Source organism: Hevea brasiliensis, chromosome 15 (genome assembly GCF_030052815.1).
Source record: "Hevea brasiliensis isolate MT/VB/25A 57/8 chromosome 15, ASM3005281v1, whole genome shotgun sequence".
Classification (NCBI taxonomy): Eukaryota; Viridiplantae; Streptophyta; class Magnoliopsida; order Malpighiales; family Euphorbiaceae; genus Hevea; species Hevea brasiliensis.
The window spans coordinates 49,190,069-49,262,157 of NC_079507.1; the positions used below are offsets into that span (position 1 = coordinate 49,190,069).

The 72,089-nt window shown below is 37.5% G+C and overlaps 2 protein-coding genes across 3 annotated transcripts; one reads left to right on the forward strand and one right to left on the reverse strand.

Moving 5' to 3' along the window:
• The first annotated feature begins 28,723 nt into the window (after positions 1–28,723).
• LOC110649253 (eyes absent homolog) lies at positions 28,724–40,598 on the forward strand. Of its 2 annotated transcripts, none has more exons than XM_021803750.2 (6): positions 28,724–28,842; positions 29,389–29,641; positions 29,768–29,935; positions 31,102–31,195; positions 33,957–34,151; positions 40,188–40,598. In XM_021803750.2, the coding sequence occupies exons 2-6, from the start codon at positions 29,393–29,395 to the stop codon at positions 40,463–40,465; spliced, it is 984 nt and encodes a 327-aa protein (XP_021659442.2). In that variant the 5' UTR covers positions 28,724–28,842; positions 29,389–29,392; the 3' UTR covers positions 40,466–40,598. The 2 variants fall into 2 exon arrangements, with proteins under 2 accessions (XP_021659442.2, XP_057992152.1); XM_058136169.1 differs by lacking the exon at positions 28,724–28,842 and adding an exon at positions 28,959–28,982.
• A 1,720-nt stretch (positions 40,599–42,318) lies between these two features.
• Positions 42,319–45,505, reverse strand: LOC110649254 (haloacid dehalogenase-like hydrolase domain-containing protein Sgpp). Its single transcript, XM_021803752.2, has 5 exons — positions 45,273–45,505; positions 43,640–43,754; positions 43,203–43,354; positions 42,859–43,120; positions 42,319–42,753 (listed from the first exon to the last, which is right to left on the reverse strand). Exons 1-5 carry the CDS (start codon positions 45,305–45,307, stop codon positions 42,562–42,564), a joined length of 756 nt encoding a protein of 251 aa, XP_021659444.2. The 5' UTR covers positions 45,308–45,505; the 3' UTR covers positions 42,319–42,561.
• Positions 45,506–72,089: the final 26,584 nt, after the last annotated feature.

Below are 72,089 nucleotides of genomic sequence, written 5' to 3' on the forward strand. Positions count from 1 at the left end.
CAACCGGACAGAGTCCGGCCATAAAGTGGACCTTTCAACGGGGAGTTTTTGACTCACCCGACCTGTGAACAAAATATATCATCAATTGGGGAGCTCAGCTCACCCTCCACATACTCATATCAGCATAAAAATAAATGGGAGCTCAGCTCCCTCATCAAATCCATCAAACATGCATATAATAATTTTACAAGTCCACATGACAATTTATATTACAAACCCGAATCATTTAAATGTTTCTAACACATGCGGAAATTCTAGGAGTAAATAAAATTACACAAATATTGATAAACAACCTGCGAAGGAGAAAAGCAGGTTAACCACAATAAAATCCTCCTGTAGCCTGAAAAAATATTGAACAGGAGTGAGCGTTCGACTCAGAGAGTAAAATATCAATTTTAACCATAATCTCTATAACTATCTAAAACTAATGCACCCTGTAGAGTGAAATGCAACATCAACAACATTTTCACATCATAACATCAAAAAGGTAATTTGGAGCACTCACGCACCCTGTAACATCAATCATAATATATGAGGTGATCCCTATCTGACCCTCTTAAATCCAACTTTGGTGCGGTGAAGAACTCAAGCCGGACTTTCGCTTAATAAACCAAATCGGGGTCCCAGCGAAGAACTCAAGCCGTGACTACCCCCGAAGGATCGGGTCCCAGCGAAGAACTCAAGCCGTGACTACCCGTCCTGTCCATAGTCCACACCACATCACACGCACACCAACGCACGCACACTGCTCCAAATTACCACAGCAACATCCATGGCACGTTAACAGTTATGAATGCAACATAAATCATGCCTAGAGTTTAACTACATAAATATATGCATATAAGTGATGCATGGGCATGCTTGAACATATAATAATATCGAAATTACAATTAAAATTAATATTTTACTCACAGACTTGACAACGGTCACTGTGGTGGCTGGGCGGAGGAAGAAGGCTGTCCCGGCTCACCTGACAATTACATTACAATTATTTAATACAAATGACTCAATACAAATCACGAAAAGACCAAATACGTCCTGAGTTGTGCCGAAAATCCGGCAGAGTCTCCCCTATACCTAGGACCTACCCAACCTGCAAAAGGGCTCAAAACACACTTCTATATCCACAATCCATATATCCACAACTCAATCCCATCACACAGCCCCTCCTGGGCCCATCAAATCAATCATCCATCACAATATGTAAAATTTCAATTTAGTCCTTATAATTGATCATTTTTACAAAAACTGCCCAAACAAGCTCTAAAAATTCTAAAAATTTTTGCCCCGCGGTCCCTAGCAATATTACTAGGCTATTGCAAAAAGAATCATAATTTTCTGAGCTACCACGAATATTTTATGGATTTTTAATCCTATTTAAGCACTAGAAAATTACGAAAAAGCAAGGTTCGGGTTTACCTTTGCCGATTCCGACTTCGGGTACGTGCTTGGGATGTCTGACAATGGTGGGGTAGCCAAAACCTCGATCCAATTCGGAGACTTTTCCGATAACGAGTCTGTCTGGCCGAAAATTCACAGATCCGGACAACTGTCGAATTTCCGCGAATTGAGGATACCTACACGAAGCCCATAACACGGGGGTTAGCACATAAATTTTTCAGAATTTTCTAAGCTCATTAAATGCTCGGAAAAACACTGCGAAGTTCCGTGGGACCCACCGAAAAACGGTGTCGAAAAAATTCGAAATTTATGTCGCCGCAAAGCTCTCGATGAGTGGAGCGCTCTGGTACTCTCGGTTTTCTCGTGGGGTTCACGGTTTGCGAGAAATCTAGCCCAAAAATCGAAATGGGCTAAAACTTCCCAGGCAAAAATTGGACAAACCGCTCGATGGATTTCGGTGTTCTTAGTGTCTATGGAAAGCTCTCAACGAGTAAATGAGTTTAGACACAAGACCCGGTCCGATTGGTGGCCGGATCGGCCGGATTTTGATCGGGAAGTCGAGGAGTCACGCGCTGCGCGTCGTTTCTGGAGCCGTTTTTCGGCGTTCCAGGCGGCGGCCCGCCGTGGGGGAGGGCTGATGTAGCGCGCCGACGAGGTGGGGAGGCAGGGGAGGTGGCGGCGCGGCAAGGGGAGGAGGGAGGAGAGAGAAAAGAAAGAGAGAAGGGGAGGAGGTCAGACGCGCCCGGGAGGAAGAAGGAAGAAAAAGAAAAGGCCGGTCCGATTCGACCGGTTCAATCCGGTCCGGTTCGATTCTGCCGGTGCGATTCAGGATACAAAATTTTGAATTTTTACTCTGTCTCGGGACTGAAAACGAGGTCCAAAAATTTCGAAAAAATTCCAGAAAACTCAGAAAAATTCGTAGACTCCAAATATATTTTTAGTTTTGCCACGTGGTCTTTAAATTAATTTTTAAAAATCATCAAAGTTTATATTTTCGGAAAATCGAACCCGATTTTTAAAATCCGAAAAATCTCAAATAATTTCTTAAAATTTAATTAAAATTAAAATATCAATAATACTCATAAAATAATAAAATTTAAAATTTTGGGGTGTTACATTCTTCCCCCCTTACAGAAAATTCGTCCTCGAATTTTACACAAGGCAGAATAAAGCACATGATTATACATTGAACAGATAAGGGTACTTGCTACGCATGTCCCGTTCCGACTCCCAGGTGCACTCTTCCACTGACTGGCTCCTCCACAAAACCTTAACCATAGGGATCTGTTTTGATCTCAGCTGTCTCACTTGGTAGTCCACTATGGCTACAGGTTGCTCCTCAAACGTCAAGTTCTCTTTTAGCTCTATTACATCCGGCTGTAGTACATGAGAAGGATCTGGAATGTATTTCCTGAGCATGGAGATGTGAAACATGAGATGAACGTGAGAAAGGTTGGGTGGTAGTTCCAACTGGTAGGCAACTGCTCCAACTCTATCAGTAACCTCAAAAGGTCCAATATACCGAGGTGCTAACTTGCCCTTCTTTCCAAATCTCATGACTCCCTTCATTGGAGAAACCTTCAGGAATACATAGTCGCCCACTGCAAACTCCACATCCCTCCGTCTGGGGTCTACATAACTCTTCTGCCTACTGAAAGCTGTTTTCAATCGTTCCCTGATTAAAGGAACCATCTCTGAAGTGTACTGCACTAGGTCTACATCATGCACCTTCGCTTCCCCCATTTCTGTCCAACACAGAGGAGACCTACACTTTCTTCCATATAGTGCCTCATAGGGTGCCACCCCTATGCTGGAATGGTAACTGTTGTTGTAGGCAAACTCCACCAAAGCTAGCTGATCATCCCATTGACCTCCAAAATCCAAGACACTCATGCGAAGCATGTCTTCCAGTGTTTGGATTGTCCTTTAATTTGTCCGTCTGTCGAGGGTGGAAAGCCGTACTAAAGTTTAGCGTGTGCCAAGTGCCTCTGCAACTTTCTCCAAAACCAGAAGTGAATGGGGCCTCTGTCAGATATTATGGAAGCAGGAACTCCATGCAATCTGACTATTTCTCGAATGTAGAGTCGGGCATACTGCGCAACAGAATATGTGATCTTCACTGGCAAGAAGTGAGCTGATTTTGTTAGACGGTCTACAATTACCCATATCGAATCATATCCTCGCGTGGTACGAGGCAACCCAGTCACAAAATCCATGGTAATCATTTCCCACTTCCATTCTGGGATAGGGGGCTCTTGCGACTTCACGACGATCTCTGGTGTTCAAACTTCACCTTCTGACAAGTCAAGCACTTGGACACAAAGTCTGCTATGTCTCTCTTCATGCCATTCCACCAATAGCTATCTTTCACATCATGGTACATCTTGGTGGAACCTGGGTGGACATTGTACAGTGTATAGTGTGCCTCTTGCATGATTTCATTTCTGAGATTGTCCACATCGGCCACACATATCCTAGAACCCTGCACTAGGGCGCCATCGTTAGCAAATCCAAACTCACCACCTTCACCTTGCTATACTCTTTCTACGATCTTCATCAATTGTTGGTCTCTGTGCTGGGAAACTCTAACTCTGTCTCTCAAGTCTGGCCTCACTGAAAAATGAGCCAACAATACCCCCTCATCTGACAGATCTAGGATTAAACCTTGATCCATCAACTCATGTACTTCCTGAATCAACGGTCTCTTCTCTACTGAAATGTGCGCCAAACTGCCAGAAGATTTTCTGCTCAAAGCATCTGCTATAACATTGGCCTTCCCAGGGTGGTACTGGATGGTGTAGTCATAGTCCTTTAGAAGCTCCATCCATCTCCTCTGTCTCAAGTTTAAATCCCTCTGTTGGAAAATGTACTTCAAACTCTTATGGTCAGTGTATATCTCGCACACTTCACCATACAGGTAGTGTCTCCAGATTTTTAGTGCAAAGACTATAGCCTCCATTTCCAAATTATGGGTGGGGTAGTTCTGCTCATGCCTCTTCAGCTGTCTTGAAGCATAAGCCACTACATTTCCATTCTGTATCAAAACACACCCTAAGCCAACCCTGGAAGCATCACAATACACGGCGTATCCTTCACCGCTCATAGGTAGTGTCAATACAGGGGCAGTGGTTAGACACTCCTTAAGCTTCTGGAAACTCTCCTCACAATCATCTGTCCAAATGAATGGGACATTCTTCCTGGTCAACTTAGTTAGGGGAGCCGCTATCCTGGAGAAATCTTGCACAAAACGCCTATAGTAGCCAACTAGACCCAAAAAACTTCGCACCTCAGTGACTGTTGTAGGCCTAAGCCAATTAGTTACAGCCTCTATTTTCTTGGGATCCACTAGAATGCCGTCACTAGAAACCACGTGTCCCAAGAATGAGATGCTTTCTAGCCAAAATTCACATTTTGAAAATTTGGCATATAGCTGGTGCTCCCTCAAAGTCTGCAACACCATTCTCAAGTGCCACACGTGCTCTTCCTCGGTCTGAGAGTATACCAAAATGTCATCTATGAATACGATGACAAAACGGTCCAAAAATGGCTTGAACACCCAGTTCATCAAATCCATGAAGGCTGCTGGTGCATTAGTGAGTCCAAAAGACATCACCAAGAACTCATAATGACCATATCTTGTCCTGAATGCCATTTTGGACACGTCCTCATTCCTGATTCTCAATTGATGGTAGCCTGATCGCAGGTCTATCTTGGAAAAGAATCTAGCCCCTTGGAGCTGATCAAACAGATCGTCGATCATAGGAAGTGGATACTTGTTCTTCACAGTCACCTTGTTCAGCTGTCTGTAGTCAATACACAACCTCAATGACCCATCTTTCTTTCTCACAAATAGAACAGGAGCACCCCAGGGTGAAGTGCTCGGACGTATGAAACCCTTGTCCAAAAGCTCCTGTAGTTGCTCCTTTAACTCTTTCAATTCTGCTGGTGCCATCCTGTAAGGTGGCATTGATATGGGGTTTGTACCCAGCACAACATCAATGCAAAACTCTATTTCCCTTCCTGGTGGCAACCCTGGAAGCTCCTCTGGGAAGACATCCATAAATTCTCTGACAATAGGAACATTTTCCATGCTGACACCTTCTACAGATGTATCTCTCACCAATGCCAAATACCCTTGACATCCACGCCTCAACATTTTTCTAGCACTAATTGCTGACACCAAATTATATGGAGCCACGCTCCTGTCACCATCAAAGCTAAACTCTTCCACACCAGGTATGTGGAAATACACCTTTTTGTTCCTGCAGTCTAAAGTGGCATAATGAGTTGCCAACCAATCCATCCCCAAGATTACATCGAAATCTATCACTGGTAGAGGAACCAAGTCTGCTGGGAGGATCTTTCCATCCACCACTACTGGGCTACCCGGAAAAATCATATCTACATCTATGTTGTCACTAAGCGGGGTAGCTATCGACAAAGGACATTCTAAGGTTGTAGGGTTTCTACCCAATCTCATGGCAAACACAGGGGAGACAAATAAGTGCGTAGCACCCGGATCTATTAAAACACGAGCCTCATTGGAACAAACCAGAAGAATACCTGCCACAACTGCATTTGAAGCCTGAGCATCCTGGTGGGTCAGGGTGAAAACCCGAGCTTGACCCCTACCCTGAGTGGCGTAACCACGACATCGACTTCTACCTCTGACCGCCTCCAAATCCACGTCCCCCTTGTCCTCGGCCTGTTGGCCCAACTAATCACTGCCATCTGAAGCACCCGAATACAACTGACGAGGAACATTTGCAACAGAACCCTGTGACCCCATCTGTGGCTCACTGAACACAGGGCATTCCCTAGCAAAGTGACCTGGTTGGCCACACCTGAAACATACTCCTGAACCCATCAAACAAGGTCCTGAATGTCCCCTTCCACACTGTGCACAAGGTGCCAAGGAGGATCCTGAACTGGACCAGGCTGCTTTGTACCAGGCGTGACCACTTCTTTGGATCCGTACCACAGTGCGAATCCTCGAGGTTTGTGTCTAAAACCACTCTTCTTGTTCCTACTCTTTCCTCTGTAATTACTCTGGCCACCACTATCCGGAGTACCCATTTGGGGAACACCGGTAGAACCCTCTGCTCTGTTTTTCTTTGCTCTTCCGCTGTCATCCACAGCATAGCTAATCTCAATCTGTCTGGCTCGATCAACTACCACATCAAAAGACTGATCAGACATCATGGCCAGGTTCGCAAATCTCCTGTCAAGCCCCTTTAGGAATCTCTTCACCTTCATAGTTTCTGTAGCTACTACTATAGGGGCATATCTGCTCAATTCTAGAAATTCTGTAGCATATTCATCTACAGACCTGCCATTCTGTCTTAAGGCCTTAAAGGCCCACTGCGTCTGATCTCTGAAGCTTTATGGCACAAACCGATTGATGAACAGTTCCACAAACTAAGTCCACGACAAACCCTCCATCCGAGGTAACACGTAATCATTCATCCATTGTCTAGGCATAGGCCCCATGACATGCTGCATACACTCTATAAGTCTTCTATCAGTCAACTGCAACTCTGTTCCTGCCTGTCTACAGGAATCCAAAAACCGATATGCATCGTCTGACACATCATAAGTACCAGGCACCAACTTCTTAAAATTGATTATCTGTTTGTAAGGTTCCCCTCTTGGTGCGGTGGACTGCTGCTGCTGTGGAGGGTGGACCATATACTGCGCCATCATATTGATGGTCCTCTGCAACCCAGCTAGAGTAGCTGCCATGGGGTCCATGGGACCCTGTGCCATAAAGGATTGATCCTGTACTGGTGGCAGCTGCTCTTCTACTTGAGCAGCTCTAGGCCTCCTACCCCGCATCCTCGGGGCAGGCGCCTCATCCTGTGCCGACACCTCGTCAGGCACATCCAGTTACAGTGCGATGGCAGCTCTCACCTTCTACGCATTTTCCTAAAATTCAGCAGCATTAGCCCACAAAATTCAAAACTGCATATTACACAGCTCTATAGACTCATATTTATACATAATTATATGAAGTAGAAACTAGAAGCAAAGATGACAATGCAAGACGAATGTGGACCCTATTTTTCCGCATGTGACTCCTAGTAGACTCTTCCCAACACTTTAGATGAACATTCCCTAAGAATCTGGAGCCTAAGCTCTGATACCACATTTGTCACGACCCAACCTATGGGCCGGCCTAAAGCCCCCGAGGCCCGTAGTAAGCCTAACTATTCCTTAACCCAACTCTAAGGCCCATTTGGGCTCAAATTCAAGAAACCAACCGGACAGAGTCCGGCCATAAAGTGGACCTTTCAACGGGGAGTTTTTGACTCACCCGACCTGTGAACAAAATATATCATCAATTGGGGAGCTCAGCTCACCCTCCACATACTCATATCAGCATAAAAATAAATGGGAGCTCAGCTCCCTCATCAAATCCATCAAACATGCATATAATAATTTTACAAGTCCACATGACAATTTATATTACAAACCCGAATCATTTAAATGTTTCTAACACATGCGGAAATTCTAGGAGTAAATAAAATTACACAAATATTGATAAACAACCTGCGAAGGAGAAAAGCAGGTTAACCACAATAAAATCCTCCTGTAGCCTGAAAAAATATTGAACAGGAGTGAGCGTTCGACTCAGAGAGTAAAATATCAATTTTAACCATAATCTCTATAACTATCTAAAACTAATGCACCCTGTAGAGTGAAATGCAACATCAACAAAATTTTCACATCATAACATCAAAAAGGTAATTTGGAGCACTCACGCACCCTGTAACATTAATCATAATATATGGGAGCTGATCCCCTATACAACCCTCTTAAATCCAACCTGGTGCCAGCGAAGAACTCAAGCCAGACTTTCGCTTAATAAACCAAATCGGGGGTCCCAGCGAAGAACTCAAGCCATGACTACCCCCCGAAGGATCGGGTCCCAGCGAAGAACTCAAGCCGTGACTACCCGTCCTGTCCATAGTCCACACCACATCACACGCACACCAACACACGCACACTGCTCCAAATTACCACAGCAACATCCATGGCACGTTAACAGTTATGAATGCAACATAAATCGTGCCTAGAGTTTAACTACATAAATATATGCATATAAGTGATGCATGGGCATGCTTGAACATATAATAATATCGAAATTACAATTAAAATTAATATTTTACTCACAGACTTGACAACGGTCACTGTGGCGACTGGGCGGAGGAAGAAGGCTGTCCCGGCTCACCTGACAATTACATTACAATTATTTAATACAAATGACTCAATACAAATCACGAAAAGACCAAATATGTCCTGAGTTGTGCCGAAAATCCGGCAGAGTCTCCCCTATACCTAGGACCTACCCAACCTGCAAAAGGGCTCAAAACACACTTCTATATCCACAATCCATATATCCACAACTCAATCCCATCACACAGCCCCTCCTGGGCCCATTAAATCAATCATCCATCACAATATGTAAAATTTCAATTTAGTCCTTATAATTGATCATTTTTGCAAAAACTGCCCAAACAAGCCCTAAAAATTCTAAAAATTTTTGCCCCGCGGTCCCTAGCAATATTACTAGGCTATTGCAAAAAGAATCATAATTTTCTGAGCTACCACGAATATTTTATGAATTTTTAATCCTATTTAAGCACTAGAAAATTATGAAAAAGCAAGGTTCAGGTTTACCTTTGCAGATTCTGACTTCGGGAACGCGCTCGAGATGTCTGACAATGGTGGGGTAGCCAAAACCTAGATCCAATTCGGAGACTTTTCCGATAACAGGTCTGTCTGGCCGAAAATTCACAGACCCGGACAACTGTCAAATTTCTGCGAATTGAGGATACCTACATGAAGCCCATAATACGAGGGTTAGCACATAAATTTTTCAGAATTTTCTAAGCTCATTAAATGCTCGGAAAAACACTGCGAAGTTCCGTGAGACCCACCGAAAAACGGTGTCGGAAAAATTCGAAATTTATGTCGCCGCGAAGCTCTCGACGAATGGAGCGCTCTGGTACTCTCGGTTTTCTCGTGGGGTTCACGGTTTGCGAGAAATCTAGCCCAAAAATTGAAATGGGCTAAAACTTCCCAGGCAAAAATTAGACAAACCGCTCGATGGATTTCGGTGTTCTTGGTGTCTATGGAAAGCTCTCGATGAGTAGATGAGTTTAGACACAAGACCCGGTCCGATTGGTGGCCGGATCGGCCGGATTTTGGCCGGGAAGTCGAGGAGTCGCGTGCTGCGCGTCGTTTCTGGAGCCATTTTCCGACGTTCCAGGCGGCGGCCGGCTGTGGGGGAGGGCTGAGGTGGCACGCCGGCGAGGTGGGGAGGTAGGGGAGGTGGCGGCGCGGCAAGGGGAGAAGGGAGGAGAGAGAAAAGAAAGAGAGAAGGGGAGGAGGTCAGACGCGCGCGGGAGGAAGAAGGAAGAAAAAGAAAAGGCCGGTCCGATCCGGTCCGGTTCGTTTCGGCCGGTCCGATTTAGGATACAAAATTTTGAATTTTTACTCTGCCTCGGGACCGAAAACGAGGTCCAAAAATTCCGAAAAAATTCCAGAAAACTCAAAAAAATTCATAGACTCCAAATATATTTTTAGTTTTGCCACGTGGTTTTTAAATTAAATTTTTAAAAATCATCAAAGTTTATATTTTCGAAAAATCGAACCCGATTTTTAAAATCCGAAAAATCTCAAATAATTTCTTAAAATTTAATTAAAATTAAAATATCAATAATACTTATAAAATAATAAAATTTAAAATTTTGGGGTGTTACATTTTAATTGTGATTAAAAATTTAATATATATATTTTTTAATAAATAACATTGATTCCTTTAAAATATATAAGCAATAATTATAATTAATTATTTTTTAAATTAATTTTATATATAACATTAATTTAGTGTTGAAGTTAAAAGTTTAATTTAGTGAGATCATTTCAATTTTAGGTATAATTTTTTATTTACAATTATTTCAAATTTTAATTGTGATTAAAAATTTAATATATATATTTTTGAATAAATAACATTGATTCCTTTAAAATATATAAGCAATAACTATAATTAATTATTTTTTAAGTTAATTATATATATAACAATAATTTAGCGTTGAAGTTAAAAGTTTAATTTAGTGAGATCATTTCAACACTAAATTAATGTTGTATATAAAATTAACTTAAAAAAGAATCAATGTTATTTGTTACACAATAAAGTATAATTAAACTAAAAAAAATTAAAGGTGCTAATGGTATAAAAATTTATGGAATATATGATGAAAAATAAAATTTAAATATTTCACATTATCTATATTATAATAAAAAAATTAATTGAAGGACCAATAATTATAATAAAATAAATTTTATATATAAGTTTTAGGAGGGTTGGGGCCATGGCCCCATTAGGCCACCCCTCCCTCCACCCTTAAGCACATAGTAGTCCTAAACTAAAAACATTCATAAAAGGAAAAACCCAATTGTCAAGTTAAAATAAATAATCATATTCAACTTTCACCTCAAGAGTTTCTTCTACCATTTGGTATCAAGATAAATATTTTCCTCCAGTTTGTATTCAAAATTTTTTCAAGTGCTTTGTTACATTGAGAGTGATGAACATCCTTCATGAACTCCAATAACTCCATATACACTTTGTAGAATACGGATCAGATATTGCCCTTGTAGCCTGTTTACATTGTGATTTGTACATAAGACATTTGGCCAAATCTCTTTCTATTCTAGCACTTAGAGAAGATGCCCACATTTCTAAACAAGAATCTACTTTCTCAAACTTTGATTCTCACTTAGCTTTATTATAGTCAGACTAATAATCATCAGCAGGTCTCTTCCCTTTAGAATTTCCAATTCTAGATTTTTCACTAATAATACGTGAATGCTATTATTCATAAATTCATCTTCCTTTTGTTGCTCTTCATCAGAGGTAGGAGGCAACTACGTAAAAGCGTTGGGGAGATTAGGAGTGCACATGGGTCAGTTTGGGTGGGTTTAATGTATTTTATTAAACTAAATTGGAAAAATCGGTTATAATAGTATTCAAACTGAAACCTATAAATTAAATTATAAAACTAAATATGTTCGATTTTTACAATAAGTGAGTTGGGTTCAGTTTGGATGGTTTTTACTTATTTTAATATTTTTTTTTTTATATTTATAATTTAACTCTTGTTAAACATTTTATATATATATATATATATATATATATATATATATATATATATATATATTAATGCATTAATTAAAAAAATTAATTTAAGATATATTGTTTAGCAAAAATAAATAAGAATAAAAAATAAAATAAAGTTATTTACGTGTGTGTATTGGTTTGGATTCCGTTTTTATTATGTTAATCAGAAATCCAAACCGAAAATTCGGTTTATAATTATTTTCAAATAATAATTAACATTTAAATATATAAAACTTCTAATTTCAGTTTGGATTTATTCAGATTGATCGAGTTGTCGGTTTTTTTGTGCACCCCTCCTAGTGAAGATGTCTAGTAACAATAAATTTGTTGAAAACTTGATTTAGCAACTCATAATTTTTACAATTTTTTTTTAATATGCTCTAAAATTCTTGTGCGTTTGCATTTAAAAATTTTTTTCAGAAAAGCATCTCATATCGGCCAAACCATTCTTTTTCATCTTCACAATCCCAACTCCTTTTCCATCTAATTATCAATTATAATATAATATTTATGTGATGCCATTATCACCATATTAAATATATGTTAATAAAATTCATAATAAACAAATCAGTTATACAATTTAATGAATTCAAATTCTTCTAAAATAATAACAAAAAATGCTCTTTAACTAGTCCTAAAAAAATTAAGTAATCAATTTATGTCAACATTTTATAATTAACTACACTAATTGCTAAGGGGGAAAAAAAATTAAATAACACTAAGGCTCTGTTTGTTTTATGGAGAATATTTTCTTGTTTTCGTATTTTTGACTTTTGGGGCATTTAGAAAAATTGGTCTATGGAAAATATTTTCCTAGTTAAAGGAAAAAGTAAGTCATTTTTAAGTAAAATGACTTCTATTTTTCAAAAGATGAAGTCATTTTTTGTCTTTCAAATTTTAATAATCTTATTAAAATATGAACACACTTATATATGTATGAAATAAACATATATCATTAATTTTATATTACAATCAAAGAGTAAAAAATATATTTATAAAAAATATTTCTTTAGAAAATATTTTCCTTAGAAAATATTTTTTATATATAAATTATTTTCCATAAAACAAACGAAACATAAAAGCAAGTATGTTGTCTCAATAATAGATAAAAATGGTTCAATCTTTCTTACAACATTATTTCATATACTATAATACTTACGCTAAAACTCATAGATGTCACAATCCGATCCCATGGGCTGGACCGGTACTAGGACCTGGGCCGACATAAAGCTCCCGAGGCCCGTAGTAATCCTTACTATTCTCAAATCCATAACCAAGGTCCAAAACTGAGACCCAACATGTAAATAAAATAAAATAAAATAAAATATTTTTATTCAGGTCAACTCAACCTGATAACCATAAAAAACTAAAGTCAGGGAAGCCTTGCTTAACCATGATACTATTATTTACAAATTGTTTAAATATCATACAAATCTTCATTTATTAACCTCAAGAATTTAAATTAATACAATTCCTAATAGGGTCCATACTACTGCTAACACATGCGGAGTTCTAGATTTTAAATTTAGAAAATAATAAAACAATTAAATAACTGATATTAAACCCGCGAGGAAGAAAACAGGTTACTCTGAAAAAGAACTCCTCCTGTAGCCTGAAAAATAGGGTGAACAAGAGTGAGCGTTCGACTTATAGAGTAAGATATTTATTTCACATACAATTTCTATAACTATCTAATTCTAATGCATCCTTAGAAATGAAAATGCATCATTTTCATACAAGTCAAACAAATCATATTAAGTCACATCAAGGATAATCCAGAGTACTCACGCACCCGTGTCAAGTCCATACTCACGCATACATGTATGGGGAGCTGATCCCCCTACCCAGCTCTCTTAATCCAATACCTGCCAGCGAGATCAACTCAAGCTGAACTTTCGCTTAATAATCCATATGCGGGGGCCAACGAGATCAACTCAAGCCGTGCTTACCCGACTTATCTATAATAAGAATCGAGTCCCAGCGAGTTAAGCTCCAGCCGCGTCTACCCGTCATTCCCACATCCATATACTCCACATACACACCAACTCACACACACAGCTCCAGATTATCAAAACACAGCAACCAATGTAATATCATCAAGTATAAATACAAAGCAAGGCATGCCTAATATTTACCTACATAAATATAAGTATAAGTGATGCATGAGCATGCTAGAAATATAATAATATTGAAATTATAAATAAAATAAATATCTACTCATAATACTTTTACAAGCTACTACGGTGGCTGGGCGGAGGAAGAAGGCTATCCTTGCTCACCTAAACAATATATCAAAATTTATTAATAAACAACTTGAAACAAAGCTGTAGAGAATCAAAAGACAGCCCTAAGATTTTGTTGAAAATCTGGCAGAGTTCTCCCTATACCTAGGACCTACCCCTCCTGCAAAAAGGTTCAAATAACACTTCTAATTTCTAAATTTCCCTCAATCACAACTCATCAATAACATATGACCCCTCCAACTCAGACAAATCTCACATAATCTAACAATTTAATTATAAGGCTTAAAACGGATATTTTGCAAAAGTCATTCTAGCTAGCTCTAAAAATTCTAAAATTTTATTCCGCGGTCCTTATCAATATTATAAAGCTAACGCAAAAGGAATTATAATTTTCTAGCTACCCATGAATATTTTATGAAATTTTATTTTAAACCCAACACTATAAAATTGAAGAAACTCGGAGTTCGGGATTACCTATGCTAATTCTGACGCTTGGAACACGTCCAGTGTATCTAAAAATGGTGGGGTAGCCTATAACTTTGACCCGTTTCCGAAGTAATTGCAATAGATTATCTGCTTGACCCGAAATTGCAGATCCAGGTGACGGTCGAATTACCACGAAATGAAAGTGCCTACGCAAAGCCCACAATACTAGGAGTTAGACTAAAATATTTATATTTACGTATAAAATAATTATTTGAAAATTAGGAGTGTTATATTCCTCCCCCCCCCCTACAGAAAGTTCGTCCTCGAATTTTACACAAGGTCGGATAAAGAATTACAAGATTACACAGTGGACAAGGACGAGTACTTATTGTGCATGTCCTGCTCTGACTCCTAGGTACACTCTTCTACCAATTGGCTCCTCCATAAAACCTTAACCATAGGGATCTGTTTTGACCATAGCTGCCTCATCTGAAAGTCCATTATAGTTACCGGCTACTCCTCAAAGGTTAGGTTTTCATTCAACTCCACTGTATCGGGTTGTAACACATGGGAAGGATCAGGTATGTACTTCCTACGCATGGAAATGTGGAACACTGGGTGGACATGAGAAAAGCTTGGTGGTAACTCCAACTGATAAGCCTCTGCTCCAACTCTATCAGTAATCTCAAAAGGCCCTATGTATCGGGATGCGAGCTAGCCCTTCTTCCCAAATCTCATAACTTTCTTCATCGGAGAGACTTGCAGGAATACATAATCGCCCACTACAAACTCTAAATCCTTTCGCCTAAGATTTGCATAGCTCTTTTGTCTACTGTAGTGTCCTAGCTATCATCGTCATTTCATAGCGAAACTCATACCTCAAACCACTCCTCAATCTTTTTCTGACATCTTCAGTACTCACTATACCTCCACTGCGCTTGACTTGATATCTCAATACTTCAATCAGCTTTGGTGCTTACCTCTCCTTCATTGTGTCCTAACGTATCTCTTAGTGACTTCAGTCCCCATTTCTCTGTTTCAACAATCTCTACTTCCCAAAGACATAACTTATGTTCCTTATTCGATAGTATCCTATGAGATGTTTTCCTATAGCACCTTTCATAGGCATCTCATTCAAAATTTCTACTTGTTCTATGACCTCAATGGTCAATACCTATGCATCTTCTCACTCCCATGATACTTCGAATTTCCAATCTCCTTTATGACTAAGGTCCTTAGATCAACTCCTATCCATCTTATGCAATTAGTCATGTATAGTTCCATTGAAATGCCAAGTGTACCTACACCAGCTATGCTTCTTTTGCACTCTGATATGGTATCCTGCAGCACTAGCCTTTGTTCCCCTTTATTACTAATCTTTATGGTGTAAGGATGTGACTCATATTGTTTATTTTACAATGTCTCATGAAACACCCTTCTGAAATAACTACTTTTGCATGCACCTTACCCAAGATCATTGCTAATTCTGTTGGCCATTGAAGCTTTAGCTAGATCCTCCCATACTAAAAACAATTTTTACCATCCTAATTTCATGATACTGCAAGCTTCTAACTTACTTTGTGTCACCAAAGAGTTCCTTGTAACAATTCCTACCTATCTTAGGTAATTAGTTGTGTAGAGTTCTACCCAGTCAACATACTTATCATAGCCTACTCATTTCCTGAAAAGAGAGTTCCTTGACTTCTACTTGAAACTTCTTACTATCTGACGTGCTTTTGGACACATTGGTACTTATATCGAGGCCTCATTATTCATTGAGTCTATCATCTCACCATAACTTGTTTTAAACATCTCTTAGTGTGTCCCTAGTATACTTGTTTCTTCTTATTCTCATCATTATAACTAACTCTACCAAGCTTTTCTCCTATCCTTTAGATCTTATTCACTTCATTTTTCCTATTTCTGCTATTGTTGATATCTTTCCAACCGACTGGACTTATTCTTTAACCTTTGTCCTCTCTCATTCTTATACTTTTTCCTTCAAGGATGTCCATCCCATCATCAATTTTAACCTCCCTTTTATTTCTTAGTCCTATCTTGATGACCAGTTCCATTATTTCTGGAATTCTAACCTTACGATTGGCTCCTACTAGCACTTCTTTCACATTATGTAATATTTATAATTGACCATAAAAAATTCTTCTTATACCTCCTTTCCAGCTTGACCTAAGACACCCCTTACCCATCTACAGTGTAGCCGAGTAAGACATGTCACACAGTGTGCCGGAGTACCTTATCTTATCTTATTTCAATTTCCAGTTCTTAATTTATTGATTAAAAAGCTTTTAAGTGAAACTCATACCATTTATTTATTTATTGAAATTTTGATTTAATTTGAAATTTTGAAAAATTTTACAGAAAATCCAGCAGAGTGCCGGCTAAAAATTGAAAAAATAGTTCTTCGGAACCTATTAAAAACACTCCCAATAGACATATTATATCCTCAACTCCAATGAACATCAACACAATTTCATTAATTCCCAATATTCTCAAACTCAATTTCATACATTTCATTCATTACATACTTAAGCTTAATTTCATAAAGAAATACCCAAATTTTATTTATAAACAAAATTTACAACTAATTACATCAGTCTGTAAGTACATGAGTTTATCATTTACAAGATAAAAATTAAGGTCTAGTGCAAAATGCAAAATGCAAAATACAAAATGAAGCCTAGTAATCCTACCAAGTGCACTATTGGATGAGGCAACACTGGACACAATGTAGATCAGAATCAGACTCCCAGTCTACGGTCTACTGGGCTCTCACTCAGTATCTCCAATACCTACGCGTGGCAAACAGCGACGCGCTAAGCAATACAGCTTAGTAGTGTCAATATAATGTAAAAATAAACCAAATAAATAAATATGCAGACATTATGTTGATATACTATGCAAAGTGAAATTTTTTGTAATTATTAATAATATTATTAATTTAGTACTTTTTATGTTCATTAATTGGTAATAATTTATTAAGACTTATTTTAGTTGCCCAAGTAACCTATACTAATTGACCGGACTGGATAAATGGGTAAACTAGCACTGGGTACCAAGTACCTCAGGCCGTCACACCATTGGTCACAAAGTGTCTCTAGGTGTACAACAGAACAGCTAACAAGCCATAATAATCATCGGGCACAAGGCCAAGTATGTCAAGTGTATCAAAATGGCCAAAAGCCATAATATCACAAAATGGTCACAAGAGCCATAAATCATGGAATGGCATGAAGCCGTATGCAGTACTGCTATTGGAACCCTATTGGCATGCCAACCTATCCAAACCAATCATACTAGGCATACACTAGGGCATGTTAACAAAGTTAACGGTTTAATTCTTTGTATTTGATGCTTAGTGGTTACTATTCACCTTACTATTCAAGAAAAAATGTTGACTTTTTCTTAAATAATAGGTATGCTAATTCTAATTACACTAACATACCATATTTTGGATGTTATATGAAATGGCATTGGTTGTCAAATTCAATCCAAAGTCCAATGGAAGTTATTTCAAATTTTCAGTTTTGGTCACTTAGGTTTACTATTCCATTGGACCTTTCTACAGTGAAAATTTAGCTAAACTCTCTTCATCAAAGTTGTTCCTTAATGTGTCTTCTTTAATTCCATTTTTGAATCACTCCATTTGGAGTTTTGTAGCTTAAGTTATGCCATTTTTACTAAGGCTGGCCGGATTGGTTATTGCTTAGAATTTCTAGGTAAATTTAGTTCTGGCAGTTTTAGTGTCCTAATTTTGACTAGAAATTCGAATAGCTTATGTTCAAAATTTGAATTTTTGTTCTTCATGAAAGTTGTTCTACATTGTCTAAGCTTTCCATGACCACAAAAATCAGGTCATTTGGACCTCTCTAGATAGAGTTATGGCCATATAAACAAATAAATACTGTTCATATGGTCAATTTCCAGGTCCAGATTTTTTGTTACCCGGATTTAGGCATATTTTAGGTCATCTTAAGTTGATTTTCTGGGTAAGGTCCCCTCATAAAAAATGTGGCTTAAGGTCTTAAATTTCACCTTCAATTGGCCTTGCACCAATTGGAGCAACATAGCTCAAGTTATAGCCAATTGAATACTCTAGACACAAGCTATCTAGAATCAGTTTCATTGCACAACCTTACATACCTTTAATTGTTTTGTTATCTTATCAATATATATCAACAAACACATGCCAAATAGTCTTAATTTAGGCTTAAATACATCAATTAAATAATAAGAATTCAAATCCCTAAATTTAGAAAACCCTAACTCAATTTGCTAAAATTTCAGAATCCAAAAGATCTAATAGCACTAACCTTGTTTTCTAGGTTCAATCAACCTCAATTCACCCTTCCAATCAACCAAAGCTTGAATCCCTTCTTGGCTCCTCTTTCATCCGAATTCCTTGCTGCCCAAATGCTCCAAATTCCCTTCTTTTCTGGGCTGGATTCTTCAAATTGATGCTCAAGGTCAGTTTTTCTCTCAATTTCCTACAAGTTTGATAGTGGGAGAGCTTGAATTGTGTAACAATGGAGGAAAGAAAATGGGTGAGGGAGAGAGAGAATTATGGATGGCTAGCTGCTGGAAGAAGACCAATTTTTTTTTTTATTTTTTTACCTTTTTAATGATATTTATATTATTTAATAACATAATGGCATACTTGTAATTAAAAAGAAATGATAATTTTGTAATTACCTTGAATTTCCTAATCATTTTAGTTTGACTATTTATTTAATTATATTTAATTTTTATAATCTTAATTAATTAAACTAATTTAGCTTTATGACTTAATAAATTTTATTCTTGGTCAATATGGGACTTCAAAATTTCATTGACTAAATTTTCACTCTTACCGAGTTTTCGGTTCACCTTTTTCTTTAATATTCGATAAGTCTTTCTTTTAAATTTTTTTTTCTTAGATTTTTTTGGCATTCTATTGTCATCTAAGCCTCAATAATTCTTCACTGAAGTCCCAAAAATTATTTCACAGGATTTCTTATGGATCTAGAGTCGCTAACTATCTTCGCAGTCGCTTCCTGTTAGGGTTACCCATCGTCGGAGCTACAGCTCATTTAACTTTAGTGCATTTCATTTCTAAAATTTTTTCTTAATTTTTCTTGTCATTATTTAGACTATTTATGACTCCTCACTCTAGTTTAAATATAATTCCAAACATTCTGACTGTCCGGACAAACATTGGTCACCGGAACAGTAGAGTGTGCAGACTAGCTAAAGTGAGGGCGTTACATGACCATTAGAACATTACCATTCCCTACTACCCTTAGTAGGAAATTACTCATCCTGGTTAGATAGCAACCCCAGAAACTATAAGTTCCATCTGAACTAACATAGCTGTAGGAAATGTGTGCCATGCCTTAATTCCAAACAAGATGCTTCACGTATTCATTCTCCCTAATATAACCACATGTACTGCCCACAACTTTCCAAACTTCAGCCTTAAATTTATCCATCGGCAATAATTTCATCCAGTAAAACTTATCCACAACTAGCACTTCCTCCAGCTTATAGTTCATAAGGGTTACAAGCCCTAGTAACTCACTCATTTTAACTCCTGTCACTACTTTGATCATCCTTTAATACATAACATTGGATACATATTTACCATCGTTTTCTTTTAAGAAAATAGTGTGCAGACTGGTGTCTATCAGGTTCTTAAATACTAGGTCATCTCAACATTATTTTCCTTGCTTATGCAGACTTTCAGAGCCAAAAGTACGATCTAAACTTGAAGAGAAAGAGACATCTTCTCCTACTGACATCAGCACACTATTCATATCTCATGGTCTTCTCCCTGAAATTTCATCATCTCTTTCTATAAGATATCAATTACAACAATCCTTCTGTTGTACCACCGATTTGCCTGACATATCATCTTAAGAATTTCTATCTCCCCTTGTACTCCATTTCTACCTTTTTATGCCTACCTTAACTCTTTTGCATCCCTATATTTTACTGTATTAAGAAGATGCATCTCACTAATAGACTCTTTCAAAATGGATTCCAATCATGCTGACTGTCATAACTCTCATCCTTGTGCTTCTCAATGACTTATGACTGTTACTCATACATACTCTTCCCACTCTATCTCTTACTGTCATTCTGTTACTTATTTTCATTCACGTTTTCTTATGAAAGGACCCTATTGGTTATACTAAAAATGTTCATCTAACCCTTAATCACAGGCCTTATAATTGCTATCTCACTATCTCTACTTGTGACCTAAGCCTATATGCCATTTTTCACCATCTTTTTTACTCGTTATGCCTATTTAAACCATTAGGTTTACTTTGATATAACTTACTACTTATTAATTCACTCCTTTGCCTGATAAGACAGTTCAAGACACCATTGCACATCCTATAACTTCTACTTGCTCTGGTTGCATTCCTCAACTAACTTTCCTTATACTATTAGAAATTTAAATGGATTTTATCCCATTGCTACCTACTACATTTTGGGAATAGGAATAGACAGAGTTTGATCCCTATCCTACAACTATAAACTCCATGTTTTGGTTCTTGATATTGCCCAAATTATGACCTGCTCTAAGTCCTGCGCTTATAGATTCCATATCTTGGTAACTATCCTCACTCATATAATCTCGTTCCGGGCTTTCTAATATTGCTTTTAAGTTCATCCTATTTACCTTGCTCAGGATAGCACTTTATGTACTTTATATCTCACTTTGATCTTCCTAATATTGTCCTATTCTTGGCTATCCGATTTGCTCTTTAGTTCATCTCTTTTATGTTACCGAAAATAGAGCCTTGATTACCTTATTCCCTAGCTCCATTCTTCTTTTTGACTTGACAGCTACTGTAACACCCCAAAAATTTTAAATTTTATTATTTTATGAGAAATATTGATATTTTAATTTTACTTAAATTTTAAGAAATTATTTGAGATTTTTGGATTTTAAAAATCGGGTTCGATTTTCCGAAAACATAAACTTTGATGATTTTTAAAAATTTATTTAAAGACCACGTGGCAAAACTAAAAATATATTTGGAGTCTATGAATTTTTCTGAGTTTTCTGAAATTTTTTCGAAAATTTTGAACTTCGTTTTCGGTCCCAAGGCAGAGTAAAAATTCAAAATTTTGTATCCTGAATCGAACCGGCTGAATCAAACCGGATCGGACCGGTCGAATCGGACCGGCCTTTTCGTTTTCTTCCTTATTCTTCCCGCGCGCGTCCCAACCCTCCTCTCTTCCTCTCCCGTTTTCTCTCTCCTCCCTCCTCCCCTTGCCGCGCAGCCGCCTCCCCTGCCACCCTAGCTCGCCGGCGCCCATCCCCAGCCGTCCCAGCCCACCGGCCGCTCCCTGGAACGCCGGAAAATGGCTCGCTACCGTTCATCTTCCCGACCAAAATCCGGCCGATCTGGCCACCAATCGAACCGGGTCTTGTGTCTAAACTCATCTACTCGTCGAGAGCTTTCCATAGACACCAAGAACACCGAAATCCATTAAGCAGTTTGTCCAATTTTTTGCCCGGGAAGTTTTAGCCCATTTTGACTTTTGGGCTAGATTTCTCACAAACTGTAAACCTCACGAGAAAACCGAGAGTACCAGAGCGCTCCACTCGTCGAGAGCTTCGCGGGGATATAAATTTTAAAATTTTTTGACACCGTTTTTCAGTGGGTCCCACGGAACTTCGCAGTGTTTTTTCGAGCATTAAATGAGCTTAGAAAATTCTGAAAAATTTATGTACTAACCCCCGTGTTGTGGGCTTCGTGTAGGTATCTTCAATTCGCAGAAATTCGACAGTTGTCCGGGTCTGTGAATTTCCGGCCAGACAGACCGATTACCGAAAAAGTCTCCGAATTGGATCGAGGTTTTGGCTACCCCCCCATTGTCAGACGTCCCGAGCGCGTCCCCGAAGTCAGAATCGGTAAAGGTAAACCCGAACCTTACTTTTTCGTAATTTACTAGTGCTTAAATAGGATTAAAAAATTCATAAAATATTCGTGGTAACTTAGAAAATTATGATTCTTTTGCAATAGCCTAGTAATATTGCTAAGGACCGCGGGCAAAGTTTTAGAATTTTTAGAGCTTATTTGGGCAGTTTTTGCAAAAATGATCAATTATAAGGACTAAATTGAAATTTTACATATTGTGATGGATGACTAATTTGATGGGCCAGGAGGGGCTATGTGATGTGATTGAGTTGTGGATATATGGGTTGTGAATATAGAAGTGTGTTTTGAGCCCTTTTGCAGGTTGGGTAGGTCCTAGGTATAGGGGAGACTCTGCCGGATTTTCGGCACGACTTAGGACGTATTTGGTCTTTTCATGATTTGTATTGAGTCAATTGTGTTAAATAATTGTAATGTAATTATCAGGTGAGCCGGGACAGCCTTCTTCCTCAGCCCAGCAGCCACAGTGACCGTTGTCAAGTATGTGAGTAAAATATTAATTTTAATTGTAATTTCGATATTATTATATGTTCAAGCCTGCCCATGCATCACTTACATGCATATATTTATGTAGTTAAACTCTAGGCACGATTTATGTTGCATTCATAACTGTTAAAGTGCCATGGAAATTGTTGTGGTAATTTGGAGCAGTGTGCGTGCGTTGGCGTGCGTGTGATGTGGTGTGGACTATGGATAGGACGGGTAGTCACGGCTTGAGTTTTTCGCTGGGACCCGATCCTTCGGGGGTAGTCACGGCTTGAGTTCTTCGCTGGGACCTCGATTTGGTTTATTAAGCGAAAGTCCGGCTTGAGTTCTTCGCTGGCACCAGGTTGGATTTAAGAGAGCTGTATAGGGGATCAGCTCCCATATATTATGATTGATATTACAGGGTGTGTGAGTGCTCCAAATTACCTTTTTGATGTTATGATGTGAAAATGTTATTGATGTTGCATTTCACTCTACAAGGTGCATTAGTTTTAGATAGTTATAAAGATTATGGTTAAAATTGATATTTTACTCTCTGAGTCGAACGCTCACTCCTGTTCAATATTTTTCCAGGCCACAGGAGGATATTTTTGAGATTAACCTGCTTTTCTCCCTCGCAGGTTGTCTATTAATATTTGTGTAATTTTATTAACTCCTAGAATTTCCGCATGTGTTAGAAGTATTTAATTAATTTGGGTTTGTAATATAAATTGTTAGTTTGGACCTGTAAAATTATTATCACATGCATGTTTGATGGACTGGATGAGGGAGCTGAGCTCCCATTTATTTTTATGATGATATGAGTATGTGGAGGGTGAGCTGAGCTCCCCAATTGACTATATATTGTGTTTACAGGTCGGGTGAGTCAAAAACTCCCCGTTGAAAGGTCCATTTTATGGCCGGACTCTGTCCGGTTGGTTTCTTGAAAGTGGGCCCAAATGGGCCTTAGAGTTGGGTTAATGAATAGTTAGGCTTACTACGGGCCTCGGGGGCTTTAGGCTGGCCCAGGTCCTAGTGCCGGTCCGGCCCACAGGTTGGGTCGTGACAGCTACACTAGATAACTATACCTTTCAGTGTTTCTGCTAGGTCATCTTTACCTTTGTACTACTCAGAATTGGTTTTTTGACCACTCTGATTAGCACTTTCACTGGCATTAATTTACTTCTCTGTCACATCTAAACCAATTATTTTATCCTTCCCTTATGCATTTTCTCTATATATATTTACATGTTTCATGATTTGTCTATTCTAACCTTTGTCCTTATCCTTTCCTTTACTAAAAGCATACTTTTTTCATGTGCAATAAGAAGTTAAGGACAAACTCAGGGAGTAGTAACCATGCATTCACTATCTGATCTCCATTTCTATCCTTTAGTCCACATGTTATCCCCCACTACCTCAAGGAGGAGATCTGCAAGGATGTTACTTCCCAATATCCACTTAATTAGCCAAAACTTAAGATACTAGGTACCATCACCTGTCATTCTATTCACAAAACTTTCATCCACCATGATCCGATCACTTATGGTTCTTACAATGAAACTTGTACCCTCTCCAAGATACCCGAACAAATAATTCTTTACCATATTTTACAGTATCATTTGGAACACTATTCTGTAGGTCACCATCAACAGTAGTAACTTTTTGTCTCTCCTAAAAGGATAAGATCATACTTTACATAACAATTGACTGCCGCCGAGGTACTGCATCTGCCACTTTGCCACAACCATGTCAGGTTGTTTGCTATCTTATCATACTGTAAACCCCTTAAAGCGTATTTCATAGACTGTAAACATCATTCGTAGCATCTGATCTCCTTTTAGGGAAGCAAAGTCATACTCTGTACCTTGTTTATCGCACGAAGAAGATGTTATTTTTACTTAAACTTTAGGCACAACGTTCTATTATAATACCAATTCTATTCAAAACCCTTTCTCGGAGACTAGATGATTTCACTCTATAAGTGCAACCAATCACTTATGACTATACTAAAACCTCTAATCTTATGACAACTCCTGATGTAACTCTCACCCAGGCTAGGGTAATCGAGTCACTAACTTTAGTTACTACCCATTGTAACTTTTGATGTTCTAGCTCAAAGGTTTTAAACCGCAAACTAGGAGTTTCAACTATTTTGTAGAAATAGAACTCTATTATGGCATAACTGTACCAAAACAAAGACTGTCTGCAAACATCCTCATCATGAGCCCCACGGGAAAGCATGCAGCTCTACACAATAATCTCATATCGGTATTGTAATCTGCAGCTTATAGTACAAACATCGAGAATATTGTATAGTTACTACGATACATCTCAACAGACTAGATCTCTCAATCTCTTAATCTCTCTTGAATCTATTGATATCATGAACATACTCTGACTGGGTTATCCACTGACAACTGCCAGTAGTGGTATCCTCACCCTAATCTAGGGCAACGGTACTATCAAAACTCACCTTTATGTACTCGTGCCTAGCACTAGATAGACACACCACTTAGACCCATACTGAAAAAAACATAGCATTTCTTGGAGTATGTATTTCCATGGCGGACCTCAACACACCTGCTAATTCTATTTCACATCTATATATGTTTCACGAAAATCAAGACACTAATTGAAGCACTCTTGCATTATCCGAGGTATAATGCAGAATTTAGAAACAAGGATTTACAGAAGAAGACAAAACATAATCTTATACTTTGCATGTGACTCCTAACTAAACTCTTCTCTAACTTTAGACCTATGTTTCCCATGAATCTGGAGCCTAAGCTCTGATACCATAATTGTCACGACCCGATCCCATGGATCGGACCGGTATTAGGACCTGGGCCGATATAAAGCCCCCAAGGCCCATAGTAAGCCTTACTATTCTCAAATCCATAACTGAAGTCCAAAACTGAAGCCTAATATGTAAATAAAATAAAATATTTTTATTCGGGTCAACCCAACCCGATAACCATAAAAAACTGAAGTCATAGGAGCCCCGCTCAACCTTGATACCATCATTTACAAATTGTTTAAATATCATATAAATCTTCATTTATTAACCTCAAGAATTTAAATTAACACAATTCCTAACATGGTTCATACTACTGCTAACACATGCGAAGTTCTACATTTTAAATTTAGAAAATAAAAAAACAATTAAATAATTGATGTTAAACCTGCGAGGAAGAAAGCAGGTTACTCTGAAAAAGAACTCCTCCTGTAGCCTGAAAAATAGGGTGAACAGGATTGAGCGTTTGACTCATAGAGTAAGATATTTATTTCACATACAATTTCTATAACTATCTAATTCTAATGCATCCTTAGAAATGAAATGCATCATTTTCATGCAAGTTAAACAAATTATATTAAGTCACATCAAGGATAATCTGGAGCACTCACGCACCCGTGTCAAGTCCATACTCACGCATACATATATGGGGAGCTGATCCCGCTACCCAGCTCTCTTAATCCAAGACCTACTAGCGAGATCAACTCAAGTCGGACTTTTGCTTAATAATTCATATGCGGGGGCCAGTGAGATCAACTAAAGCCGTGCCTACCCTGACTTATCCATAATAAGGATCGGGTCCCAGCGAGTCAAGCTCCAGCCTCGTCTACCCGTCCTACCCATATCCATATAGTCCACATACACACCAACTCACATACACAACTCCAAATTATCAAAACACAGCAACCAAAGTAATATCATCAAGTATAAAAACAAAGCAAAGCATGCCTAATATTTAACTACATAAATATAAGTATAAGTGATGCATGAGCATGCCAGAAATATAATAATATTGAAATTATAAATAAAATAAAAATATGCTCACAACACTTTTACAAGCTACTACGGTGGCTGAGTGGAAGAATAAGGCTGTCCCGGCTCACCTAAATAATATATCAAAATTTATTAATAAACAACTTGAAACAAAGCTATAGAGAATCAAAAGACAGCCCTAAGGTTTTGCTGAAAATTCGGCAGAGTTCTCCCTATACCTAGGACCTACCTCTCCTGCAAAAAGTTCAAATAACATTTCTAATTTCTAAATCTCTCACAATCACAACTCATCAATAACATATGGCCCCTCTAACTCAGGCAAATCTCACATAATCTAACAATTCAATTATAAGGCTTAAAATTGATATTTTACAAAAGTCATTTTAGCTAGCTCTAAAAATTCTAAAATTTTATTCCGCGGTCCTTATCAATATTATAAGCTAATACAAAAAGAATTATAATTTTCTAGCTATCCACGAAGATTTTATGAAATTTTATTCTAAACCCTTGAAGAAACTTGGAATTTGAGTTTATCTATGCCAATTATGACGCTTGAAACGCGTCCGGGGCATCTGAAAATGGTGGGGTAGCCTATAAGTGATTCTAGTAGCTTATCTGCTTGGCACGAAATTGCAGATCCGGGTGACGGTCGAATTGCCATAAAATGAAATTGCATACGCAAAGCCCACAATAATAGCGGTTATACTACAATATTTATATTTATATATAAAATAATTATTTAAAAATTAAGGGTGTTACAATCGAGATACAATAGCTTCTAATAACTAAGAGGGTATTTAGTTTAACTTAAACCTTAACTTATAAGCCGGTTAAATCTACTTATAAGTAAAAAGCCATAAGTAGATTAGTGTTTAGTTTGACTTATAAATTAAAAAAAAAAACTATTTAAAATAAGTTAGAAGTCACAAGAAATGTTCTCTTTACTTATAACTTATCTACTTATTTTAAAACTACTATTTAACCACATAAAAAATTATATTATCCTAATAAATTTTAAAAATATAAAGACTATCCTATTTTAACACTTAGTAATATACTTAGTAATATATCATTTTTGTTTATTTTGACAAATTAAATTTTTTTAAGCACTTTCTAGTTAAATTAATTTTGAATAATTTTATCAAATAATTAACTATTTATTTCTAAATTAACTTATAATTTAAAAATTACATTTCAAATCAAAAGTTAAAAGTAACTGATCTAAACATTCTCTAAATCTCATGTAAACATTCTCTAAATCTCATGTATTTTTTAGCACTTTTTAACCAAATATCTAAACTATTTAAAAGTTAATTTTGAGTAGTTTTATTAAATAATTAACTATTTATTTTTAAATTAACTTATAAATTAAAAAATACATTTTAAGTCAAAAATTAAAAGTAAGTAATTAAGTTAAACACTCTCTAAATCTCACAAAGATACAAATAATAAAAGATTGAAAACTTGGATTAATGCATGCTAATCTTTCCTATACTAAAATATAAATCATGTGTTAATTGTATTAATCATTTTCAATTTAGGTGGTTATTTCATTTCAGTTACTCGGATTTTATTTGTTTTATGAAAAATAAATTATATATAAAAATATTTTTTTATGAAAATTGTTTTTCTAAAAAAATATTTTTCATAAAAATATTTTTCATTATTTAGTTGTAATGTTAAAATAATAATATATATTCATATTATGCATGTATAAATATTTTCACATTTTAATAAAATTATTAAAATTTAAAAAATGACTTTATTTTTTAAACATGTGAAGTTATTTTCTTTAAAAATGACTTAATTTTCCTTTTAAACAATAAAATATTTTCTATAAAATAAATGAATTCTCAATTTTAATTTATTAAAATAAAAATTTTCAACTTTATTTTATTTAAAAAAAATCTTCCTAATCTCTAATAGTAAGTTTTTAGATAAAAATAAAATTATTATTTTACCATTTTTCAAAATAAAATCACCATTTTACTTTCTTCCCCTTTTCTTTCTCTTTTCTCTCATATAATTGATACTTATTTATCAATAATATTATTTCACTTTTAATAAAACTATTTATTAATTTATACTTTTTATTTGTTTTTTAATGATTTAAATTTTTGTTAATCTTTAATTTTTAAAATATAAAAATTAAATAATTATTAATAATAAAAATTAATAACAAAATCTATAAACTAAATTATAAATTCCCTAAATAATAAAGTTCTTAACAATTTTTTTTAAATTTTTTTATTATTATTTATTTTTTATTTTAGACGACAAATCTTAATCTCAAACTCGCTGCCTGCGAAATAGCTTACCTCCAAAAATTCCTTCCAAACAAAGTGCCCTCTCCTCTCCACTATTCCCACCGTCTCCAGAAAGGTCAGAATCCCTTATAGCTTTTCTCTCTTTTGTGATTCTGCATGTTTATTCTACTGGAAACGATTATTTCGAAGGATTTTTGAATGTTATCACTCTCAATATCAGATTATGATATAACAGCTGTCTTTTGCTGCTTAATCGTGCGTGGTAGTTCTGAATTTGTGATTTTTCTTTGTCATTTAGGAAGAATTCGGAAATTTCGATTCTGTTTTTGCTGGGTGTTAGTCGAGTAGCGTGCGCAATCGGTGTGTGCTATTCTATATTTAGTATTAATTTCTCATTTTTTTTAAAATATTTTTTTGAGGTCTAATTTTAGAATCTCCTTTGCTTAAATATATAGTTCTGAAATCACAATCCATTTCTTGCAACTAGGCTATGCTTCAATATATGTTACAAGCTATTCTTGTTTTATTTATTTTGTAGTCAAATGGGTGTTAACTAGTTTTGGATATCAAGTCACCTGGACGTTGGATTTCTCTATATTTACTGCCTTACTGTTGCCTATGAGTTTCTTACTTGTTTATACTGTTGACAAAACTTGGATAGGATAATGATGGATGGTGATTCAACTGTTCCTGATCAAAATGTAGAAACCTCTTTGGTGAAATCTATGGGTCGGGTCACCAATGTATATATTTGGGACATGGATGAGACCCTTATACTGCTGAAGTCTTTATTGTATGGGACTTATGCGGAGGCTTTCAATGGCTTAAAGGATGTGCCTAAGGGGGTAGAAATTGGGAAGCTGTGGGAGAAACACATTCTTCGACTATGTGATGAATTATTCTTTTATGAGCAAGTATGTCTTTCTTTCTCCTTTTATTTGGACATTGTTGAAATAGATTTGGGTTCCTAATGTAAGTCTGGATGAATTGGTTTTATGCTTGATGAAACAGCTAACTATTGTTGAAGTTTGGAAATTCAGATTGAAAACTATAATATGCCATTTCTTGATGCCTTGAGCCGATATGATGATGGGCGAGATCTTTCTGACTATGATTTCAACCAAGATGGATTTAGTTCTCCTTATGATGATGCCAACAAAAGAAAACTAGCATACAGACACCGAGTCATAGCCAATAAGTACAAACAGGTATTGTTGACAGATAACTATCTAGAATGATTCGTTTGGCTAGTTTACTTCTCTACGCCATACGCCATCAGTGATGGTCACACAATCTTATGTAAAAATCCATGATGGGGTTGCTTCTTTACAATAATTTATTGTTCACTAGAAAGAACAAGACAAAGGTAGACCTTTTTTGTTCGTGTGAGAATAAATTTGATTTTGAGGGAATGATTGAGCTTGGATGTGATACAAGAACAATTTAAATTAAGGTTTTGTCAATGTTTGTGTAAGCTGAATATGAAAGTTTACTGAGAGTTCAATGTAAAAGTTTAAAGAACTGGAAAAAAAAGTAATTATTTTAGCTTCAAAAGCACTATAATCGCTCAAATATTGTTCGAAAACCCTTAAAACCTTAAAAGATTAGTATTTGGAGCTGTTATATGAGATTGGCTTGTTCAACCCCTTGAGGCTAGCCTTACATCAGCTATATTATTTTATTATACTAAATTAATCTAGATATATTTATAAGATAGCAATATTTAGTGTCACAATTCTGTTATTCTTGGAATCCTAATTGATTTACTTTGGTTATAGACATATCTACTTGATTTTTATAAGAGATATTTGCTAGCACATGCAGTTTGCAGAATGAAATCATAACTTGGAAATATAGGTGGCAGTTCATGCTAGTGGGTCATAATTGGGTGGTTTGTGTCGTCACTATAATAAATTATCAACCTGAATACTTCTTTTATTAAAAAGCTAAAGAACACAAGCATGATTAGTTTACTAAAAAGTAAGATGAGATTGAGGGAGAGGATGTTAATGTTGAAAAAGGAGCTTTCAAAGACTAAAATCCAGCGCGTTGTAGTTAAAAGAGGGAAATTTTGTGTCCCTTTCATCTAATACTTAAGAGTCGCTAGAAGAATGATTGAATGTCTATGTTCTTTACTTATTTAAAGCAGCATTACTTGCCCCCAAGGTAATTCCACGTACCATGCATTCATTAACGAGCTCTAGTAACACCACTGGGAGGTCATATATGGCATTGGCAATATACCTTTGCTGTAGATCTGCATCTTTTCTATTTCATTCTAAGAAACCTACATACAATAAGCAATCTGTTCAAGGTGCTTTACAAATTGAAAAATTATGGATGACTGAATGCTCGGCTCTCTCTTAAATTTCAGGGTTTGCCTGATGTTTTTGATCAGGAGATGAAGAAAGTATGGGATGAGTTGTATGACTTGACTGATGAGTACACAGATAGATGGCTCTCTTCAGGTAGGCTGAATCTCCTCTTAATGCAGCCGCATACCAATTTAATCATTTGCTTTTAGTGTTTCCGTTTTTTGATTAAGAGGTGGGCATTAGCTGCTTATTGATGCTTTTGGGATGTCAAGATATACACATGCTAATTGTATTCTAAGGGTTATTGTTTTTTTGAAATCTAGAATCTCATGAACATTGTGAAGCTATCATTGGTCCTACAAGTTAAAGGTGACGAGGAAATGTATGCTTAATTGTCTTCTCCCACTCTCCTTATTTGTGGCCTCTTTCACATCAGCTGCATCACATTTATGACTTATATTTTTCTGACTCAGGTGTCACATACGGGAGGATTAGGTTCAGGAAAAAGTCAATAACAGCAGTCAAGGATGTCTGAAAATAGTTAGAGTTGTAGCTAGAATTGTTAGCAAGGTTGTTAGGTTGTTATAGGTGGTTACAATAAGCTGTATAAATACAGCTAAGAGGCTGAATGTAAGCCATTCAAGAAATATCAAGAAATATAAAGAAATATATCTTTCTTTCCCAATCTCTATTCTCTCTCCTTTCTTCCTAAATCCTCTCTCATCCATCTTTATTCTCTTCTATCTACCTGAAGTCTATTCTCTCTATTATTTCTATTTCTTCCTACTCTTTCTCAATTTCTTCTATAAGAGGGCTGTTTAGGGCTTCTGTTCCTAACATTTGGTATTAGAGCGAGATGTAGAGTGGGCATTACTTCTAATCTGGTTCCTTGGAGTTGCAGTTATGGCCAGGCTTGTTGTTAGTCAGGACTCAGGAGTCAGCGAGTTTAGCAGAATTGGAGGAACAAGTAAAGATTCTTCAAGAAGATTCAAAGACAACTACTGAGGAATTCTGGGGAGAACTTAAAGAATGGAGGGAAGAAATAAGGCAGTCTACAAAGGAGACCAAGATTGCTATTCTTGAAGAATTGCAATATTGGATAACAAATATAATGGAGGATAAGGGCAAGGGAACCAGTGGTTGTGATGGTGAAGCTGCAGGAATGGATGGCAGGGGTGCTTCTCAAGAGTTGCTGAAGATATGGAATTTTCAATTCAAGACAGTAATAATATATCTGTTGCCCTTCAATTTGCTGAAATTCCTGAGAATGGACTTTGAGTGTTATTTCAAGCCCAAGAAGCAATTAATATTGATTCTTCGATTAAGGATGTTGATGAACAAACGTTTGAAGAGAAAATTTCAGAATTTCTTGAGCATTTCAACAGCCAATCAGATGGTAATAATTATCAAGATCCTACCTTCATTCAGAATTCTTCCTTTCAAGATGGGTATCTTGAGGAGGAATTGATTTTTGTTCAGCTAGACCTTTCAATCAATCTGATTCCTCCAATTCAATTTGGGATTCAAGATGACATTGGCATGATTGTGTTGTTAAGAATATTGAAGTCTTAAACAATGAAAGGCATCTTTCTTACCCCTAGACTTCTCAAAATTTTTGGAAACAAAAAGGATGTTCTTCTTGCTGAGTATGTTTTGATTAAAGGAGAAGACATAGAACTTTATGAAGAAGAAAAGTACTGGAATCTTGGTGGTAGTGTATTTGAGTTGAGATCATGTAATCAGATGATACTCAAGGAGAATGAGTTTGAAATTTGGAGAAGACAGAGGAAGAAAATACATTACTTGTTGATGGACGATTCAGGCATTGGAAATGTTTGTGGAAATACCAAAGTAAACTGCAAAGGTGTTTTGAGAATTGATAAAAAGAATTCTACAAAGAATATCTTTTCTGTTGCTGAAAATGTTAAGGAAAAATGTGAGAATGGGGCTTAAAGTTATGGTTGGACATTAAGAGGTATGGTGATCTTAAACGAACAAAAATTGGAAATTTGGAGAAAACAAAGAAAGAAAGTTCTCTCTTTGTCATTTAAGAGTTCGTACTTTAAGGGTGTTCATTTATCTTTACTCAAATGGAAGTTCAGTTCCTCACTGCCTATATTTTCATTCATTGGCAACCATGGACAAATGAAAGTGACATCTGCTGCAGTCCCCATTCTGGTCATATTAGAAGAAAAGGAATTCTGGTTCAATGAACTTAAATGATTATGTTCTTATGGCTCCTGAGAAAGTCTTGCAGGCTAGAATCATCCCCAGGGATAATCAGCAGGTTCCTCAAGTTCTCATCAAATAGGTAAATCTTCAGCTGAAGATGCTACATAGAAGGACTGGTCTTTCTTTTTGACACAATTTCCTGAATTTGCACTTTCCATGGGACAAGAATGTGCTCATGAGAAGGTGTTGTCACATATAGGAGGATTAGGTTCAGGAATAGTCAATAACATCACTTCGGGATGTCTGATAATAGTTGAGAGTTGTAGCTGAAATTATTAGCAGGTTGTTAGGTTGTTACAGGTGGTTACAATAAGTTGTATAAATACAGCTAGAAGGCAAATTCTGATATTATTTCATTACTTTATCTAATAATTTATTATCTAGAATCCTACCAAAATTTTGATTGTATGGCAAGCAGTTTGTTCATGTTTTTTTTTCCCCATGAATTTTCTTTCTTTTATTCATGCTAGCATACTACATGAACAAACGCCCCTCACTTGTCAAAAATTTCTACATCCATCAGTGCTCCTTTCTGACCGAAACTTGAATACATACATCAATGGTCCGCAACTGGTCTGTGTCGTGTTCTAATCTTTAGTATGAAGTGTATTGTGCTCTCTCTCTCTCTCTCTCTCTCTCTCTCTCTCTCTACTCATAGTTTTCATCTTTGTCACAAATTTAGCACGGGAGTTCTTGGAGGAATGTTCTGGAAGGAAGGAAGACCCAGTGCCCTGTCTTGCATCTGGTGGTGTTATGGTCAACCATACTGACAGCAAATTTGAGCACATAAATGTGTTAGTGACTTCTGGATCATTGATACCCAGTCTTGTCAAGTGTTTACTCTTTCGGCTTGACAATTTGATAACACATGGAAATGGTTAGTCATCTCCTTTATCTCATTTATATTTAATTATGTCCAATTTAGCCAGCTTTATTTCAGCAATTATCTGTCTGTCTTTGCATGTGGTGTGGTGTTGTCTAATCATATTGTATTTGGATGCTCGAAATTAGTTTCCTTCATACATAAGAAGTGTATTTGCCTATCTTAGATAATTCCAAAGTTATGGCTTGAACATAGTGCAGAATTCTGGATTTCAATCTATAAATTTAATAGTAATATTGTATTTCTTGATTTTTTTTTTATTTAAACCTCACATAAATACAAGATGAAGAACTTCTCGACTGATGATAATAATGAACTTTATCATTTCTTGTTTTGGAATTTCAATCATTAGTCATTATCTCTAAATATTTCTAGAAAATATCCATTACACTGACACTGCTGGGGTATCGCGTGATATCAAAGGGTATGAATATGATCCCTACTCCTTCCTTTCTCTTTTTTATATTTGTTTCCTTTGACTGAAAGGCAACCTTGATTGATTTTACTAAAGCAACTGAAAAATCTTCTTGTACTTTAAGTTAGAATTAGGGCATCCATCTGGTAATTTAGACTACTCTTGCCTAGAGTTGAAATTGGGCCCCAAGGCACAGTAGCAATAATACCCAACTATGCATTGCCTTTTCAAAAACCAAATAAATGTATCCTTGATGAATGTTTCCTGTCATAATCTGCTATGCCCTCACCAATTTTAAATGTTCTAGAACTTAAAACTGATATGTGGCATCAAAATATTTCCACCCCAAGATAATATGGGCTTATCTTGCAACTCATAACTTGTCTTACATCTTTGGCCAGGGCCATAGAAGTTAACGTTTTATGGACTTAAATTGATGATCATATGCATCATTTGAATGCTTCTTTCAACAACAAAAATGAAACTTGCCACCTTGGCATACTAAATTGGATTCCTTTTAGATTCTACTGGGACTAGGCTAGTATAAATTTGATGCCAAACTTTTGACTTCAAATTGATTCAATTAAAAAAAAAAAGAAGAAAGAAAGAAAAGGAACAGAGAGAAAGTGCAATGCTGTACATTTGTAGTCATGGGAATCACCAAATTTTTTTTGCTACTCTACTTTTGGAATAATTTATATGATCCTGTCTAATCTGTAATCTCATTCATACCACAAAGGAAGACAAAAAAAATTAAATAGTAAGCTGGAACTTGAAACGATGAATCTCCATTGTATAATGTCTGTCAATGGGTGGCTACTGGCTAGATGCTATTTAATTTCTTCAGAAAGTTAAATGATTTCATGTTTTCAAATTATATCATTTCGTTAAATTAACTTACAATGTATCACTTTAAGGATAAAACCTTTTGAACTTGTGTGTGTGTGTGTGTGTGTGTGTGTGTGCGTGTTTTCTATTCAGTGAAGTTGCTGAGGTTTTGAATGTTTTGTTTCTATATATTCTTTTCAAATAAAGTGCATTTTACAAACATATGCATACCATCTTTACTGCTGAAATGTCAAAATTAGCTTAATTATCATCTAATATTTTATATTTTCTACTTTCCTTTTGGTTCCCCTTGGAAGAAGATTTTGCTCCATCCTGTCAAACGGTCACATTGTTTAATAGATATTTTTTGTCACTTTATCTGCTTTCTGAATTATTATGTTTAATTGAAGCATGTAATTGACATTTCTTGAGCTGGAATTTCCTCTATTAGCTTGTGTACTATGGTGCTGGAAGGGGACAATTTTCTGTTGTCTCATGTGTGCTGTATATATAGGATAGGACAAGAGGGTGCTCGTCTTATCTTTTCCCACTTTTCTTGTCTATTCCTTGAAGGGGCAAACTTGTTCCACACTCCATGGGACAAAATTCTCAAATTTTCATTCCACAAGTACCCTTTATTCCAAATGGACAAAAGAGGATTTTAACTTTTGATTGAATTATTTTTGTTAATTTTTGTATATTCTAAAATAAAATAAGAAAAAAACATGAAAAGTTTATATAAACTTTTCAAAGATAAAACATCATTTAAAATTAAAACAAGAAGTGTCAAAAATCTGTATAAAAATATATTTATCATAGAAAATTTAAATGCTACAACTTATTAAATATTGAAGATAAAAAATTTAATTCGTAGAAGATGTTAAAAGTAAAATCTATAATCCCTATGGCTAATGCATGAGGGCACTAAGTTTCTATATTAGGAGGCGGTGAACAGGGCAGCACTATATCTAGCGAAATGTTTGAAATTGTCTTTTCATTTAAAAACCTAGTTTATTCCTTGTAGAAGGGATAACCTTGTTCCACACCCCATAGGACAAAATTCACAATTTTTCATTCCACAAGTACCCTTTATTCCAAAAGAACTAAAGAGGCTTTGAACATTTGAATGAATTTTTTTACTAATTTTTATTGATGCTAAAATAAACAGCATAAACTGAGAAAAAACATGAAAATGTTATATAAACTTTTCAAAAATAAAACATCATTTAAAACTAAATAAAATGACAGTAATCTGTATAAAAATATATTTATAATAAAAAATTTAAATGCTACAATAGATTAAATATTGAAAATAAAAGAATTTAATAATTATAACATGTTAAAAGTAAAATCTATAATCCATATATCTAATGCATGAGAGCACTAAGTTTCTTTATTAGGAGACGGTGAAAAGGGCAGCACTATAACTAGTGAAATGTTTGAAATTGCCTTCTCATTATTTTAAAAGCCTAGTGCTCAAGCCTCATAGTTTAAAATGATTCTCTATTCTCTTAAAACCGTAATTATTTTGTGATTCATAATTTGAGCTAATAGTCAATTTTAAATATTGTTGTTACAATACTATTAAAAAAATGTTTTTGCAAGATTTGTGAGTAATAGTTTATTATGTAAATCATGGCTGGAAATTATTTTTCTTTTCTCAATAAATAGTTACTTTAGACATTAATCTATTCATAAATTGTATGTCTTTACTATATGTGAAAGTACGCTTGGGTGAGTAGACTTTTGAATGAGCAAAAAAATGCATGGTTTAAGTTTGAATTACAAAGGACAAAACATTTGAATGTGCCAAAAAATACATGTTTTAGGTTTTATATTTACAAAAAAGGGCAATGTTTTTTGAAGAATACAAAAAGGTACAATTAAATAGTACTGAATTGATAAAAGAAGACTTATCTTAATCCTTAATATTTGCAGGTCCATGGGAAATCTTATTATCAGTGGGAGAAACTCAAAATTATATCTGTTTCAATAAATTCACCTGAACTGCTATCAAAGCCCTCTGAAAGCCCTTACAAGTTCAATATCCCATTGTATGGAATCAACTCCTTCAAAGTGCTTGCACCTTCCTTAGCGGTTAGATCATTCACAAAGATTTCATCTGCAACGGCCTCTACTTCCACGCCTTTCCCCATCGTCTTTTCCAAGCTTACCATCTAGGTGACGGAAATCTTCCAAAACCTTCCCGCACCTGTTTTTCGGTTCCCTCAGCATGTTCACAAAATCATAGATCCCCCTTGCAACGAACTATTACACTGTATCAAGACTTTGGATTTCATAGGCAGGGGATGAGTTGTCACAAAAACAATGATTTTGGTAAATCCAAGAAAAAAATTTATGACTCAGTAATCATCTTTTGTTGGACTTGAAACTCAACTGATAAGGGGTACTGTGCATCTAAATTATGTTTCAGTCACAGATATAAACATACTTAAACTTCACAAAACCTAGAATAGGAACCTAAGTAGGTTGGGAGATGCCGCAAGAACTCTCACTTTGCTTCAGTTCAAGGGTAAAAAATTGAGGAGTTTCCACACTTCTATCTTGATATATGCAGCTTAGCCTTCAAATTTTTTATTTTGGATTTTCATATGTTCTATTTGTGTCTATAATTTCAAATATTCCTTGTCTGGTTCTTCGGAAATGATGAAAATGTTTTTGTTTACTGTTAAATTTTTCACTTTGGAAAAATCCCAAAGGCAGGCTAATGGGTTAACCTAGAAAGAGTTGTGCCATGAGCTTCTTTCAAATAGACACTGTTTTCTTCTCTTTCATTCTTTTTAATAACAGCACAGTGGCACTCAAAGCTGAAGTTATTTTGCTAGGTTCAATCAGGTTCTTTTTGCATCATAAATTCTATTTGGTTCTAAATTATTAATTATGAGAATTTCTAACTGAATCGACTGATACACAATCTAGTTTCCATGTGCAAATTTTTAGGGTAATTGATGATGTATTTAAAATAGGCTAATTTTCACACACCGACCCTCAACTTGGGATTTATTTCTTTTCCATCGTCAAATTTAATTTGTAACTATAAAATTACTCAATTTTAATGTTATTGGAGAGAAAGGCACTCTGACCTCTTTTAACCGGTTTTCAGTTACCCAATCCTCTTCCCCTCTCTTCTCTATCTCTCCCTTCTCTCTCTTTCTCTCTAGTCTGCCCCCTCTCTCTCTAATTTTGCCTCTCTCTCTCTCTCTCTCTCACACACACACACACACACACACACACACACACACACACACACACACACACATTCTGCCTCTCTGTCTTCTTGTTCTGCAACCATCAACACCCCATAGCAACCCTGGGAAACCCAGAACAAAAGGTTCTGTGGGAATTGATCCACAATTGTAACTGCCATCATAAGCACAAATCTAAAACACAAAATCAACAATTTTTTGAATAAAAATTGTTGATTTCAGGAGAGAAAAATCTCAGTTTCCTCTCTTCTTTCTCTTCTAATGCTATCCATGACAATGGATTTTACAATCTCACCATTGATCAAGGCTCTCCAAGCATCGTCCATGGCCCTTCCTAGGCCATGGTGATGACACCAAAGATAGTTGCCAAAAATTTATCAGATTCGCCATTAAAGAAATACTTCATCATTCTCCATGAGAGAAAGTTGCTTTAATTACTTACGATGAGTGTATGCTGCATTACTCAAACCAAGAAATCTTCTCTTTGGTGCAAACAAAGCCCATTTTATAGCTGTTGAATATGCGAGAAGTTTCAGAGCCCAGGCAATTCATGGACGTGCTGGGGAAAACGATGAATAATAGTATTGCATAGGTGGCTAATGCAGAAGCCAATTTCTCAAGTTTTCAAAAGCTCTACACCCTTTCACAGTGCGCAAAGGATTTATCTACGGGTCTTGGAGTGATACAACATCCTCTGTGATACAAGGACTGGATTCAAGTGGAGGTGGAAGCATTGATTGGGTCTATGAGGAATCTGCAAAAGGTGGAGAGCCAAAGGATCAATTGGGGGAGACAGTAACTTGGAGGCTAAGGAGGCCATCTGGAGAAGAAGAGACTAGGCTCTACAGAGAGGAGAGAGAAGGAAGAGGAGAGCTGAGGACATGTGGTGGTGGTGGAGGGATTTGGCGGATGCTGCTGCTGTTGCTGATGTTGTGGTGGTGGGGAGTGGGGGAATTTGGGAGGGGGAGGGTTTTGAAGAGAAAGTGAGTCTGGGTTTGTCAGGCCTATACATGCCGGAGATTGTACAATTTGGTGTTGAAGCATCTTTCCTCTCTGAACTTAGGATGAAAGGATGAACTTGCAGTTGAGAGGGGCAATGGGTGGTAACCGGGAAACCTGTTAAAAAAGATTAGAGTGACTTTCTCATACGTAAAATTAAAGTTGAGTAATTTTATTGTAATAAATTGAAGTTGAGGGATGAAAATAAAATAACCTCTAAAGTGGAGAGACGGTGGGTGAAAATTACGCTTTTAAAACAGTGTTTAAACTGTACTATAAGCAATTGTAATGCTTTTTATTGCGGACAACTCTCATCAGGTGTGTGTAGGATAATAAAACCCAGTGCATTGGGGCAAAATCAACATGCAATAGTGTGATCATATATGACCTCTGCCATTTGACGCATTCATGTAGTTGAGAAGTAATTGATAGTAGCAATACAATCACATTATCAGAACTTATTTTTGACCTTACATTATTGGGCTTGAAATTGCACATCCTATTTTGGTCCATGACATATGTCATAGTTAAATGGGTCTAACAAGGCTGTTGTTTCCTCAGTGTACAGCTCATGGGAAGTGGGGAAACTCCAATGCTTTCAGTGGATCAAAGATCGTTTTAACAGTCCAAATTTCCATTTTTGTGTGATTGGGGATGGATACGAAGAGTGTGAAGCTGCACAGGTCATGCGATGGCCATTTGTTAAGATTGATCCCTGTCCTGGCAGTGGTCACAGATTTCCAGGCCTGACTTTGAGAACTGTAGGCTACTATTTTGATGTGGTTTATGGGAGCTCTGATCCTGAAAATGAAGAAGATGAGTCATCATCTCATCTGTAATGCATAATATATATGTTGCAGGATAATTTTCTGTATTCTCAAAGTGACAACAGCATGGAAATCATGTATATCAATGATATGGATATTGATTGTTCAGAAAAGAAATGAGGAATTTTTTGTTTTCTTTTTGCCATATTCCCTTTGCTTCCATATTTGTAGAGATAACATCATATAATGATTGTTGAGGCCTATCACTAAATTTCAGTATGATCATTTAGCTTAAATTTGTAATATAATAATCTTTCAACTGCTTGATGGCTTGTGTGTACAGATGCATGCTCTTGGGAGTATTGATAGGCAAAGAGACCGCATTGATTCCCTTGAAATGGGTCAGCTGTGTATGGTTCTTTTAATCAAGAGTCGTGTTTTCTCTATAAATTTAAGTAGTGGTGAGCACTGATTAATTGAATAGAACCGAATCGAATTTTAATTAATTGAATTGTTAATTGACTCTAAAATTATTAATTGAATTAAATCGAATTAAAATTGAGAAAAAACTGAAATTAAGTGAAACTGAAAATATTTAGTTTATTATTGGTTATAACCGGCTTAAACAACAAAACTAAAATATATAATTTATATTATTAATTAATTAATTATTAATAAAAATATATATTTATAATTTTTTTATTTGTAAAAATAATAAATATAATTTAAAATTAATAAGAAAATAATTATATTAAAAATAATAATTATAAATAATATATTATTAATAAAATTATAATTAATATATTAATTAATAAAAATTTGAGTATTTCAGTCAATCAAACAAAAAATTGAAAATCAAAATTTATTCTTATTAATTGAAAATCAAATGAAATTGAATCAAACTAAACTTATCCTTATCAAAATAATTAAATTTCATCGATTTAATTCAATAAATACTGACATCCATTTAACAATAATAATAGTAAAAAGAAATAGTTATGCTATTGCCCACATTTTTATCTTTTCTAAACCACTTAATTCCATCCATAAATTTCACCTTATGTTTATAAATTTAGGGTGGTGTGGTGTAACGGTGTCATCTATGAATTTTAACATATATATTTAATTTTTTAACATTTTTTATTTACTTAATTTATATTTAATTTAATTTAAAATGAATTTACCAGTAAGCCTAAAAATTTTTAATGAATTATCAAAACTTTTCAATAATTTTGCATTTTTGAAAAGAAAAATATCATCACCAAAAGAGAGCAACATCACATGACAAAGCCCTTTAATTTCTTTTGCTTGTCTGCAGAAACCCACAACCCACCAAGACAGAAACATGGAGAATAAGATACTATAAAATAAAATATTAAAAAAATAACTTAAAACTCAATTACGCCATGTATTTATGGAGAAAGTTTAATTTAATTTATTTTTAATTTTTTATCTAATTTAGTTCAAAAATTTTAGTTCAACTTCTTGATTTTTAACTTAAATTAAGAAATCAAAAAATTTAGTCAAAATTAATAAATTAAATTTCTTAATTTTTTTATTTAAATAAAAAAATAAAAAAATTTAGCCTATAAATTTTATTTTTTAGTAAAATTGAGTTTAAATTGAAAATTCTTAATTAATTTAAACAAAAAGTTAAAAATTGATTAAATTAAACTTCTCCAATAAGTATAGAACATTTTGCCTTTTTTAACTTTTTTTAATCATATTTAATTATGTATTTTAAATTTCCAAAAGTCTTCATTATAATTTTTTATTATACATTTTGGTTTTCACATAAGCCTCTTTTCATTACCACAACTAACGCCTTTGTTTTCTTTCAGGAGCTCAAGTTGATGGGTGCATTTGCAAAGATATCAGATTTCTTGGCAATTTCTACTCATAACCATCTAGAGGGGACATGGTGATTAGCCTATATAATCAAGGACTGTAGATTTTAAGTAATTAGCAAAATTATTTCAGTATTACATATTCAAGTTTCAATAAAATCTAAAGAAATGCATCAATGGCCAAAACTGACTTGATATCAACCTTGACCTGTCAATTCATATGATATCAAATCTAAAACAGCTATTTAGCCTTCAAGAGATGCAGATGCTCCTCTGCAACATAATTATTCCAGTAGTCGTTGAAGTTGCTATTGAATTCGTTCAAGCAGTAGGTTTTTCTGCACCTTCCTTTTTATCAAGCTCTTCCAGGGCTGTCCACAGTTTCGGATCATCATAATTCTTTATTAGAAATGCTGGCTTAGCTTCCATCAGTAAATGTTCTGGATTTCTTGTAGTTAAACCAACAACAGGCATTCCGGCTGCTACACCGGCTTTTATCCCCGAAACAGAATCCTAGCCAAGAGAAACAAAGAAGAAAACAGAAAACAGATATGGAATATCAGAAACTCGGGGCAGGTTAAGCAACTGTGAAAACAAGAAAGCCTAGGACAAGCAGACCTCGCATATAAAGGTGTGATCCTTTGACACCTTGAGTACTTCAAGTGCCTTCAAGTAGGGTTCTGGATGTGGTTTGGCGTGTTCACAGTCATCTCCTAAGATTACAGCATCAAAGAATTCTGAAAGCCCAAGAAGTGAAATCATGAGTTCAGCATTAGGTCTTGGTGCATTAGTAACTGCAGCTCGTTTCAGTCCACGATCTTCAATCCACTTCTTCAATTTATACAGGCCATTTATGGCATTCAGTTTTTCAGAGGCCAATCTGTTTTTCCCACAAAATAAGTTAAATGGTTGAAACTAAGAAAAAAATATATATTTGCAGTGAAGTTGAGTTGGAATTTTACTTCCGAAAGACGGCTTCCTTATCATCCACGAATTTTAAGCCTTGAGAAATATCATTGGGAAAAAGAAGCTTAGCAATATCCTCATTATGCTTGCCAGCAATATTCTGAATAAAGAATTCCTCTGTTATTGGAACACCACCATTGAAATTTATCTGTCGGATCACATGTTATAGTTAATCCCAAATAAATTGTTAAAAATTCATGGCTCATTAAGGTCGTAATCAGGCTCAGAAGTTATAGATTTAACAATGAAACAATCCATGCAAGCTTCGATTATAGAAATGTCACTACTTTGTTAAAAGAACACGTGCGCCCTTACAGTTTCTCATGGAGTGATGTAAACATGAGTTAAAGGAACAATAAATCACAGATTATCATATAAGTAAAGACAGAGAGAGAACGGAAAAAATAAAAGAAAGAAAGAAAGAGTGCATTACCTCTTGAAGCATCTCACGAAAGGCATAATGGTGAAGGGGGTCTGAATCACATAGAGTTCCATCAACATCAAACAATACTGCTTCCAATGGAGCAAGTCTGGAAAGATCACTTCTACTGCATCCAGAAATTGAAGACAATAACACAAGTGTGTTCAGCAGTATAAAGAATCCAATGGCAACAAACACAACAAATTTGTTATCATGAGAATTCTGGCAACCCTTCATGTTCCAGCTCAGCCGGAAACTCTGGCATAATTCTATGCTAAATTTGTTATCATGAGAATTCTGGCAACCCTTCAAGTTCAGTCACTTTCTTTATACACTACATAACTATATTTGTGTATTTCAATTTTTTTTCCTGATCATAATTCTATGCTAAATTGCTAATTAGAGATTCCCAATCATGCCTCCCAAGACATGAAATCTAAGCTAACGCACAAACGATTTTAAACCTTGCCTCGCTCAAGGTGGTGGACATTTGAGATTTGCTTTGACATGGTTAAAGAACAGTTGTTGCAGAAACCTTTTTTTTTCTCTCCATTTCCCAAAAAACTAAAAACTAAAAACCATTCATAAATGTCTGCAAGTAAGATTACTAATACTCATTTCTCAATAGGTTATAGTGGAAAAACTTCCTATTTCCACAAGAAAAAAAAAATCTCTGAATTTTAGGAGTTATACGAACTTAAAAATGGAACATAAAACTCATTGAACTTTAAAATTTTGCACAATTAATCTTTTTAATAATTCCCAATAGCCATTTATACAATCCAAAGTGGTAGTAACATGGACAATTCTCTCTCCCCTGAAAAAACCGGCTATGATTTTCTTCACCAATCAACTATGAAAGAATCCCAGCGTACAGGATAATAAAGCTTTAGATATATAGAAACTGATTAGATTGTCCGCATCAATGTGTTATTTATAAACACTCTATCAACGATTAGAAGGATTTTACTATACAAAATTTCAAAATTCAGGGATTTATGTTATATTTTTAAGTTTAGGGCATATTTGTTACAACTCTCAAACCCAGGACACTCTTGAAATTTATCTCATGACATTAATATATTTCTACCATAAAGAAGATAACTAGCGTGAGGAACCCAGAGAAGCAGCTAGAAAAGCATGCCTAATTTTAATATTGGGTGTAATCATGTTACCTGCCAAGCACACCTTTAGGAAACACAGTGTCCATCTCAAATGATATTATCTGAGACGCAGGTAGCAATTACAACACTATTACGAGGAAAATTTAATGTATTTTTCACCCAAATCACAACCTACGTAACTGGGAACATGAATCAAGAAAAATACCATATGTCCAATAAAATAAAATAAAATAAAATAACAATGGAGGGGAGCTTAACACCATCCAGAAAAAAGAAAGAAAGTGCATGAACAATAAATAATCAAGGAAAAATCTTGTGTCAGAAAAATCCGAAGATAGCAATTAATATCCGAATAAACTGCAAAATTCTGTAGTAATTCAATAGGGGTCGCATGCAACAAAGCTCCTACGATGTTTATTGATGATTGAATATTTCGAAGAAATATAAAAAACCCATATCACATATGCTCTTGAATGAAACAAAGATCAAATAAAAGAACAAAAAAGAGAACATAAACTCACGTATCAACAGAATTATCTGCAGAAGAAACTGTCATCTTGCGATTTGTAGTGCAAGAACCAAAAAGCTTCCTTTTCTTTTCAATGAAATGTAATTAGTTCTTGAGACGTGTATTAAAGAAGAGATCTAAGAAATTTAAAGATGGTTGATATTTTAAGGGGAAAGAGGGAGAGAGAATCTCTCCGAGAATCAGAAACCACAGGAAAAAATATGCGAATTGCTCACTTTGCAAATGCTTACATCAATTTGCATACTCTTCAACGTGGCAAAATGGAGAAAAGTTTAAAGTTGCCCCCAATTTTTCTGGTAATATCATTCACCTCCCCCAAGTTCATGAAATTTATTATTTGGGTAAACTATAAAAAGCCTCTAATATTTCACAAAATTCACGCTTAAGTGCTCTATTTTTTAAAAAATAAAATAAATATTTACTAACTTTTGAATTTTAGAAAAAAATAAAAAAAATATCATGCACTTTCGAACTTTAACACACGAGAAACTGTGATATAATTTTTGTCAATTTAATATTTGTCTCTATTAATAAATTTAGTCTAAGATATTAGTCATCGTTAAATGACATGATTAGCGCTATCACAGTGATACATGAGAAATAAGGTGTTTACATGATGTCTATATAGTAGATATAGATACTGATGTATTACTATATCATTATCATGTGTTCACCATATTAATGTTATTTAATGATAAATAATGATTTGGGTCAGATATTAAATTAATAAAAATTAAATAATAATCTCTCACGAGTCAAATTGCGAAATCACATCTTTTTTTTCCCTTAAATTTTATAACATTTTAGTTCTTTGATGAAAGTAACAAATTTTAGTTCAGATTTTGCATTAAATAATATCTTAATTCTTATCTTTTAAATTAAATTATTTTTTACACTTGAAAAATAAGAAGGTGGTAATATAATAGAAGGATTGAAATGTTTAATTTTTGAAAATTTGATCATTATATGAATACTGGGTAAGTATTAATCGCTATTGCACTAAATTATAGAGAAAATTGAATCAAATCAGTTTGGTGTAATTCAATTTATTAATATGAGCTTCATCTTAATTTTTTTTTTAAATTTATTTTAGACTTATTTTAAATCTAATTTTTGTTATATTTTTCATTTTTAACTTTAATTTGCTTCCCATAATGATTAATTAAAAAATAAATAATTTTAAAAAACTGAATTGAACTAGATTGAATAGACCGAATTTTTTTAAAGTAAAAATTAAATCAAATCAAATTATTAAAAAAAATTAAATTGAATTTCTAAATTAAATAAATTTGATTTTTAATTTAAAATGAATTATGCTCATCTTAATTGATATTCTTCAAATTAGTCCCTAGTATGTTTTTGAGTAACAATTTGATCATCAAAGTTTAATTTTCTTAATAAATTAGTCTCTTCTATCTAAAATGACTGTTAACTTCATTAATTATTTTTTAATTTGAAACAATTAGTGGTGGTGGCTAATTAATTAATAAAATTTAAATTTAAGCACGGTTACTCAAAAATAAATCAAGGGCTAACCTATGAGTTTTGATATATTTCAGGGTTTTAATTATAAATTAAACTAAAAAATAACAAATTATTATTTGAGTGCAATTCGTTTAAAAATATTTTCAAAAATGGAGGCTACAACATTGGGATCTAAATGGAAACAAAAGGTTATTCTTGGACTGAAATGGAATATTGATTCTTCACTTATAAAAGGGGTAAAAGAGAGCAAATTGGCTGGCATTGGCAATTGGCAACACTTTCTGAACTTTCCATGAAATTTGGGGCCTGAGGTGAGGGCTGAGTCAGCTTTCTCTTTTCCTTGGTCATGTCTACACATTGAAACCAGTTGCATATTTAGCAATATTTTATATTAATATATATCATTAATTATGTTTTCCCCAACAGTGATAGCATTTATAGCTCTGAAAGTGGCAGCAATACACCTGTACAGTTTTGATTGTAATGTTTTTAGGAGAGAGGTGATGCAAGTGTGTCACAGGGTTTATGTCATTGTAACCATTCAATAAATAGTAACGTTAAATTAGATACAGTAATTTTTTAATATTATTAATTAATATTATCAATTACATTAAAAAATTTATTTTTCATATCGCTATTCATACTAATTAATTATTAAAAATACTTAAAAATGACAAACCGCATATAAATAAAGAAGTAAATTTCTTTCTCTAATCTAATTAATTTCAATTTAGATGTGATTTATTTTATAATAAATAATTTGTGAATGAAAAATATCTTTCATACAAATATTTTTGAAATAAATATTTTTCATGAAAATATTTTTTATTATTTAATTATAATATTAAATTAACAGTATATATTTATTTTATGTATATATAATTATTTTTTATATTTTAATAAAATTATTAAAATTTAAAAAATAAAAAATAATTTTCTCTTTAAAAAAAGAAAGTAATTTTTCTTAAAAAATGATTTAATTTTTGTTTTATCAAGAAAATATTTTTATTAACTAACTTTTATGAGTGTAGAAAACATAAAAATATTATTTTAAAAAATATTTTTCATAAAACAAATGAAGCCTTAGTATTATTTTTTTATTTTTCTCTGTAGTTGTATGAAAAAAATTTCATGGTATTATTTTGTATTCAATATACATTAATATAAAGAAAAAAAATTAAATTAAATTCAAGAATTTTTATTATATTTTATTTATTATTATATTATTATATTATAAAAAAAATTATATATTAATTATTGTGTGAGTTGAATATTTGGACAATATAAAATAAGCTTTATTAAATTGAATATTTTAATTTTAATTTTTTTTTTTTTGGGTAAGAAATAGAAGCTCAAGACAAGTTAAACACACAGTCCTAGCATAAGCAACACCAGCACAATCATGCTCTGACAGAGGACCTAACATCTGCGGAGGAGAAATCAACACATGCGCACCAACAAGAAACGAAATTGCATAATTAGCAAAAGCATCTGCACATACGTTCGCCTCCCTGAAAATATGGACTAGCCTCACCTCCCAATTTCTATTAATTAATCTCTTAATGGCCTGTACTAACACCTTAAAACAACCCAAACCCTCCTCAGCACTAGAAGCCATTTGCACCACCCCAACATTATCACATTCCACAACAATTTTCCACAGCCCCATCTCCCATGCTAACTTCAGACCTGTGAAAAGAGCCCATACCTCAACTATAAAGACTGAACTCCTACCCAAATTCAACACAAACCCAGACAGCCAATGCCCATTAGCATCCCTAATTAACCCACCTCAAAATGCTCTACTACCTTCTTTTTTAAAAGCTCCATCTGAATTCAATTTACACCAGCCCTCCTGTGGAGCTTTCCAACCAATCCATCTCTCTTCTCGACTTAAAAACCTCTCATTCCCTATTGGAACTCTATCCGTAGCTAGTTTAACAGAGGTAGCAAAAGATAACACCATGCGCACCAAGCCGTCCACCCCAACATCCTCATCAGAAAAAACTACCTTATTTAAATATTATACTTTTATTTAGAATAAAAATATTTATGTCATTTTTATCAACACACTTTTATTTCTTGAAAATTTAATATATCAATTAAATATGTTCAAATCTTAACGCCTTTGAAAGAATAAGAAGTAAACTTCCCACAAAGTGACTATTTTGAACCATACGAAGCCTAAGGGGCAAATCTTCACCAAAATAACACCTTGCGTATTTGACCAATTGTCCCTTTTTGGGCGAACTCATCAAACAATCTTTATATTGAAACCCACAATGGTATTTGAACTTGGTTGTAGAAAGTGGAGAGGAGTGAGCTTTTCGGCAGACAAAATTTTAGTGCTCCCTTAACACAAAACTTTATTTTTCCTAAGGAGTGGATCATGATTTTGTATAAAAGGAGTATATACTTCAGGAGTATATAATAATTTTTAAAATTTTTAATTTTTATAAAAGAATTAATAAAAAATTATTATTAATTTTTTTTTTCTTAATAAAATTAATTATTTAATCTTACGTTTAGAACAATATGTATTTAATTTCTGTATTTTACTTGTGTTAAATTATTTAATTCATCCGTCTAATTTTCTAATAGCCAATTGATTTTAATATAGTCAAACTATTTTTGGATTTTTCTATTTTAATGAAATTAATTAACCGATCATTGCATTTTGAAAAATAATATTATTTTGTCTCTCTATTTTAATAAAACTAATTAAATTAGTTCTTATATTTTGAAAAATATAAAATTAAAAAAAAAATTCTTATATAAAAAATAAAAATTTTGTTGACTGAATATTAAATCTGAATTTACATTTCCTTTTTAAATTATTCAAGTATAATTTCATTTAATTCCCTAAGTATCATTTTTATGTTTTCCTTATTGAAAATCAATTTTTTGAATTATGACCTTAATTACTTGGAGATTTAGATTAAGTAATACTTGATCAAGTGTTATTCCTAATACAGAAAATACAAAAGTGATGCCCATAAAATTAAATTAAAATAGTTAATAATTTTAAAACATGTAAATTTAAATTTAATATCTACACAACAAAATTTCTATCTTTCATCTAGGAATAAGCTTTTCAAAATACATGGATTAAGTAATTAATTTCTATAAAATATAGGGATTAAATAGAAGTTTGACTAACACTAAAATTTATTGATTAATAAAAAAATTTGACTAATAAACTAAAGAATTAAACGAACTAAAAATAAGAAGACTAAATAATATATTTTTTAAAAATAAAGAAACTAAGTAGTTAGTTTCCATCACTGAAATGGAGGGAATAAATAATAATTTTTTGAAATTAAAATTGTAACATCCAGAAAAAAAAAAAAAAAGGGGGGGCCCACTGTCACACGCCAAAGTCCCATTCCCCCCCCCCCCAATTTTCTCTTCTCTCCTCTTCTTCCCTCTTTTCTTCTTCTTCTTTCTTTCTCCGGTAACCGGCCGGCGACCTCCCAAGTGGCTCCCTACCCGGCCGGCGACCCTCCGGCGACGGCCAGACACCAGAAACGGCGGCAAGAGAGGGAGAAGAGAGAGAAAACGCACGCACAGTGGGCAGCGGCTTTCCGGCGTGATTCCGGCTTCATCCGATGTCCGATCGAGGCGATTCAGGTGGCGTTGGAAAGCTTGTTCCGAGAGCTTTCTTTTGATACCAATTTTGCAGCAAATGGAGGTCGGATGAGTGAGATATGGAGGAGAGAAGTTTCGGGTTTTTCAAGCTTTTTCGTCAGATCTAGGACGATTCGACCGTTGGATCGATGATCTGAGATCACCTATGGACTGAGGAAGAGGAGAGGAACATAGTGGTATGATCAGATTCGGCAAATGTTGCCGGCGACCAGCGGCCGGCCACTGTGCGCGGTGGTTCCGGCGGTGGCTCCGGTGGGCTATGGAGATGATTCAACTTCCAGAGGCTTCCTGATAAATTTTTGAGACACAGATAAACTTCGGGCAAGATAATTTCTATTATTTCTCTGTCTGTGGAGCATAAATACAGTGTTTCTTAAACAGGAAAAATTGTAGAAAAATTCTAAGAAATATATATGATGAAAGTAAAATTATTTAGAGATATTCTATGGTGTTTGTTGAATTTTTGAGTGATTGTAGAATATTTTTGAAAAATATAGATGGATTTTAGTTAGATTTTTAGCATATGGGCATATAAGATTATTTGAAATCAAGATAATTAAATTTTATATAATTGGTTGAAGCTTGAGGATGGAGGTTTAAATATGTGAATATTTAATTGGGTTGAATTAATAATATGTTAGATGTTAGAAACTTATGGAATCGAGTAAAATTCTTGAATAAAATATTCATAGGTGATTAGAAAATTTCAATTCATTTTGCAATAGCCTTATAATATTATTAAGGACCGCGGGGCAAAATTTTAGAATTTTTAGAGCTTGTTTGAGTGGATTTTTGAAAAATGTCAATTATAGGGACTAAAACGTAATTTTTAAGATTTTGAGTATTGTCTGATTTGGAGGGCCCAGGAGGGGCCATGTGATATTGATGAGATGTGATTGTGGAAATTGAGAATTTAGAAGTGTTATTTGAGCCTTTTTGCAGGTTGGGTAGGTCCCAGGTATAGGGAAAACTCTGCAAGATTTTCGGCATGAATTAGGCTGTCTATTGCCTCTTTAGAGTTTTATTTTGACTTAGTACTAATAAATTTATAATTTAATTATTAGGTGATCGATGTCAGCTATTTTCCTGCATCCAGCAGCCACAATAATCATCGGTGTACTGTGAGTAAAATATTAATTTTAATTGTAATTTCAATATTATTATATTTTTAAGCATGCCCATGCATCACCTATATGCATATATCTATGTAGTTAAACTCTAGGCACGTTTTATGTTGCATTCACAACTGTTAAAGTGCCATGTATGTTGTTGTGGTAATTTGGAGCAGTGTGCGTGCGTTGGCGTGCGTGTGATGTGGTGTTAGCTATGGATAGGACGGGTAGTCACGGCTTGAGATATTCGTTGTCGACACCATATTTTGGCCGATCCCCAAAATCAATAAAACTTTGAAACTGACCCCAGTACTAAGTCTCCTTTTGACAGCTAATCTCATTTCCGATCCCTCTTTGATAGACAGTCACATTTCCGATCTCTCCTCAAAGAATTGAATCAATGCTAAGTCCTCACATCAGTCAAATCCTTACCAGTCTATTAAATCGCTCACCGATCTCTCCGACCCGTTGTAGTATAAACGAAGTGAACTAGATCTTTTCTTACCCGTTTTATTGCCGATCTCCCTTTCAAAAGTTTAAGAGCTAAGGTTTTGGTCCGGTTTAATGAGGATTCCGATCTTAAGTGTTCAAGTCAAATTTCCAATTTTAATCAAGTCCTGCTCAAAGATTTCTTCCCTACCGATCTCATGCTCATTGTGTTTTCCGATCTCTCACACTTAGGTTAATAATCATCTTCAGTTATTTCAACATACTCAGACAATCAAGTGTTTAATAATTTAGAAATTTTCCGATCATAACCATTCATCAAACAAAAAGGGGCATTCCACTTCATTTCATTTCAAAAATTTGTACAAGTCATTCAGCCGGGGGATCACCCCCAGCCTGATCTACATTTTGCTCATTTTCTCTCTCACCCTCGGCCTCCTCTTCGCTTTCCTCCTCGCCTTCGGGAGCCAGGTCGGCCATCCAAGAGAAGTCCTCATCCGGGTAACGCTTCTGGAGCTCGGCCAAGAGATCCTTGTCAGCGTTCACATAAGCACCGGCTATTCCTATCACCATCTCTTCATCTTTTGCCTTAAGCTCCTCAGCAAGATGAGCGACCTGAGCAGCTTCGTTGGCCCGGAGCGCCTGGACTTCTCTAAGAGCATGATCCCTTTCACGAACATGAGTCCTGCTCGCCTTATCCTCATAGTACTTCATCCGCCCCTCCATTTGAGATATGTAATCCTGAGCGGATGAGAGTTGGGATCGGAGGGATGCCATTTCTTGACCCTTCTTCTCGACCTCCTTACCCAGGCGGTGCGCCTTTTCCCGGACTATGTGCTGGTTCACCAAGCACTCTACGTTCAGACTCATGGATCGGGTTAGGATGTCGTCAAGATTGTCCGGAGACACCGTCCCGATCCTCCCGGCGGATAGAGGACCCCAAGACTTTGGCAAAATCGGGTTCTCCGAACAGTCGGTTGTTCTCCAGGAAGCAATCGACTTGAGCGACATGAGAAGGGGGCCTCGCAGAGGTCGAGAACGACCCCTTCTCGTGCTTGGAGCAACCGGAGGAGGTGGAGGCGCTCTTCGTCCGAGGAGGAGATCGGACAGCTTCTGCGATCGGCGGTCCCGAAGGTCGAGGCGGGTCCCCTTGTATCTCCCCAGGTTCATGGCCGGGTGTTTGAAGTAATGCCGAACGCTTCATCTCCTTTATTTTCCAGGAAATCTCTCTTTCTTTCTTCCGCTTCCTGGAACCTTCACCACCCGCCATACCTGCACAAAAAAGAGGTCAGTGAGATCGCTAAGGTCCAAAGATCTGAGAAGTAGAAAATACCGATGCCAAGATCAGAGAGCTGAAGCCCGCGATTTTCGCCCGTGATCAACTCCATCGTCCAATGATGCAGCTCGGCAGTCACCGCATCTAAACAGGAGTACTTTTGAGTGGCAGCTTGATTCTTCAGTTCCATCACTATTAGGCTTTCCTCCTTATTCAGGGTAATACGCTTCGGAATCAAGGGCCCCTGGTGCCACCAGCTACGGGGGAAGTCCTCGAAGCAGGTCGGATTTTTGCTCCTCAGAATGAAGAAGCGGTTCTTCCAATTCTTAAGGGAGGAAGGCAGGTCGGTGAAGAGCCCACAATGAGGCTTCGCCTGAAAGAACCAGTGCTCGTCGTCCTTTGGGCGAGTTAGCCTGTGCAGTTCGGCGAACACCTTAGCCGTAGGTCTGATTCCCTTAGCTCGGCACAGGCCTCGGAAGGCTACCAAGATCTGCCACGAGTTAGGGTGAATTTGGGCAATGCACACTCGGTGAAATTTTAGGACCTCCTTGAAGAAGTCGTCCAGAGGGAACCGAAGACTGGCCTTTAACTGTTCCTCGTATACCATCACCATGTCATTCTCTTCAAAGAAGTGATTGGCTCGGTGATCGCCGTGACACCGGATAAGTTCATATGAATCGGGCTCAATGTTGTACTCCTGGCTAAACGATTGCAGATCGGATTCTTGCAAGATCGACGGCAGCTCGTCCATAGGAAGATTCTCCCTCCCCGAAGAAGGTGCATGCCTTGATGGTGCGATCCGCCCCCGAGCTGGAACGGAGACCCTAAGAGGTTCTGGTTGTGCGCTCGGCCCGACCACCTCTTCTTCATCAGACGACCACGAGAATTGAATAGAAGGAGGGCTCGTCGCTCTCTGACCTTCGGCGCCGCTCATTTTTAAGGAAAACAAAGAACTTAAAGCTAAAAGAAGGATTAAAACCCTTACCGGAGCTTGAACGGAGTCGGAAGAGCTTGAAAATCGGGAGAGTTTTGGAATTGCTTGCGAGAGATAGAAAATGGCATAAGTAAGAAACTGGCTAACCCCTACCCCTATTTATACTCGTCCGAGCATTTAATGCTCACGATATCCCAGGCAATGCATCGGTTAACGGGATTCGCCAACTGTTCTGACACGTCTCTCAAATTCCATAAAGAGAACGGCTAATTAGAGATCGGCATATTAAGATAAATGTTTCGAATTGTGGATCAGTTAAGGGTTGTTCAGTTGGGAACCAGATCGGATAAACACATCAGAGATCGGAAAATAATCAATGCAATAATAATAAGATGATAATTGACTTTTATTTTCAAAAGATCGGATTACATCATTTGGGAGATCTCTAGGGATCGAAATAATAGAGATCGGAAGATGGGAGATCAGCATGAGAGATCGGAATAGGAGCGTGGGAGGGATCGGAAGGCAAAAAGAATAAGACAAATCCCAAATAATCGTCATCAGAATCAGAGCCGAGGTAGTTAAAGCGTGGCAGACGAGATCTCCACCGCACGCCTAAGAATCGCCCGCAATGCTGACAGGTGCCAGGGTATGTCATGACAGTCCTGTACATCCCAATCTCCACCGTTGATTTCACTTGTAAGGATGAACCCGGAGCCCTTGGATCAAGAGAGGAGACGACAAGACCAGCGCCTTTCGCTCTTAGCCCTCAGATCGCTCCGGACAAGAGGATTTGAGACCGTCAGATTGAAAGAAGAAAAGGACAAATATTCTGAAGAATAATCTCAGCAGTTCACTTTGGTTCTCTTTAATTCTCAAGCATCCGATCATGTCCTTCAAAATCCAGACCCTCCATCTTCCTCAAAATAAATCCTGACCCTTCATGGGGAGCACCCGATTCCTATAAATACCTGCCTGAAAACTGTTCAAAAGGACAGAAAAAAATATACAGACAAGAGGCAGTAACTATAGTGGAATAACTCTGAAACTTAATTCAGTTTGTTACTCTGCTATTTTTTTTGGTGTTTTCATAGAAAAAACTTTTGAAACTAGGTTTCTGAAGTGTTTTCTTGCAAAAGGAATTCTTGAATACTGAAATTTTTCATTTTCAATTTGTTCATTATCCTGTGGCACTCTCACTTTCTGTCTTTGTTATCCTCTACTTCCATGCATATTGTCTAAGCTCAACTCCACTCAAGCTTGGTTATTTTGACCTGTTTACATTTTAACAAAGAACACTTCATTTCGAGGCAAACCATAGTCCTCCGGCTGCCAACCTGCAATCTTGCTACTTTTTGCGATTCTGTGGTTAGTTCAATAGACTCGACTCCCTACAGGTCAGTGTTAATATCGCCATTTTATTAAGTCTAGTTCTCGTTTCACGTATTTCCTTTTGTCCTCTTTCTTATGCCTGTTGTTTTCTTTAAGTTCATGTCACGCTAAAAAAAATACAAAGGAAAGAGATGCTCTAGTTTACTCCCGTGCTGGCTAACCCACACTTTTGTTAATCTTTATTATTTCTGAACGCAAGTCATTTAGTCCCGAGTTACGTAGAAGTAGCTAGGCAAAATGTAGGTAAGTGTGTTTAAAGTGTCTCTTTAAAAAAGAGGGTCTAAATAATACGTCAGGGAAATAGCAAAATTGAATCACTAGGCTGACATGGAAGGCGATCCGGCATAATGCCATAAGGCAGAATAAAAAAAATCAAAACTCAGATAAGTAAAGGGGTACAGATAGGATACTGGTAAAGTGACCTCAGGGGAGGTCAGCAAAATTCAGTCCGGCGTCCCTCATTTAGTCTCAAAATACCAACGAGTTAAAAGAAGTCTTATTTCGACCTTTGGCACCTTTAAATACTAGAACTCTTAAACTTAGACTCCTATGATATATGGCTGTGTCCAAATTTCGAAGAGGTCGGAAGAGAGTCTTTATCCGTTCCTCAAACAAAATTTTTAACAAATAGTTTAAAAGAGATCGGAGGAGAGTTCTTATCCGGTTCTCAATCTAAAATTTAAAATAAATACTTAATATAGATCGGAGGAGAGTTCTTATCCGGTCTCAACTCAAAATTTTAATAAATATTAAATAGAGATCGGAGGAGAGTTCTTATCCGGTCTCAACTCAAAATTTTAATAAATATTAAATAGAGATCGGAGGAGAGTTCTTCTCCGGTCTCAACTCAAAATTTTAATAAATATTGAATAGAGATCGGAGGAGAGTTCTTATCCGGTCTCAACTCAGAATTTTAATAAATATTGAATAAAGATCGGAGGAGAGTTCTTATCCGGTCTCAACTCAGAATTTTAATAAATATTGAATAGAGATCGGAGGAGAGTTCTTATCCGGTCTCAACTCAGAATTTTAATAAATATTAAAGAGTTTGGAGAAGAGTTCTTATCCAATTCTTAAATTAAATTTTAATAAAATATTCCTTTCAAATAAAATTAACATACAACAGTAACTCACTAAGGTTGTCTCATTTACTTATGTATCTGGGTGATCCAAATTTAGTGAAAAATCAAATGTTCCTTTAATCAAAAGGATCAACATGTCCATTCAAGCCCTCCTAACTAATGCAAAATTAAATCTACTTACCCTTATTAAGGGACGAGGTGGGGTGCCTAACACCTTCCCCACCCGTTTATGGACCCCGAACCTAGAATCTCTGTATTGAAGTGGTTTCATTTCAATCTATTTTCACAAATGGTTTTCTTTAGTTTCCCTCAAAACTAAGGTGGTGACTCCTCACTCTTTCCCACTTCGGTGAGGGTTCGTTCAGGCGACCGCAGAACTCCTTGCGACAGCTTGGCGACTCCGCTGGGGACATTTAACCGAATTTAACCCCGGTCTAGAGGTCTAAAAAGTAGATTTAATTTTCCAATCAAATTATAGTTAGGTGGGCTCACCCGGCAATAGTTTACGTGTTAATTTTTGTTTATTCTTACTAACTGTTTCGCTTGTTTTGCTTGTTTTGCTTGTTTTATCCCCCTACAGTGCTCTTCGTTTCGAAAAAAAAGGAAAAAGGAAAAAATGGAAAGAATAAAATCCCCCTGAATTGGGAAGAGGTAAAGGTGTCCCTTCACACACTGAACACTCACACGATGTCCTCACACACTTCGGTCCTATACCCGGGCTTTCTTACCCTTTTAGGAAAGTATGAGGGGGTCATGTAGCGGTACCCGTGGGTTTTACCCCGTTAGTATCCGTGAAGGCTTCTGCTCAGATTGAAACTCGTTCTATCCACTGTGATACTCGTGGAATTTTCCCGATAATATCATGGTTATAGAACGGGGCTCTACTGTTACAGTAGGGGCAATTTGGGAACCTGTGGCTTTTAGAAAATTAGACCTTGAGCTAAACTATCACAATAGCTGAAAGCCGTAGTAAGCTACCTTATAAGATAGAACTATCCAATTAGGTAGCACTCATCCGGTATCAGGAGTCTCCCTATGCTAGGACAAAAAGGGGCATACTTACTCTTACCCTGTTCTGCTTTAATTTCCTTTTGTTCGTTTTTGTGAGGGTAATCTTGAATTCTACTGAAACACCTACACATTTTCCTACTTTGATAAATGTGTATGTGTCACCCTGCCAACAGTATGATTCAAAATTACCCAAATTTATCTTGCTAACGAGTTTTTCCGCAGGCATCATCAAACCAAGAGTCTGTGAAAAGGATAAGGCACCATTTTTTATCATGGCATCCTCGAGTCAGTCAGCAGAAGAAGTTCAGAATGCTAAACTTTGGTCCAAATCAACTCATACTCCAGCACCCTCACAAAATAATGTTTCCAAGGCACATGCTAGCTTACTACCCTCATGGGATCTGAATAAAATTGAGGTCAGAATGAATAGCCTCGAGGGTCTGTCTAATGGATGGAGGTCGCTTCCCGATCAGGTCAAGGCACGATTTGAAAGGAAATACGGGAAAATTGCAACCCCAATGCGAGTCAAGGTCCAAATCCCGGCATTAAAGGCCATGCTGTCAGTTTGGAATCCTAAGTACGGGGTATTCTCTTTCAATGACATTGATACAGTTCCTAATATGGAAGAATATCAGGCATTACTAGAGATTCCTTACTCAACACAGAATCGGATCTACCTACACCTTGAGCATAGGCAGACCTGGAAACGATTAACACATTTGTTGGGTATTCCTTCGGAGGAGGCAAAGTCAAAAGAAACGGTCAAAGGAAACACGCATGGATGGTATTGGACCTACCTCGAGAAGCGGTTAGATCAATACCTCCAAGAGAAACAGTGGGATCAAGCTTCAGTAGCACTCGCATTGGGAATCTATGGCCTGATTTTGTTCCCGGGACCATTAGGAATCATAACCTGCAGCACGGTGGAAGTATTCTGGGCGGTAGAAAGGCAGGAGGTCAATCCGATACCGGCAATTCTTGCGGAGACCTTATTAACCCTTACCTACTGCAGACAACAGGGTAAAGGGTCCATCAAGTGTTGTTCTCAATTGTTATATCTCTGGATTATCAGTCACATATGCCCTGTGGAGACAAAGGGATTGACTTAGTACCTTGACCAGCCTCCCATCGAGAAGATGACCCGGTTAATAATCACAGAAGAATGAACAGAAGTGGCGAATGATTTTGAGTTTTAATAGCCATGATTATTGTTGGTGGAAGTCGGGCGCCAATCCGCTTTTAATCAACACGGAGGAAATCGGTCGGTCCCTAATCGGAGTAACCGGATACACAAGTTACACTCGACATTGGTAATGAGGCGCTTTGGCTCAACATACCCGTAATCGACATTAAAGAATATCACCAAGGTCATTTCTACCATGAGCTCAAGGAAGAGGAAGGGTTGAAAATGGCTCGCAGATCCTGGGAAAACATCTCTCTGATAGAAAGGTCGCCTAAAGGTCCAAGTGCCACACGCGATTATCTTGAATGGAGGGTCGGGCAGGACCGAGAACACTCAATCAGTAGAATTCAAGACGACCATCGCTAACGTCCTATTAGAATAAGTCGATAGCCATTTGATAAACTCACTACAAAAGGCAACATCAAAACTCGTGAATCGCAAGAATAAATAAAACAGTTGGAGGACAAATAGCAGATTCTCAAGAAGAAAGTAAGAAGGCTCAGGGAAGAGGCAAGGGCCGAAAAGATGGGTTTTGAAGAGCAAGAGATACGGTGGGAAAAGGAAAAAAACTCTCTCCACGCTGTAATGAAAGAAGTAGAAGCACAGAATAATAAGCTTCAGGAAAAAACGAAATACCAAGAGATACTCGTTGAAGAGTATAAACAGGAAAACAAAAAGAAGAAGCTCGAATTAAAAGAACAGGCACTACTCATCAACGATATCATTGAAAGAATGTGCTAAGGAAAGGAAGGAGAAAGAAAGACAAGCTACTCTCTATCAAGAGCTGAAAGAGAATGTTGACCAGCTGGAGAGAACGATAGCACAGGGAAAGCAAGAACTCCTACCTGAATTCGAGTATGCTCTAAAAACATTCGACCCTGCCAAACAAGAAGAAAGGTTATATGAGTATCTCAAAAAATGTCATCTCATTATAAAAAACCTCCCAGAGCCTAGGCCGATGTAAAGAATACGGTGTACAAATTATTCAGTTAATGAAATGATTTTTGGACCATTGATTAGCAAATTTGTGAATGAATAATATGACTCCCGTAGGAACTCCCTCGCTAGGGTTATATGAAAACTTGAATGCGCTATATGGACAGGTATCATAAACGCGCATTCAATCTAGTCATTCACAGTCAGACTATCGAACGATGCCATGATAAAGTTGATGCAATTATCCTTTCGCAGATTTCATTCTGGCTCCCAAATGCCACTGTATCCTTCGTCCAGACTAGGACTTTTAGTTTTTTTTACAAAATTTGAAATTCATTAAAAACCTTTTTTTCCCCTACAGAAAATCAACATTGCTTCAAACAAGGCAAGTCTGACCAAGCACACGGTTCAACCCAAGCGAGTATACTTAACAAGATCCCGGACAAAGAAGATAATGGAAGACCAGGAACAAGTACAGAACCTACAAGGGCAAGTATCTGAACTTAAAGACCAGGTCTTAGAACTTATGAGATTAATGAGGGAAATGTCCCAGAATAAACCCACGGCAGAACCTAGCTTACCACTACCTCTTCCACCACCTACAACGATGGATCCCCATCAAGCTACAACTTCTTTCACCTTTCAATCACCTATCCCGGACCCGACAGTCACTGTCAATCCGGTTGCCATGAACAATGACCTGCCTTTCTCTTATTACCCGGCTGTCTCAAATGCCGAGCCTCACCCTTCAATCCTAATCCCTCCAGTTTACTCCACCCCTCAGCTCCCGGCCGGGGGAGCATATCATGCGGTGGGAGGGGAAAATAAGATGAAAGAAAACGAGAAACTATCTGCTCTAGAAGAGAGACTGAGAGTAATAGAGGGGCTGAACATGTATGGTTCGGTCGACGTGGCATCACTAAGATTAGTGCCGGATGTGGTGGTGCCACCCAAGTTCAAGGTCCCTGATTTCGACAAGTACACTTAGAATTCAGACCCTCGTATTCACTTGGCCACCTATATCGCCAAGATGTCTGCTCTGACAGAGGACGACAGACTGCTGGTTTACTTCTTTCATGAGAGCCTCTCCGGGGCAGCTTTGAGGTGGTGTATTCAGTTGGACCAGAGCAAACTGCTCTCCTGGAAGGATTTAGCTGATGCCTTCTTAAAGCAGTACAAATTTAACTGCGATGTGGCCCCCACAAGGAGGGATCTTCAAAACCTGGTGCAGAGGGACAGGGAAAGTTTCAAGGAGTATGCCCAGAGATGGAGAGAAAAGGCGGTAGAAGTACACCCTCCGGTGACTGACAATGAGCTGTGCTCTTTGTTCATTGAGACTTTGAAAGCCCCCTATTTCAATTTGATGATTGGGAACACTTCCAACAGCTTCTCTGACATCATACAGGCCGGTGAAAGAATAGAGGCCAATCTAAGAATGGGACGGCAGGTGAGTTGGCCGAGAACCTGCGAAAAAGATCGCACTTTGGCAAGAAGAAGGAGGGTGATGTTCATTCTCACACCACAAACAATTATTCCCCATTCCTCAAAACAATTATCGCCATATCCTCCCCTCATGGCCAAACAAGCAAACATTCCACCTCCTTTCCCTAATTATCCACACCCGCGCCCACAATATTCCCCACCTACAAATTACCAACCGATACCACCTCCTCCTCCTGCTCAACCAAGACCACCACAAAACAACCCAAGACCCCCAAGAAACCCTGATCCACCTCTTCCCCTCCCTCTCAGTGAAATATACCGATACCTTGTCGGTATAAACCAAATTGTACCAGTTCCTCTAGACTGATCCACCGCCATACCCTGTGTGGTATGATGCCACCGCCTGTGTGAGTACCATGGAGGGGCACAAGGGCATTCAATCGACAATCGCGGTGCACCTGTGGGGAGAGTGCACGCTTTAATCCGAAACGGGTGGCTGAAAATTGAGGGAAATGTTTCCCTCCCCAATGTTACCTCAAACCCACTGCCTAACCATAATGCGGGCAGTGGTGTAAATATGATAGAGTCTGATGGAGAAGGATCAACACCGGAAGTAGACGAGCTGGTTCCTTACTTTAAAGAAATTTTTGCTGTGGCAATGAGGGAAGGCTACCTTTGCCTTCAGGTAACGGGATTAGAAGAAGGTACGGGGTGTCCTTATCATGGAGGGGCAGCTGATCAAGAGCTGCGGGGCTGTGAGGGATTCAGGCAAGAGGTTCAGAACTTGTTGTCTCTCAAGGTTCTGAGATGCCAGACGAGATCGAAGAGGGAAGAAGGGGTGAACACAACTAGATACAGCCAGAATGCTTCTACCTCTAAACCCAGAATCACCTTCTCACCTCCAGTAGCCTCACGCGCAAGAATCTGCTATCCGAGCCCTATCTCGCCTCCCTATTACCAACACCCATGCCAAACCTTGGACCTACAAATTCCAAGTCTTCACCCAAGGAGCGTCAAGCAGTACACCGGCTCCTAGCCTTGCTTCACCCCCGGCACCTCCTAAGCCGTGTTTCACTCCTCATGAACACTTTCAGATGACTTATGCCGGACCTACCACCAGTGCTACTCCCCGGGATAATCCTCAACCTGTCACTACCACAAAATCCTCCTCGCATGAGCAAGAAGTTGAGTTCATAACTCGAAGTGGGAGGTGTTACGTGAACGAAGGAAAAGAAAAGAGAAAAGGGAAAGTAAAGATGGGAGAGTCATTGAAGAATGCAGAAGAGGAGGTTGAGAAGACAGAGGAAGTAGAGCCTGCTGAGCATAAAGAAGAGGAGGAACTGCTGCTCCAAATAATGAAACAGAGCGAATATGATGTGGTGGAGCAGTTGAGAAAGACACCTGCCCGAATTTCGCTGTTATCGCTGATCTTGAGTTCGGAAGTGCACCGACAAGCCTTGCAGAGAATCCTGGATCAGGCCTTTGTAAACCCCGACATTACTCCGGGGCAGTTTGAGAAGATAGTGGGACAAATCCAGGCATCCAGTTTTGTTACTTTCTCGGAGGACGAGATAGACCCTGCGGGTTTAAGGCACACTAAAGCTCTGCATGTAACAGTGAAGTGTAAGGGTTGTATAGTAGCCAAGGTACTTATTGATAACGGGTCAGCTCTTAATGTACTGCCTAATACCACCTTGGCCAGGCTGCCGATTGACCAATCTGATATACGTCAAAGTGCTATGGTGGTGAGAGACTTCGATGGTACAAGGAGAGAAGTGCTGGGAGACATTGACTTGCCAATCCAAGTCGGTGCATGTACTTTCAACGTTACGTTTCAGGTGATGAACATTGAGCCGGCCTACACTATGTTGTTGGGGAGGCCTTGGATCCATTCTGCGAACGCCGTTCCTTCAACTTTGCACCAAAAGATCAAATATATTATGGACGGCAAAATCATCACAGTAAAAGGAGAGGAGGTCTTGCTAGTCACCAAGCCACAATCACTCCCTTATGTGGAAGCGGCTGAGGAGTCGTTGGAAAGCTCCTTCCAGGCCCTTGAGTTACAAGAAACCGGAAGTGGAGGGGCTATGGCTATGGTGGCCAAAGTGATGTCAAAGAATGGATATCAGGAGGGCAAGGGCTTGGGCACCGCATTGCAAGGGATCGTTGAACCTATACCGGTTATTCAGAAGATAGGTCGCTGTGGTTTGGGTTATGAGGAAGATGCCCTTATGGATGGGCGATTCTGGATGAGGAAAACACTTCGGGATCAGAGATTCGATCAGAAAATGGGAAAGATGAAAGTAGTCCCGAGAATCACAGAAGTCTTCACTAAACCGGTCATTGAAAATCCGGCAGAGGTGGAAGAATCACCTGATGAACCATCCATCGATGTCATCTACCTGGATTCCCTGTATGAGGCTCTAGTCTCACCGATAGCTGAGGGGCAAGAACTGGACAACTGGACGGCAGAAGACATCCCTGTACTCAATTTCGAGTAAAGTACCTTTGGTTATCTACACTTGATCATTTTGTCCATGGTGACAAGTGTAATACTGTAAATGGACCTTTTTCTTGTGGCATAAATATTAATGAATTAATAACGCATTTTTAATCCAATTCTTTCCTTTTGAATTTCATCCTTATAATATGTTCCGTTTTTATTCATTCAGGACCATTCATCAATTAACACCTAATAATCCAATAGACTCAGAAATTCCTCTGGTTAATTTTAAAATCCCCATAACTGCCATTACTTCAAGTGATTCTGAGGAAGACCTTACAGAAGAAAGCAATGAAAAGGATAAACCCTCCCTAGTGCCTTGTGGAGACAAAACGCACACTATAAATTTAGGCACAGAAGAAGTAAAAAGGGAACTTAAGGTAGTGGAGAGTGAAGAATTGGGAGATATGATCAGTCTGCTTAAAGAATTCCTCGACGTATTTTCCTGGAGCTATGATGATATGGTGGGTTTGGACCCTCAGATAGTGACACACAAAATTCCCCTAATTCCGGGGACAGTCCCGGTAAAGCAGAAGTTAAGGAGAATGAATCCCGACACACTGCTCAAAGTTCGGGATGAAGTCAAGAAACAGTATGACGCTGGGTTCCTGGAAGTGGTCAAATACCCTCAATGGGTGGCTAACGTCGTCCCGGTAATGAAGAAGGACGGGAGAGTTAGGGTGTGCGTTGACTACAGGGATCTTAATAAAGCAAGCTTGAAAGACGATTTTCCTCTCCCCCACATTGATGTGTTAGTTGACAATGCTGCGGGATTAGGCAGGTGTTCATGTATTGATGGGGCATCAGGGTACAATCAGATCCCGATGGACGAGGAAGACAAGGATAAGACTGCTTTCATCACTCAATGGGGAGTGTTTTGCTATCGGGTCATGCCTTTCGGGTTGAAGAATGCTGGTGCTACCTACCAGCGCGCAATGGTCACATTATTCCACGATATGATGCATAAAGAGTGGAAGTGTATGTGGATGATATGATCATTAAATCCAGAGGAAAAGAAAGCCACGTACAGGTGATGAGGAGGGTATTCGAGAGACTCAGAAGATATCAGCTGAAACTGAACCCTGCCAAATGCATATTCGGAGCTAGATCTGGGAAATTGTTGGGATTCATAGTAAGTGAGAAGGGAATAGAAGTAGACCCAGACAAGGTTCGAGCTATTCAAGAAATGCCATCCCCAAAAACAGAAAGGGAGGTGCGCAGTTTCCTGGGGAAGTTGAACTACATCTCGAGGTTTATTTCCAATCTCACCGCTAAAGCCGAGCCTATTTTTAAACTGCTCCGAAAAAACAACTCCACCCAATGGGATTCGGTTTTCCAAGAGGCTTTTGAGAAAATCAAGCAATATTTGTCAAGTCCACCAGTATTGGTTCCACCCGTGGCAGGAAGGCCTCTTATCCTGTATATGGCGGTCCAACAAAACTCGATGGGGTGCGTTTTGGGACAACATGATGATACCGGCCGAAAAGAGAGGGCTATTTATTACTTGAGTAAAAAGTGCAATGATTGTGAGTCAAAATACTCTTTCTTAGAAAAGACTTGTCGCAGATTAGCACAGACAATGACCGCCTCAAGCACTACATGCTGAATCACAAGACATGGCTCATCTCCAGGATGAATCCTATCAAATATGTATTTGAAAGCCCATTCGTGCCAGGTAGGATAGCCAAGTGGCAGGTCATACTCTCCCAATATGACATAGTCTATATGACCCGGAAGGCAGTAAAAGGTAGCGTGATCGCTGACCTCCTAGCAGAAAATCCTATCCAGGATTATAAAGCTCTGGATTTTGAGTTCCCTGATGAGCATATTAATGAAGTAGACTGCGAGGAAGAGGGGCCAGCCGATGTATGGGAAATGTATTTCGACGAGTCAATTTGTCCCAGAATGGAATTGGAGCCGTATTGATATCCCTGCAGGAAAGCACTTCCCGATAGCCATTAAGTTGAGATTTGATCGCACCAACAACGCCGCAGAATATGAAGCTTGTGTGAGGGGTCTACAGTCGCAATCAAAATGAAAATCGGGAAGTTGGAGGTATATGGAGACTCATTACGATTATATACCAAGTCAAGGGAGAATGGCAAACTAAGGATCCCAAGCTAATCCCATATCAGAAGTACTTACTGGAGCTGATTAAGAAATTCGAAGAGATCTCTTTCACTCACCTTAGTAGAGACAAGAATCAATTTGCTGATGCTTTAGCTACTCTAGCCGTTATGGCTCAAATCGAAGAAGGGCAGATGGCTCAGATATTGAAGATTAAGGCAAGGAATGAGCCAGCTTATTGCTTCATGATTGAGGAAGAACCCGACGGTAAACCTTGGTATCATGACATCCTCGGTGCAGTAACTGCAGAATTCCCCTCAGGGGCAAACCGAAACGAAAAGAGGATGCTTCGGAGACTAGCATTGGGATACTTCCCCAGTGGTGAAACCCTATACAAGAGAGGGTCCAACGGTGAACTATTGAGATGTGTGGATACAAAAGAGGCGAAGAAAATCCTTTTTGAGACTCATGAAGGAAATTGTGCAACCCATGCCAATGGGCACATGATGGCTAAGCAAATCATGCGACGAGGATATTTTTGGACTACAATGGAAAAGGATTGCATCGAGTATTTTCGAAAATGCCATAAGTGTCAAATCTATGCAGATCCGATAAATGTGCCGCCTCACAAATTGTTCAACCTCGCCTCACCATGGCCTTTCGCAATGTGGGGCATCGATGTGATCGGTCCCATCAACCCTAAGGCATCCAATGGGCACAGATTTATCCTAGTAGCTATCGACTATTTTTCTAAGTGGGTCGAAGCCACGTCATACGCCCATATCACGCAGAACACGTTTCTCAAATTCCTCAGAAACAATATCATCTGCCGGCATGGCCTCCCTAATGAAATCGTCACTGATAACGCTAAGAATCTGAATGGTCCAAGGATTCAGAAATTGTATGATCAATACAAGATCCGACACCTCAATTCCTCCCCATACCGTCCCCAGATGAATGGAGCAGTGGAAGCTGCAAATAAAAACCTCAAGAGGATAATCCGGAAAATGACGGTCACGTATAGGGATTGGCATGATATGCTTCCTTACGCTCTCCACGCATACTGGACTTCTGTAAGAACCTCAACCGGGGCAACTCCATACTCACTGGTTTTCGAGATGGAAGCGGTATCACCTATTGAAGTTGAAATTCCTTCCCTAAGGATTCTGAAGGAATCAGGGATTGATGAGTCAGAATGGATCCAGTCAAGGTTGGATCAGTTAAACTTGCTAGATGAGAAAAGGTTAGCAGTAGTATGTCATGGGCAGTTATACCAGATGAGGATGGCTAGAGCATTTGCTAAAAGCGTTCGCCCACGCGAATTCCAACCCGGGAACCTAGTTCTGAAGAAAGTGCTGCCGAATCAAAACGATCCCCGGGGAAAATGGTCACCAACCTACGAGGGACCCTATGTGGTTAAAAAGGCATTTTCTGGAGGAGCCTTGATCTTGACCCACATGGACGGTGAAGAGTTTTCGAGACCTGTGAATGTTGACACCGTCAAGAAATACTATGCCTAAAAAAAAAAAAAAAAAAAGAGAAAAAGGGGTAGGAGCGAAAACCCGAAAGGGCGCTCCTAGCAAAATGTGTGAAAGAAGGCGAAAACCCCGAAAGGGGCGCTTTCTGTAAAACGAGTGAAGGATGAAAACCCGAAAGGGCGTCCTGAAAGAGCGCGAAAAAAAAAAAAAAAAAAAAAGCCTAGGGGTGAAAACCAGAAAGGGCATCCCGAGAACAAAAAGGGAGAAATAAGGAATGGGGGGCATGAAACCAGGACCAAGAGGAAAATGTCACGGCATGAGGCTTCAGAGAACTTGAAATAATGGCAGTTAAGAGATTTCAAAATCAGCCACAGGGAATATGTGAGAGCTATCCTTGTACCCTTCTTCTTTGAAACTTCTTCCTTGTTTTTATTAAACCGTAATAAAATCACACTTCTTTCCCTTATATTTATCTTTCTTCAATCTCGTTATTTAATGCGCTATTTAAATCAGTTAAAATTTTTGCCATAAGATTAAGATTTGACAATTGATAACCTCACGTACTTTACTATGAGATTTGCAGGGAATGACCAAAAGAAAAAAAAAAAAAAAAAAAAAAAAAACTAGAGGTAAAAACCCGGAAGGGCACTTCTAGTCATATAGACGAAGGGGAAGTAAAAACCCGCAAGGGCGCTTTTCGGGAGAAAGAAAAAAAACAGAAATGGGGCATTTGAAGAAATGAGGCCATAGGTCAAGTCTTGCGACTCGTCCTCCATTCATCATTGGTCTTCGGGATTCTGTTAAGTACACTTCATTGGGGAAGAACTGCTCGTGTCCGGATTAGGCTTGCTCTGTAAGTGCAATTTAAATTTCCTGTTATCAACCTCTGGTTCCTTGATCTAAGTTGATTTTAATTTCCTGCAGTTTAAATTTCCTGCTATCAACCTCTGGTTCCTTGATCTAAGTTGATTTTAATTTCCTGCAGTTTAAATTTCCTGCTATCAACCTCTGGTTCCTTGATCTAAGTTGATTTTAATTTCCTGCAGTTTAAATTTCCTGTTATCAACCTCTGGTTCCTTGATCTAAGTTGATTTTAATTTCCTGCATTTTAAATTTTCTGTTATCAACCTCTGGTTCCTTGATCTAAGTTGATTTTAATTTCCTGCAGTTTAAATTTCCTGTTATCAACCTCTGGTTCCTTGATCTAAGTTGATTTTAATTTCTTGCAGTTTAAATTTCCTGTTATCAACCTCTGGTTCCTTGATCTAAGTTGATTTTAATTTCCTGCAATTTACATTTCCCGTTATCAACCTCTGGTTCCTTGATCTAAGTTGATTTTAATTTCCTGCAATTTACATTTCCCGTTATCAACCTCTGGTTCCTTGATCTAAGTTGATTTTAATTTCCTGCAATTTAAATTTCCTGTTATCAACCTCTGGTTCCTTGATCTAAGTTGATTTTAATTTCCTGCAATTTAAATTTCCTGTTATCAACCTCTGGTTCCTTGATCTAAGTTGATTTTAATTTCCTGCAATTTAAATTTCCTGTTATCAACCTCTGGTTCCTTGATCCAAGTTGATTTTAATTTAACTTATGTTGTCGATTTCTAGGTCGCCAACTTAAGTGTGCTTTAGCTCCCTAACTTCGACCACCTAATCGTCCAAAATATGAGTCTGAATCTTTACATAATTCCTACACGGGAAATTTTCCCTTTAATAGAAATTATGTAAAGAGGGGCAGCTGTCGACACTATATTTTGGCCGATCCCCAAAATCAATAAAACTTTGAAACTGACCCCAGTACTAAGTCTCCTTTTGACAGCTAATCTCATTTCCGATCCCTCTTTGATAGACAGTCACATTTCCGATCTCTCCTCAAAGAATTGAATCAATGCTAAGTCCTCACATCAGTCAAATCCTTACCAGTCTATTAAATCGCTCACCGATCTCTCCGACCCGTTGTAGTATAAACGAAGTGAACTAGATCTTTTCTTACCCGTTTTATTGCCAATCTCCCTTTCAAAAGTTTAAGAGCTAATGTTTTGGTCCGGTTTAATGAGGATTCCGATCTTAAGTGTTCAAGTCAAATTTCCAATTTTAATCAAGTCCCGTTCAGCATTTCTTCCCTACCGATCTCATGCTCATTGTGTTTTCCGATCTCTCACACTTAGGTTAATAATCATCTTCAGTTATTTCAACATACTCAGACAATCAAGTGTTTAATAATTTAGAAATTTTCCGATCATAACCATTCATCAAACAAAAAGGGGCATTCCACTTCATTTCATTTCAAAAATTTGTACAAGTCATTCGGCCGAGGGATCACCCCCAGCCTGATCTACATTTTGCTCATTTTTTCTCTCACCCTCGGCCTCCTCTTCGCTTTCCTCCTCGCCTTCGGGAGCCAGGTCAGCCATCCAAGAGAAGTCCTCATTCGGGTAACGCTTCTGGAGCTCGGCCAAGAGATCCTTGTGAGCGTTCACATAAGCACCGGCTATTCCTGTCACTATCTCTTCATCTTTTGCCTTAAGCTCCTCAGCAAGATGAGTGACCTGAGCAGCTTCGTTGGCTCGGAGCGCCTGGACTTCTCTAAGAGCATGATCCCTTTCAGCCAGAACATGAGTCTGTTCGGCCAGCTTATCCTCATAGTACTTCATCCGCCCCTCAATTTGAGATATGTAATCCTGAGGGGATGAGAGTTGGGATCGGAGGGATGCCACTTCTTGACTCTTCTTCTCGACCTCCTTACCTGTGCAAAGGTGCCTTTTCCTGACTATGTCTTTGGTTCACCAAGCACTCTACGTTCGAACTCATGGATCGGGTTAGGATGTCGCCAAGATTGTCCGAGACACCGTCCCGATCCTCCTGAAGGCAGATGGAGGACCCCAAGACTTTGGCAAAATCGGGGTTCTCCCGAACAGTCCGGTTGTTCTCCAGGGAAGCAATCAGCACTTGAGCGCCACGAGAAGGGGGCCTCGCAGGAGGTCGAGAACGATCCCCTTCTGTGTTTGGAGCAACTGGAGGAGGTGGAGGCGGCTCTTCTCATCGAGGAGGAGATCGGACAGCTTCTGCGATCAGCGGTCCTGAAGGTCGAGGCGGGTCCCCTTGTATCTCCCCAGGTTCATGGCCGGGTGTTTGAAGTAATGCCGAACGCTTCATCTCCTTTATTTTCCGGGAAAATCTCTCTTTCTTTCTTCCGCTTCCTGGAACCTTCACCACCCGCCATACCTGCATAAAAAAGAGGTCAGTGAGATCGCTAAGGTCCAAAGATCTGAGAAGTAGAAAATACCGATGCCAAGATCAGAGAGCTGAAGCCCGCGATTTTCGCCCGTGATCAACTCCATCGTCCAATGATGCAGCTCGGCAGTCACCGCATCTAAATAGGAGTACTTTTGAGTGGCAGCTTGATTCTTCAGTTCCATCACTATTAGGCTTTCCTCCTTATTCAGGGTAATACGCTTCGGAATCAAAGGCCCCTGGTGCCACCAGCTACGGGGGAAGTCCTCGAAGCAGGTCGGATTTTTGCTCCTCAAATGAAGAAGCGGTTCTTCCAATTCTTAAGGGAGGAGGGCAGGTCGGTGAAGAGCCCACAATGAGGCTTCGCCTGAAAGAACCAGTGCTCGTCGTCCTTTCGGCGAGTTAGCCTGTGCAGTTCGGCAAACACCTTAGCCGTAGGTCTGATTCCCTTAGCTCGGCACAGGCCTCGGAAGGCTACCAAGATCCGCCACGAGTTAGGGTGAATTTGGGCAATGCACACTCGGTGAAATTTTAGGACCTCCTTGAAGAAGTCGTCCAGAGGGAACTGAAGACCGGCCTTTAATTGTTCCTCGTATACCATCACCATGTCATTCTCTTCAAAGAAGTGATCGGCTCGGTGATCGCCGTGACACCGGATAAGTTCATATGAATCAGGCTCAATGTTGTAATTCTGGCTAAACGATTGCAGATCGGATTCTTGCAAGATCGACGGCAGCTCGTCCATAGGAAGATTCTCCCTCCCCGAAGAAGGTGCATGCCTTGATGGTGCGATCCGCCCCCGAGCTGGAACGGAGACCTAAGAGGTTCTGGTTGTGCGCTCAGCCCGACCACCTCTTCTTCATCAGACGACCACGAGAATTGAATGGAAGGAGGGCTCGTCGCTCTCTGACCTTCGGCGCCGCTCATTTTTAAGGAAAACAAAGAACTTAAAGCTAAAAGAAGGATTAAAACCCTTACCGGAGCTTGAACGGAGTCGGAAGAGCTTGAAAATCGGGAGAGTTTTGGAATTGCTTGCGAGAGACAGAAAATGGCATAAGTAAGAAACTGGCTAGCCCCTACCCCTATTTATACTCGTCCGAGCATTTAATGCTCACGATATCCCAGGCAATGCATCGGTTAACGGGATTCGCCAGCTGTTCTGACACGTCTCTCAAATTCCATAAAGAGAACGGCTAATTAGAGATCGGCATATTAAGATAAATGTTTCGAATTGCAGATCAGTTAGGGGTTGTTCAGTTGGAAACCAGATCGGATAAACACATCAGAGATCGGAAAATAATCAATGCAATAATAATAAGATGATAATTGACTTTTATTTTCAAAAGATCGGATTACATCATTTGGGAGATCTCTAGGGATCGGAATAATAGATATCGGAAGATGGGAGATCAGCATGAGAGATCGGAATAGGAGCGTGTGGGAGGGATCGGAAGGCAAAAAGAATAAGACAAATCCCAAATAACCGTCGTCAGAATTAGAGCCGAGGTAGTTAAAGCGTGGCAGACGAGATCTCCACCGCACGCCTAAGAATCGCCTGCAATGCTGACAGGTGCCA

Excerpts from the sequence above, each read along its gene's own strand:
- LOC110649253 (XM_021803750.2), top strand. The coding sequence starts at position 29,393 with ATGATGGATGGTGATTCAACTGTTCCTGATCAAAATGTAGAAACCTCT. Across the intron at positions 29,642-29,767 it reads AATTATTCTTTTATGAGCAA|ATTGAAAACTATAATATGCC; the intron begins GTATGTCTTTCT and ends TTGGAAATTCAG. Across the intron at positions 29,936-31,101 it reads TAGCCAATAAGTACAAACAG|GGTTTGCCTGATGTTTTTGA; the intron begins GTATTGTTGACA and ends CTTAAATTTCAG.
- LOC110649254 (XM_021803752.2), bottom strand. The coding sequence starts at position 45,307 with ATGACAGTTTCTTCTGCAGATAATTCTGTTGATAC. Across the intron at positions 43,355-43,639 it reads TTCGTGAGATGCTTCAAGAG|ATAAATTTCAATGGTGGTGT; the intron begins GTAATGCACTCT and ends GTGATCCGACAG. Across the intron at positions 43,121-43,202 it reads AAGGAAGCCGTCTTTCGGAA|ATTGGCCTCTGAAAAACTGA; the intron begins GTAAAATTCCAA and ends TGGGAAAAACAG.